Here is a 72,089-nt window from a genome sequence, read left to right as displayed (position 1 = left end):
GGTGACAACTTTTGAGAGATGAACAGATTTCTGCATCGACGCAACAGACAATGTGGTTCCAACACGATGGAGCCCCTGCCCATTATAGCGGAGATGTTCGTAACTACCTGGATGTCACATTTGGTCAACAGTGGATCGGACGTGGTGGTCCCGTGCGTTGGCCTGCTCGGTCAGCCGACCTATCATGTCTTGATTTTTATTTCTGGGGTCATATGAAATCGCTAGTTTATGACACCCCTGTTGACAATGCTGAGGAGCTGGTTGCAAGAATCGCAGTAGCTGCCGAAGAAATTCGAAATTCGCCTGGAGTATTCCAGAATGTTCGGATGTCCATGCGTCGGAGATGTGAGGCGTGCATTGTAGCCCGTGGAAGAAACTTCGAACACTTACTTTAATCCATGTACCTTTTGCTTCTTTTCATGTATTATTAAAACGATTTCTCACTTACGGTCTCTTTTCTTTATGGTGCTTCTGTGTACAACACCGCTTCAGGAAAGCATTTCCGACCGCACATTGCTATATGATTTCGAGTTGTCAGGATGTACCCTACCCCTCTTAGAAGTTCTGAAACGTTTAACTGAAACACCCTGTATTTGAAGCGTATTGGCCTATACATCTCAATATAATTAAATAGCTATAATACATTAAATAAATTATGACAGTCACAATTTTTTTATTTATTTGTCCTCAAGTTAAATATTATGTCAACAACAACTTTCATTAACGAGAAAAGTTTCCTTTTGTTATATCGAATGCTATTCAAACCAATCTAAGATTTTTTGGCATCAAACAATTAACAAAATATTCTAAATAATCTCAATGTAGTAGTAGTAGTAGTAGTGGCATGTGATGCAAGAAAGCAAGTGTATGAGCTTATGCAGCATCAGCCAAAAAAAAAAAAAAAAAAAAATCACACCATTCCCTCCAAATGCTTGTCCAGTTCCTCCTTAAATTTATTCAACCTATCAACTTCCACAACGACAGATGGAAGTTTGTTCCAGCAATTAACCACCCGCTGGCTAAAGGCAAATTTCCGCACATCTATTCTACATCTGTCCTTTCTTAATTTGAATTTATGCCCCCTTAGGTTCGTAATCTGAACAAGTGGAAGGATCCCATCAGAATTCAGCGTGCTCAACCCATTCAAGGCCTTATACACCTCAATCAGATCACTGCGCAGGTGCCTAGTCTCCAGCTACTGCAATTTGCAGAACTTAAGCCTCTCTTGGTAAGAGGATCCCTTATTTTGTTAGATCTTTCACTGAAAAATTAAATATTAACCATTAGCTCCTTAAATCGCCAATGGGAGGTGAGGAAATAACCTAGTTAGCTTCACTGTGAGTTACTAGCAACGAACTCAATACTGTATTGAGTTCGTTGAAATGATTAAAGCAACGATGAAAAATTTCTACTTGTCAGAACAAGTAGAAATTTTTCATCGTTGCTTATTTCAAAAATTCCAAAAACCACCAGTCTTGGATTTTCTTGCATTGGGATAAATGTTTTTAGACACAAAGATATTTCAGCAAACTGAGAATAGTGAATGTTATTTATTTTTTGCAGATTTGTTGCTTTGTTAAATATGTAATTCAATAATTAAAGTAAGAGATATTTAGACAATTTTGGGAGGGAAACAGTTTGAACACCAAATTATTTAAAGCAGTTATCTCAGTAAAGAAAAGTGAACCACTCGTAAACTTTTTTTTAATTTAATTATGTAACAGCGTGTGTTAAGTGTAAAATTTCTTCATATTGCTGAGCACAGGACATTTATATAGGGAAATCTGTCTTACGCCTTGTCATTCAGGATATCCGGTCTATTGTGCAATAGCAAGAATTTTCAGTAAATCTCATTGCCACTATAGGTCTGTTGAATCACTAGCATGAAGCATTAAGAATGACAGCAGCTCTAATATCCGATCGCTTCAATATAAAACGAAATAATATTAATCATTCAGAAATTACAAATCAAAAATAAAAGGAAAAGCACTGGTAAAGTTCCGCTTTCAGCCTAATATGTAAAGTAACTTAAAGTTTCAGTCTGGGCAGATTAATTATTTTATAAATAATACTATAAAGTAAAAGATAGCATCAAAGAGGGTAAGAAATTTACAGCATAAATAATTATGCTGTACATGTGTATAAATAGTACACGAGTAATTACAGACCTGTTAGTTTAACTTCTGTTCTGGGGAAAATAATGGAATCACTGGATAAAGAAGCATTGCAGGATCATCTAGACAAGACTTCAGTTACAGTTCAGACACAGCATGAGTTTGTTAAGGGAAAGTCTTGTCTGACCAATTTGACTGGATACTATGATGCAGTGACCAAGCAACTGGATGCAAAAAATAATTTTGCTATCATATACAGTACTTGGATTTCAAGAAAGCTCTTGATACATAACAAGACTGCTGTACAAATTGGAGTAATTTGGCATTAAGGGAAAATTACTGCAATGGATAAAGGGATTTTTGAGTGGGAGAAAACAGAGTGTGGTTGTCAATGAACACTGCTCTTCATCGACTAATGTTATTAATGGAGTTCCACAGGGTTCGGTGCTGGAACCACTATTGTTTTCTGTATTTATTAATGACATTGTCAGATGATACAAAGGTTGGCAAGGTGGTTAATGATAGTAATAAAGGTATGCTGCTGCTGCAACAAGATCTAGAAAAATTAGGCAAATGGGCTGAGAAATTGCAATTGAAGTTTAAAATTGACAAATGTAAAGTGTTCTATATGAGTAGCAGTAATCCCAGAAAAATGTTCCAACTACAGGGTACTACACTCAGGGTAGGGGGAAATGCAAATGACTTGGAAGTAATTGTGCAGTCTGATATGAAGTTCTCTGCGCAGTGCAGACAGGCTGCCTTGACAGCTCAATGTGCTTTATCAATGGTCTACAGAAATTTTGCTAGCAGGGATAAGGAGGTGATTATCCCCTTGTATAAGGTAATGGCCAGGTCACATCTTGTGTACTGCATACAGGTCTGCAGGTCTCAAATTAAGGATGTAAAACTGCTGGAACGAATACAGTATAGAGAAGGGCACGAGATTTGTGATGGAATAAGGGGATGCTCTTCCCAAGAACGGTTTCACTTCCGCAACTTGAGCCTTCTGAAGACTAAGCACCTGTGAAGTGATCTGATTGAGGTGTATTCGGCTTTGAATGGCTTGATTAAACTCATTGCTGATGGGATTCTTTCTCTTGCTCAGATGAGGAGATACAAATTCAAATTGAGGAAGCATGGTTGTAGAATAGATGTACAGTACTGAAGTCTGCCTTTAGCTAGCGAGTGACTGATTGCTGGAACAAGCTTCCATTCGTTGTTGTGTAAGTGGATAGTTGAATAAATTGAAGGAAGAACTAGACAAACTGTTGGAAAGGATAGATAGGTGAAGTGGGATTTTGTTTTTTTGGACTGATGCTGTATAAGCTTGCTTTCTTTGATCATTGTCCACTACTAATAGTAATACTACTAATAAATAATTCATAAAGTACTATACACTTGTAAAAAGGCAAATATATCCTGTTTAAAGCGCTAAAATTGGAAAATGCTGAAATTAATCGTAATTATTCTCCAAAAATTATCTTAAATTTAACTGAATGTTTCATTGTAGAGTTTTCTGTATATTACTCAAAATAAGAAAATTAAATTAATTCACTTGTTTAACAGTATAGTTAATATTTTAGCTGATACAAGCATTGAAGGGCATGTTTCGACGCACGTAAATGATATTAACGGGGGATTTAATAAATAAAATTAAAACTATTGCATGAGTGTAATTCCAAAAAAAGAATGGGAAAAAAAACAAGTTTTATGAGTGGATTAACTGCCCGTAGTGGCTTACAGGTATAAATGTAAATAAGTTTGCAAATTTACAATTTTGATAAATAAATGAATAACAGGGAGAATTAAAATAACAACGAGGTAAAATTTAGAATTGAATTTTTATAAAAGACCATACATTTCGAACTGCTCTTAGTTCTCCATGTTCTCCACTACACTTAAATGTCTCTAAGCCACTACAAACATTTATTCAATTATAAATTATAAAACATGTTTATTCAAAACTCAGTTGGCTGCTGCTTTTTTTTTTTGTTGATGCAAATTCATTAATCATAAAAAAAATCGCTATCAAAATCAGGGTGTTTTTATTTTTAACGATCGCAAATTTGAAAAGTTTAGTGTGGATAGACTGTGGTCTGGAACACCCAAATGGAAAGGAGAAAATCTAAGTACTGTATAAAGAATGAATGAATGAGGTAGGGGGAGGCATTTGTTTTTTTTTAATAATTAACGTTTTAATAATTACACCAAATCGTCCCAAATATGAAGTTTGAGGAGGAAATACCATAATGTGGCACTGTTTCTCGTTTGAGGAGGAAACACTGGATTAGAGTTAATCAGTATAGCCTGCTTCGACTGCCATTATGGCTTTTGCGTGGAAAGAGATCAAAGACCAGCATAATATGGTATTTGATGCCAATGCACCATATAAATAAATACCAAAGACTGTAGCTAAATTACGCCTAACTGTTATCTTCAACTGGAAGTCTTCTACGAATGATCACTGTTCTCATTCAGGCCAAAGGTTGACCAAAAAATCATTAATTTATTTAAAGAAATCAATTTTATTCAAAACCAGAGATTTGTGTAGCTACATAATATTTTTCGAAACTTATAGGTTCTTAAAAACACAGATTCTAGAAACCTTGCCGAATCCATATTCCAGTCCTGACTTTAAAGCGCTCATATAATATGATAGTACGTGAAGGGTGTAAGTTATTTTTGTACTGTTACATCTAAATCAGGCTTATGTCGAAGGAGACTCTCAGCAGTTCGATCATTTAAGCTAAAGACTTTCAACCTTTCAAGGCTGAAGACCAAAATTGTTATAAAATCATCATATTACGGTTATCCGAGAACAACCTTATCCACCCATGTGTATAATGTCCATAAATTTCGTGTGTTCTCTGGTCGGTTTGCTGGTCCTCGTCTGAGACCGAATAACTCAGCTATGGGGTGAAAAAAAACCCATTAAAATTCCTCTCGTTATTGACGGGTTTCGAACCCGGACTTTTCCTACACGATGTGGGGAGGAGGGGTGATTATAACCACGATGTTAACCACGAGGACTTAGGCTGAGGACGGTTATTAAAATTCCTAGGAGACCCACATCATTTGTAAGTTAAACAGCCTAGTAGACTAATTTTGCCACCCTCGGGTTGAAAATCCTCATCTAAACAAAGTTTACAAGATGAGTTGCAATGAGCAATCGTAACGATGAAATGCGCCCTTTCGATATACAAAACGACGCTGAAATCCTGCAGCAAAGAATGATGCAAAAATAAGAATTAGGACTGTAATGAGAAGTTCTACCTCATTCACCAAATTTGAAACGTTCGTTCCATCCGATTACCTATTTATTCTGTTTACTTCGGCACTTCTTGTAAGAAAAGAATTAGCAACAAATATGCAGTTCAAACGGACTTTAAATGGTTTTTACCTCCAAAATATTCCAATTTTATCTTCAGGGAAACAATATTTGTGGGAATCTTAGTAAGAGATAATATGATTGAAATGTATTTTTAGTCAGATTATAATTCAGATTTTTCTGTTTCTAAAAAAAATAAATAAAAAAAGCATCATCCCTGTAAAATCCAATAAAAAATAACTGCAAAGTATGATCAAAATATGCTTTGCCGTTATCTTTTTTTTATCTTTCAGAATGCAGAAAGATATATCATGTCTATCTTTTTGCATCTTTTTCACAAGTTAGATTAAATATACCACTGCATTCCATAGATTAAATATGCCAGTTTAATCATAATTGTTAACCACTGATAACTGATAACATTAGGTAGAAATTTAAAATTTCATTTTATTGAATCTATCGTTCATTGCCCTTACTGTTTTATGTCATTCTTAACAAGAAGTTGGAACTGCCAATTTTTATTATAGTTGTTCCTCATATTATTTCTCCTTGATTGGGGGACTCCACTCCGTAACGGATACTGCTACCAAGTACACAGGGCGGTTGTAATGTCTGGTGTTACTGTTGGTCGAGGAACTCTAACTATCCTACAGGTGTTCAGGATTGCGAATTTCTAGAGTTCCTTGTAGATGTACTCTAGGAGACCTATTGCTGCTAGGCTGCTATGTAGGGTCTCTGGCACCATACCAGTGGTTCACGCGATGATCGGGATGGTCGTTACTTCTTGCATGTGCCATATCTCCTTGATCTCATGTCTCAAGTTTGTGTACTTTCTAATTTTTTCCTCTTGGGTTTTCTGGACATTGCTTGTGTTGTGCACCGCTATGTCAATCAGGTAAATAGCCTTTTCCATCTTGTCCACAAGGGTTATGTCCGGTCTGTTGTGCGGGATGGTCTTATCCGTTGTTATGGCGCGGTCCTAGTACAGCTTGTGGGTTGGGGTCTCTAGTACTGTCTGGAGTTCGTACTTGTAGTATGATACACTTTCTTTGGTCAACTTTGATTTCCTCGCTAGCTTCTGATGTATTATCCTGGCTACGTGGTCGTGTCTACGAGCGTACTCAGTCTGGGTGATCACCTTGCATCCCCCCCCTGTGATGTGCTGGATCGTTTCTGAGGCCAGGTGGCATCGTTGACATGTGTCATCTGACATTTCGGGCTCCTTTGCGATGTATTTTCTATAGTTTTTGGTGTTGATTCCCTGGTCTTGTATGGCCAACATGAATCCTTCAGTCTCCGGAAGAGCGTCCCGCTTGTGAGCCATGCATTAGAAGCAGTGTTATCGATGTGATCTTGATGGAGATCATTATAGTGTCTGCTATGGAGTGTCTTCTTTGTCCATCTTTCTAGCTTCGTTTCTTGTTCCGTCTGGGCGGGAGGGGGCTCCTCGCTTAGGTTGTGTGGAGTATACCACTTATCTATCTTCCTTATGGCCTGGTGGAGTGGTGCTATGTTGTTCTCGAAATAATCCTTCAGATTAACTATCGCTGTTTTGTGTTGCTCTATCAGGTCTATCAGGCCCCTTCCTCCCTCTTTTCGAGCTATTGTTACTCTCTGCACTGCTGACTTCGGACGGTGTTGACGGCTCTTGGTAATCATTGTCCTTGTCTTTCCCATGATATCCAATCGGTGTTAGTCCAATCTATGACCCCAAAGGAGTATGTTAGTACCAGTACCGGAGCTGCATAGGTGTTTATAGCTTATTATTATTATTATTATTATAATAATTATTATTATTATTAGCTATATGGTGCAAGGAAGTCTGAGGCTTATGCTGGACCAATCAAAAAAATTTCTGAGTACCCCGAGAGAGAGAGAGAGAGAGAGAGAGAGAGAGAGAGAGAGAGAGAGAGAGAGAGAGAGAAGGAAATCACCAAGAAAGAGAAGAATGATGATATCCAGCTCAGGATCCTGAGTATGCCAAGCCTATACTCACCAGATGTGGACCCCTGTCTAACTAGTGCCCCATTCGTAATAATCAGTTGTTCGTAGTATGGCAAAATGGATAAAGAGTTTGCACCTTCTGTATTTCTTAAGCTGGCCATTATATTGAAAGAATGAAGGGTAGTTGTATTTGCTTTTAGTTGGTGTGAAGTGAAAATGAAATTCTTTTCCTTTTTGCTTTTTTTTAATTTTTTAAAAATTTTATATGAATGGCGGTCGGCGTGCTGCCCATTTCTTCATATTGTACTGCCAAGACTATGCAAAGAAGCCCTCTAAGTGTTACGCACACTCCTGCCCTGGCTTAATCTCTCAAGAGTCTGTGCGGTAGTACAGTGGTATCGTCACCGTCCTCCTCACTACTGGTGGAACAGCCCCGGGTTGGAATATCGTCGATGACACGAGGAATTTTTATGGGCTTCTTTTCACCCCCTGGCTGAGTTAATCGATCTACACTAACTCAGCATAGATAGAACGTTTTCCTTCCAACAGAGCAGATAAATATCAGAGAACACACGCAATTTACAGACACAATACACATGTAGCTAAAAGTTTCTTTCCAGATGACCATAATATAATAGTTTAGTTTTTTGACCAAGGCACATATACAGCTGTATTCACACCCGTGGTCTCTTTCAACGTTGTTGCTTGGTTTCACCGAGTGACTAATAAAAATTTTAAGAGTAAGTTCGTTCCTTACAAAGATGTACAAAGATGACAGAACTTGTGGATTGGTCACTCGCACACTAACAAGACTTTTGTGGATTTATTGGATGATTGTTTTCTAGAGCAGTATGTTCGATAGGCAACCAGAAACTATGGTTTTTTCGTCCAGAAAAACCGGAATCGACCAGAGAACACAGGAAATTTACAGACAAAATAAATACACTGTATATGGGTAGCTGTAATCATTTCGGGGTGACCCTAATATAATTTGGATTTTGTTAGGGGAAGTCTTGTCTGACCAATTTAATTGGATACTATGTTGTGGCCACAAAGGAACTGGATGAAAAAATTTAATTTTGATATCATATACTTGGATTTCAGGAAAGCTTTTGATTCAGTTGCACATGAAAGACTACTGTACAAATTATAGCAGTATGGCATTAAGGGCAAGTTGCTACAATGGATAAAAGGATAGTTGAGTTGGAGAAGACGAGAGTGGCAATCAATGGACACTGCTCTTCGTGGACTAATGTTATTAGTGGAGATTCCCCCAGGGATCGGTGTTGGGCCCATTGTTGTTTTGTATATTTATCAATGATACACTGGTGTGCAAAACTTAAGAACCAACACTATTTCTAAAGGTTACAACCACAAAATCTTTACTTAAGGTACTCTTACTTAAGGTACTCTTTCCTGATGAGAGTAGATTCAGTCTCAGCAGCGATTCTGGACGTGAGCTAATCTGGCAAGAGGTTGGCACACAGTATCACCCCTCAAACATCACTGAAAGAGAGATTGATATGGCGGTCGTGGTGTTCTCGTCTGGGAGGATGGACGTACAAAGCTCCAGATACTGGAAGGCAGTACTGTAACCGGTACACGCTACTGTACTGAGGTAATCCTTCCCCATGTGCGTCTGTTCCGAGGTGCGATTGGCCCCGAGTTCGTGTTTATGGACGATAACGTCACGCTCCATCGCACTGCAGCTGTTGATATGCTTTTGGAAAGTGAGGACATTGTTCGTATGAATTGGACTGCCCGTTCTTCCTGATCTAAATCCCATCGAGCATATATTGGACGCTCTGGGGAGACACCTAGCGGCACGTCCACACCCTCCAGAAAATGTTCGCCAACTGAAGATGGCACTGACAGAGGAATGGACGATGTCACCGCAAGAACTTATCAACAACATTGTTCTAAGTATGGACAGGCAGTGCAAAGCCTGCATCGACATTAGGGGTGGCCATATCTAATACCGAAGACCACCTCTTCCCTATGTTCCATCTTTGGCAGTGATGCATCTGTATCATGGCAGCCAGTGCTATGTTGCCATTTTTGAATAAAGTCCCTCTGTACCGTTTTGTTTCCGTTATTGTGTCGGTGTTGTTTCCTTCATAATTTCTGTACCCCACGAAGTTCCTTTGGTATGCTTTTCCCATATCCAGGCCACTCCTATGAGATTTTGCACACCACTGTATTGATGAAGGTACAGCTTCCGACAGAATAGGCATGAAGAAGTTGTACTGGCGAGAACAAGAATTGGCAACACTCATTTAACACATTTTTTTAATTGTTTGGGAATGATCCACCACATGTTCCATTACCATTTCCAACTACTGTAAAACATATCCTTCTCGAATGTATTCATTATCATACTGCTAGATTCTCATTATTCCGAGGCTTTGCGCCCTCGTAGAAAATAGTTGGTTGGAAAAGACCTGTGAGTAATTGCACATTCTAATGCGAAGTTCTCTGGCCAGCGCAGAGAATATGTACGACAGAGTGTGAGGTTCTCCCAATGTCACACATGGATTTTGCCAGAAGAGACGAGGAGATTATCCATTTGTTTAGGGCAATGGTCAGGCCGCGTCTTGAGCACTGCTACAGCTCTAAAAGTCATGTTTTAGGGAGGTTGTGGATCTGATGGAACGGATGCAGAGAAGGGCAACAAAATTATCAAGGATACAAAAGGGTATTCTTACCATGAAAGACAACAGTTCTACAAATTGCAGCGCCTGGAAACTAGTCACTTACGAGGAGACTTGATTGAAGTGCATACCACTTCAATCAAGTCTCCTCGTAGGCGACTAGTTTCCTATATTGGCTACTATCCTTACTTTTTCTTGGACAAGTGGCATAAAACGAAAACGGATGGATGTACACAGTAGATGTGCAAAAATTTGCATTTAGCTAGCGACTAACTGGAACAAATTTCCATCTGATACGGAAGTGGGTAATTTGAATCTTTTGTACGTCTCCTCAGATAAATTGTCTGATGAGACGTACAAAAGAAGCAGGTATTTAGGCTGATGCTATTTACGCTTGCTTTCTTCCTTACTATTACTAACATTAATATTTCTGACATAATTGAATAATCATATTCAAATTCTGCATTCGCCAAAGTCTGAGTGGCACCATGTTTCTGATGTCCGTATGATGTTTGTATTTGATGACTTAACCAATACTTTAAACTCCTCAAATTTTATTTGCTGCGTCCTTGTACTAGCGTACAAGCAAGTGTGTGTATTAAGCGCCAAAGCAACTATAGGTGTAAGTTTACTATGTGTACTTTTTCACCCGGTGTGTGTGTGTGTGTGTGTGTGTGTGTGTGTGTGTGTGTGTGTGTGTGTGTGTGTGTGTGTGTGTGTGTGTGTGTGTGTGTGGAGGATAATGATTATAACCATTGTGCAATTTGTATACACCGATGAGCCAAAACATTATGACCACCTACCTAATATGATGTCAAGTTTCGAAATGTGTCTTGTGGTATCTGGTACCAGCAGATCCTTTAACTCCTGAAAGGTCTGTGGTTGAGACGCCGCAGATCGGAGTTGCTGTTCCAACACAAACCACAGATGCTCGATGGGATTGGTGTCTGGGGAAGTTGGAGGCCAGGGCAATACCTGGAAGTCTTCCTCATGTTCAGAGAACCAGTCTCGAACAATCCGGCAGTGTGGCATTGCTCATTATCCTGCTGAAAGACGGCACCGCCAGAGGGGAAGACCGTTGCCATGAAAGGGTGTACCTGGTGAGCAATGATGTTTAGGTATCAGTGTTCAGTGTGTTTAGAGGGTCAAACGGTACCAGGGGTTTCTCTCATCACCGCGAGTTTACATTGTCGTGTGATACAGCACTGTAATTGCCAGAGATTTAAAAGTGTATGGATATTGTACAGCGTAGTGTTGTGTACCATTGTTCATCTGGTCATTTAGCCGCTGAGCCCCTAAAGGTACCCAACGTTGCCCAAACTTCGCACCGTGGAGGCAGACCAGGTACACCAGCGCATAATTTTAACTCTGGCAGGCCCTGTCACCTAATTTCCTGGGATTTCAATGGCAAGGGCCTAAAAAAAAAAAATTACGACTCTGTAGGGGTTATATGCAGAAAGGTTTATAAGGCCGAAAAATTGGGCGACAGAATTTTAATACTTTTAAATTTCGACTGTGTGGGGCATACGCTGTGAGAATAGACAGGGTGAGTGGAGAGATTGATTAATTTTGATTTTATTGGCGCAAAAACGACTGCAGTTATACTGCGCCAAGAAAATATTAAAATATCAACAAAGATAAATTCTGGTAACCTTCAAAAAGGTTACCCCGTCAAATTGTTATTTATATATATAAGGCAGTATAAGTTTAAAAGTAAATTATCCAATTTATATATGTGTATATATATTAATAGCTTGCAAAAACTTAAAAACTGCTGACACGTGGTCGTTGTCTGATAAAATCTGACTGAGTGTATAAGGCCCAGTCGGATGAGTAAAAGCGGTAAAATATGTATTGCCAACATGGGTAAAATTACCGCAACCTATTAAAATATGCTTTATTGGTAAAATGGTGTCGCAAGATTCGCACATAGGAAGGTTATCTGCCCTCAGCAGAAACGAATGCGTCAGATGACTGTGTCCTATGCAGAGTCGAGCAAGAACAACTTCCTCGCTCCGATTCCTGCGCAGACTGGACTGCCATGTTTCTATTACAGGCTTTATCTAGTGTAATTTATTTGTTCTCTCTCTATGCCATAGTTCTTACCATTGGGAATATATCTTGTCGCGTATTATTTGCCTGTAGTCTGTATAGGGGACTGACAGGCAACGATTATTAGTGGGAGCTGCTGATTTGGCTGCAATGTCAGCCAAATCATTTCCCCTTATCCCAATGTGGCTAGGAATCCAGCAGAAGCAGATATCAAACTTGTATTCATGAAGAGAATGTATCTTCTGCTGAACCAGACAGAGAACTGGATGAGAGTTGTGTCTCAAAGATAACAAAGCCTGTAATACACTCAAAGAATCAGAATATATTATTGACCTTTGGCATTGACAAGTTCGGATGTGATCCAAGGCTAACTCTACACCATGCAGCTCTGCAGTGTATATGCTGGATTCAGGAAGAATCTGCTGAGATATTATAGTGTCCGGAAAGACAACAGCAGATCCTACGCACGATTCAGACTTCGAGCCGTCTGTGTAAACTGGCAGAAAGTCGGAGTGCTCAGCTCGGTGTGTAGGATAGAGCTGCTGATAGACAGATGATGGAGTCTCAGACTTTACCCATTCTTAAGGGAAAAGTCGCACGTGGGGTATGAGCATGCCAGGGTAGAAGAGTTTCTTTTGGTGTTTGTGCAACCTTGTCTACCATGATGTTAAACTCTCTGAGTAGCTTTTGGACACGAATACGAAAAGGTCGGTTGGCAGTCTGACGGATATTGTACAAGTTTTCCCAACGTGACTCAAAAACGGATGTCCACGTAGGATGGTCTGGCATGGATTTTAACTTTAAAACATAGTTTAAAGAAAACTGCTTACGTCGAAGGGATAACGGTGGTTCGTTTGCTTCAACGTATAACCTCTGGACAGGAAATGTTCGAAATGCTCCAGTAACGATACGGATAGCCTGATGGTGGACTGAGTCCAGCCATCGAAAGACACTGTCTCTGGCTGAGGAGTATACCTGGGACCCGTAATCTAATTTGGATCGTACAAATGCACGATAAATACGTAGTAAGGTGCACCTGTCTGCTCCCCAACGCGTAGAGGAGAGAGAGAGAGAGCAAAGAATATTTAGTCCCCTCGTGCACTTTGTACGAAGTTGACGAATATGTTCTAGAAAGGTCAACTTTTTATCAAACACAAGTCCCAAGAATTTTGTGTCTGGCACTACTGGAATAGCATTTTGTCTGAGCCTTAATTCAGGAAGCAGGCGATCCAGGTTCAGGATGAAGATTACTCTTACGACAAAAGTGTACGCAAACGGTCTTCTCTGGCGAGAACCTGAAGCCATTTGCTAGTGCCCAGGAATTAAGGCGATTGATGGCTTGTTGCAGTTGTCTTTCAATAACCCTCATGTTGCATGACTGACAAAATATGCTAAAGTCATCAACATAGAGGGCACTGTTTACAGTTGGAGGAAGTTGTTCTGTGATAGAATTTACTTCTATCACAGAACAACTTTTAATGGGGAAGTGCCCTCTAAGACCAAGGCTATGCAAATCTTTTAAGATACCAAATCTCCAAGTTGTGTCATATGCCTTCTCCATGTCAAAGAACACTGACACCAAGTGTTCGCGTTTTAGGAAAGCATCCCGGATGGATGTTTCCAGTCTAATTAAGATCAAGAGTTGGTCTGTTTTTTCGGAAGCCGCACTGGATGCTGGAGAGAAGATCATTCGATTCTAAATACCATATTAACCGAAAATTAACCATTCTCTCCAGGATTTTGCACAGACAGCTAGTCAGAGCTATAGGACGGTAATTAGTAGGGAGTTTAGGATCCTTTCCTGGCTTCGCAAAGGCAAGCACAAATGCCATGCATCAGAAATCCGGAAATTGCTCTTTTATGTAGATTCTGTTATACAGAACAAGCAGGCGATCCATAGATGTTGGTGAGAGATGTTTAAGCATTTCATAATGGATCCCATCTGGTCCAACAGCACTTGCCTTGGAATGGTAGAGAGCTCTTTTTAGTTCCTGCAGAGTGAAAGACACGTCGTAGGAAAAAAGGCCTTTGGGTGTGAAATTTAGTGCCACTTTTTCTCTTTTATGTTTCAGGACCAGGAACTCTGGGGAATAGGATGATATCCCAGAGATGTTTGAAAATGTTTCCCGAAAAGCATTGACTATTGCAGTGGGCTCTGCAATAGTGCATCCATTATAGTCTAGGATCCATGAGGGGTGAGATGTATATTTTCCTTTCATTTTTCGGATTTTATCCCTGACTACCTTAGTGTTGATAGACTGGTTAATAGATGATGTAAAACGGATCCATGCTTCCTTTTGACTCTGACGGCGAATGTAGCGTGCTTTGGCTCGCGCACGTTTGAAGGCTATTAGATTAACAGTGGTACGATATCGGCGGAATATCCCCCTCGCTTTGTTTTGAGCCTTTTTTGCTGGTGTGCATTGTGAATTCAACTATGGTTTTGGAAATGGTAGAAACCGGGCAGATGTTTTTGGGATGGCATTCTACTTGGACGATATTTTCTGTGATGTACGTTACTGCATCATTCATAGACTCCTGACTGATGGTGCTGAGATCAAAATTTGCCTGATGTTGGTAGGCAGTCCAGTCAGCCTGATCAGTCTTCCACCGTGGTAACCTGAAAGGAAGACACGGTCTCCCACTGTGTAACGAGGTTATCACAGGGAAGTGATCACTTCCGTATGGGTTCTCCTTCACTTCCCAAGTGAGTGAAGGGAGTAGAGAAGGGAAGCAGATAGAGAGGTCAATGGCAGAAAATGTAAGGGTAGGTATGTGGAAGAAGGTGTTTGTTCCAATATTTAGAAGAGAAAGGTCATTGCCATTTAGCATAGGCTCTATGACTCGTTCCCTTCTATTGATGCTAGTACTACCCCACAGGGTGGTATGTCCATTAAAATCCCCGAGAAGTAAGAAAGGGGGAGGCAACTGCATCATCAAGGTCTTCCTGGGAGATGTCAGTCCCAGGTGGCAAATAAATAGAGCAGACGGTTAATAAAAATCCAACTGTAAGGCGAATTGCAACAGCCTCTATGCTGGTTGTAAGCAGCAAGGCCTGAACTGGGGTTTAGTTGCCGACAAGGATAGCCACTCCTTCACGAGCAGGACCATCCGCAATTCTATTCTTACGAAAAATTGTGATGTTATGCATGGTGCGGTAATCATTTGCCTTTAGATAAATCTCCTGCAAGCAAAAGCAAACTGGCTCATGCTTTTGCAAGAGGGCCTTGATGTCATCAGTATTTCGCCGGAATCCACGACAATTCCATTGTCGTGGATTCCTTGATGGGTCCATCAGGCGGCTTCCGAGGTGCTCAGGGCTTACTTTTGTCAGTCATGGATTTATCTTTTTTGGGGAAGTGTGGACGCTGTCCTGTGTCCATTTCTTCCTCCTCAAAGAGTTCCAAGACTGATTCGTCCGGTACCGCCTTATTCTCTACATCCATTGTTTCTGGTATTACGGGTGACTCTTCCGAACTTTTTAGCTTTCTTAACCACTTGGTTTTGGTAGTAGAGGGGCACTAGGAGGTACTGATATATGAGTGGCAGCCGATTTTTTTTTTTTTTTTTGTGGTCTTTTGTGAACTCAAGAAATAGCGTGCAATCGGAGTGAATGACTCTCTTGGTGGTATAGTCATCTCAGTTTGTGTACCGATAGTGCACCTAGCAGAAACCTGGGCATATGAAGGTTTCCCGCTATTTATTGGTTGGATACGTTTTCTGGCCTCTGGGTAGGAGATATTCAGCTCTGTTTTCAGTTTTTTGGATTTCTTTTTTATCCTTCCACCGCTGGCATGCTCTACAGTAGGCAGGGTGCTCTCCTTGGAAATTGACACAGGTCGGTTTTGAAGCTGAACATTCTTTGCTCTCGTGGTCTTTAACACCACATCGAGCACAGGCAGGGTTACTACGACAAGATGCTTGTGAGTGGCCGTATTTTTGGCATCTAAAACACCGTAGCAGTGGGTTTGGGATATAAATCCTCACTGGACAGTTTAGATAGCCTGCCTTGATGGAACTTGGAGGACGTGGGGTGTTGAATGTAAAGATAAGAACTCGGGTAGGGACGAGATTTCCATCTTTTCGTATCGATATTCTCTTGACAGCTGTCACTCCTTGGTCTTTCAATTCAGAGCAGATTTCTTCTTCGGAGACATGAAGAAGGTCCCACTTTGATATCACACCTCATGAAGAATTCAGAGTTTTGTGGGGGTTACAGTGATAGCTATTCCCCTATAGATGTAGAGTTTCTGATTTTTTGCCGCTTGTTTTGTGGTAGAAGCTTCGACCAAAAGCTCACCAGTCTTTTTACAGATTTGGGCGACCCTGCCATGACTTCTAATCCTTTCTGTATAAAGAAGGGTGACATCTTTCGAATTGACTGCTCTCCTGTGGAATGGAGAATGAGGAAAAGCGGTGTCCCTGATGGTGGCGGTGTATCCTCAGTCCTGGCTCTTTTTGCAAAGGTGTTTATTGTGGTTTCATCTCGATTAGGTAGAGGTCTTGTTGGGGCCCCAGAAGAATTAGAATTTATAATACTCATAGGAGTAAAATAAAAATTTCCGATGCCCTAAGTACCTCACCCACCACGGGTGGGTGAGGTACTTAGAGCCCTACGAGGGGATGCCCACTCGTGAACTAGCAGGTACTGCGTACACGAATGGGATGCCATTCTTTCGCCAGGAGCATCATACCCACGTTTCCAATATTCCTTGATCCCATCTCAGGACCAAAGAGAGGGAGACTTATTGGAATGCAGTTGACCCTAGCAGTAAGAACCACCCGCCGTTTGATCCTAGTCGGGCCGGCCGGGACCACTTTGTCGGCAAGACCACATCTCGTCGAAGCAGGGGCCAAAGTGGTGTATCAAGGCTGGGCCCCTCAACCACCAGGATCCCCTTTCTGAATTCCGTGGGTCGCAGCGCATGGCTGCACATGCCGGATTCCAACAATGTAACCCTGAAACCAAGGTATGGGCGTTAGATCCCAGTGATGCTAATCTGGGAAACAAGCAGCATCACTGGGAGGTCCCCTCACCACGTACAGGTGCCCAGGTCGAGGGGCTAGTGGAGAGACTGAAGATTGGGGGTTAGAAGTTGAAAGTAATGGCCGATAGAGAGATTGACCCCTGCATTTAACAAATGACAGGCCCATGTCGTGGTAGACGTCAGAGTGCCCAGCACATGGTTGACTGGACCCAGGGTATCCCAGCAGAACATCGCCCAGCGCATGACACCGCCGCCTTTTCCAAGTAAACAACACAGAAGAACCCAGCTGTCCACATGGTGCAATAGGAAACGGGATTCATCGGACCAGATGACCTTCTTCCAATCACTCAAGGTCCAGTTTCGGTGCTTACATGCACATTGTAAGCATTGTCGCCGGTGAATCGTGGTTAGAATGGACAATCGGAGAGGCCTGTGGCTACACAGCCCCAATTTCAGCAGGGTTCGATGTACTGTGTGTTGTGACACGTTACTCCCTTCACCAGCATTCCAATTAGCAGCGAGTTGTGCCACAGTCGCCCTTCTTTTTCCATGTACCATCCGGGAGAGTCTTCACTCACCTCGAGCATCGATGAGCTGTGGTCGTCTAACACATCGTTGGTGGTTCGTGGGTTCGTCCCCCCTCCTCGGACCACTTTCGATAGGTACTAACCACGGCTGACCGTGAGCATCCCACCAGCCGTGCCGTTTTGGATATGCTCTGAACCAGCCGTCTGGCCATTACAATTTGGCCTTTGTCAAACTCGCTTAAGTCCGCTACCTTTCCTATCTGAAGAACAGGAGTAACACTGATTAACGGAGCTCAGTATCAGGTGTTTTTTATACCGTGCTCCCACCCGTACACGCGCGGTAGTTCACCTGCAGTTGCTTCAATTTGCATAACGACTCACTAGTCATAATGTTTTGGCTCATCGGTGTATATGTACTTATTTTTGACCTGAGTAACATTAACATAGCTCATAAATTTGTTTCTCCCATGAAAACCCCCAGCTGGCCTTTTCCTTACACCTTTCTTTCTGCTACTATTACTTGCTGAGATACTTGTGCTTATAAATTGCATGTATATTTGTTCGATTGCTAGTGTTCCGATGAAAAACCCATGTAGCCTCTGCTCAAGCATATTAACTCCAATATAGGGACTCACTACACCGGCGGGCGGGGAAGAGGGTAATTTACGAAAGTGGATTCTGTCTGCAAGATCTGTCACTTATGAGCCGAAGACATTGTTTTGTCCCCTTGCTAGTTCTGAATAGGCTATATATATTTCTTTTAAACTGCTGTAACGTTGTTAAAAATGCAGCAATCTAATAGTTGTTTAAAATGTTCAGCGAATGAATTGTGGCGGTCTGTTACTTCATGTGAGAACATCCGACTGAGGTGCAGTGAATCATCCCATTTTTAGCAGGTGGCGAAAGTATTGTTTCGAATTCCCCCCCACCGGGTTGATTCTAAATACATTTTTAAGGCTGTATTTAAGTTCCCCCAATCCCCTCTGCTATATTTAAAAATCTGCGAGAACGAATTTGCCCAATGTAAGAAAAACTTTTTGCTGGGGATCTTCAAAACGTTGACGCATAAAAAACATGTGATCTTTCAAATATGCCGTAAATTTGCGCGATAAATAACGTCAATAGATGTCGCCGCCCGTATTTGTACCGCCTCGGGGACTGGGTGATCATCGGTCACAGTACGTCTACGGCCGAATGAGGTTACGTGTTGTATAAATGTTGTGCGAAGTTAGTGCTGGAATTCTTTGATTTATTTAAAAAGCTTCTCTTTTTACCGTCTTCCCCCGAGGACGTTTTAAGAAGCCGATGTTCGTGAAGTTTTGTCTTATTTGTTTCTTTTCTCCCATTTCTCTGTATTTCGTTAAACTGTATTTCTGGACGTGACTCAAATAACGTCAACTGCCTTCCTCTCTGCATGTGAATAAAAGGTGAGTTGTGGGAGTGATGAACAGGAAGTTAATATACCGTGTGACGTCATGGGTGTGGTAACAGCATGAAAATGGCTGTACTCGAAAGGTTGTGTTCGTGTTTCTGTCGTTTACGATATGGGACCGATGAACTAGAAAAGCGTCAACAGAGTAGGAAAATTGACACTTTGTTAAAAAAAGATAAGTATCTTATAAGGAGACAGGTCAAAGTGCTATTACTTGGTGCAGGGGAAAGTGGGAAGAGTACATTCCTCAAACAGATGAAGATTATTCATGGGGATCAATTTGATGTTAGTACGTTAATGGAATTCAGGACAACGGTGTATCAAAATATTGTTAGAGGAATGAAAGTCATTGTAGATGCTCGAATGAAACTTGGGATCCCATGGGAACATTCGAATAGTTGTGAACATGCGAATCGCATATTAATGTATCAGCCATTCGTAGAATTAGACCAGAAATACTTCTCAGAGTTCTGCTCCTCGGTTCAGGAACTTTGGAAAGATGGAGCAGTAAGACTTGCATTTAGTCGACGACGAGAATTCCAGTTGGTAAGATGTTTTTATATGTATAATCTTGTTTCCTTCTTAAATATATAATTTGGGAGAAAAAAAGTGTATAAATATAAATTCCTGACCATGTATAAATATTTACTTTACCTAACATCAGATTTTTGCTTTTCTGATCATTATCAGCCATTTTCAATCTACTGCAGGATGAAGGCCTCTCCAGCAACTTTCCAGTTTCTTCTGTTTTGTGCGATTGCCATCCATTTACTGCTCAAAAACTCTTGAATTTCACCTATCCATCTGTGTTGTTGTCTTCCAGGTTTTCTTCTAGCTCCTCTTGGGTACCATTCTGTTATTTTCTTTAGTCTATCTGTCAAGTCTTTGAGCTATGTGTCCTGCCCAAGTCCATTTCAGTTCTTTAGTTTTGATAAGAACGTTCTTTACTTGAGTTTGTTGCCTAATCCATGTGTTTCTCTTCTTATCCAAAAGTCTGATTCTTAATATAATTCATTCCATTCTTTGCTGTGTAGTTTTCAGCTTCTCTTCCATTCTTTTGGAGAGTGACCAAGTTTCACTTCCATAAGTCATAGTGTGGCGTATACACTGGTTCATTATTTTACGTTTCGATCAAATTGGGATATTGCTCCTCGGTATGTGACTAGCTTTTCTGATACAGTGTTTATATATTATTTTTATATAAAACTCATGGCTTTTTGTCATATGCTAATGATGTTCTCTTTATGTGCCTTGTTCTCACAAACTGGACATCTCCATCAGTATTTGGCTAATGAGGCATTACAAGTTTCTTTTGCCATCTTAGATTTTTTTTTTTTTTTTTGTCATCTTAGAAGTTGTTACCTTCTTTAATGTGAAACTGAACTTTGCTAACACCCAATTCAACATCTGGTTAGCAACAAGACTTGTTCTGTACTATTTCTTGTCCAATGCCAACCTTTAATTCAACCCAGCTGTAGTATCACCTCATTTTTGTAGCACAAATGATATCATATAGCCTAACAGTCCCCAGATTTTAACTTTAATACTTGAAAAAATATTCAGTTCATTGAGTTATGCTTGGAGTGTACTAATGCTTGATCTTTTACTAGTAGATTGCAATGCTTATTAATTTTGTTTATTTATTTTTTTTTTAATAATGACAAAATTTTGTAAATTTTTTGTTTTTTGGCCAAAAAATACTCATCTAGCCTTCTTTGCATATTGCCACTTGCATGTGTATTGATGCTAAGAAATGTCACTTACAGATTTATCATACTAAATTCATTTGGGAGGGTTAAAAAATCATGGACCAGCATATGCTATTTTGACTGGTGCCATACGTAGCACACAACACAGCCAACTCTGAGTTCCCTTTCCTCTTTCATTGAATTGTAAAATGTGAGTCTCTGACTTTGTTTCCATACCACTGCCATCATTATTGAAGTATCTTTTACCATGATGATGTGTGCCATGTGTCAGAATAACATTTTGGCCTTTTTTTGGTAATGTAGGATACTATTGGATACCTTTCTGGAATGCAAATACACTGCTCAAGATTAGCTGATTTACTGTTCTCAGTCAAACTCTGTGATTTCTCTTATTTTACTGATAATGCCTACATTGTTAGAACCATTGTGTTAAAAAGCAGTTTCACTGCATGATGAGCTGTATTCAGCCAGACACACTGGAATAACATGACTGGTATTGCATACTTCACAGACCCTCTCAGCTTACTACACAAAGTGAACAGCAGTTTAAACAGAAAAAAAAAGCAGCACACAAGACTAAAGGCACAGTTAAGAAGGTACAAAAAATTGACTAATTCTGAACGAGTGAGTCACCACGATTAAACATTTTCTCACAGGGTCTGTCAGGCAATGTGATGCTTCCAGTATTTACATTTCCAAGGTTCTTTTTTATACTCTAAGCTTACCTTTAAACCCCATGTAGAGTATCTTAGCAAAAAGATTATTAAAGAGCTTTGTCTTTTTAAGGTAGAATTAGTAAGAATTAAAATATGAAGTTCAGATATCTTTATTGCTATAGAATCACAGATCCTTAAATAGGAATGGAAATATCCTGTGTTTCACTACCCTGTCTAGACTATGGTTTTTTGCGGAATGTAATCATCCCTGGCTCACTGCTTTACAGTAACTAAGATTAATTTTAGAGTGAAGATGATGGAAGAATTAAACTACATTAATATTGGAGATTTTTTAGTTGTTAGTTTCAGCAGCCCATCTCTAGATTATCTGGGCTTTTCAGGACTGCTGAAATTTTATCATACCCCCCCCCCTAAATTCTGGAATTAAAGCTTATCAATAACCATGATTTTAATGCCTTGTAACAAAAAATAGTCATTTCACCCTCTACAAACCCAGCAAAAACCAAGTATAGGCATATTACTTCATACACCATTTAGCTGGTTTTTTTGGATAAAAGGCAAGAAATTATTAAAAATGTGCACTTTATAATGTTCTTCCCAAGTCTGAAAATATACAAAGGGTACTAGGAAAGTTTTGCAATACAGCTTTGTTTATTTAATTTTTTCAAAGTAATTTCCTCTACATTCAATACACCTCTCTATCCTCCGAAACCAATCTTTAAACCAGTTCTGCCAAGTTTCACTAGGGAGTAAAGCACACTCGTTGTCCCAAGCCCTTAGAAGGTCCTCATCACTGGAAAACCGCCTCCCTTTTAGCTTCATTTTCACATGCGGGAACAGTGCAAAGTCGCAGGGAGCAAGGTCTGGACTGTAGAGAGGGTGCTCGAGAAGTTTCAGTCCTGTCGTGGTCAAATATTCGGTGCAGGCTTTGGCGCGGTGAGCTGCAGCATTATCGTGATGGAGGTACCAGGTGTCCATTCTTGACTTTGGCCGCAGGTTCTTCATAGATCCAATGACTTTAGGCAGGCATTGTTCAGTATACCACTCAGCTGTGACTGTCTTCTGCGTGTCCAAAACGACACGTTCCACAATTCCACTCGATTTGAAAAATACAGCTATCATTTTCTTCTTTACAGATCGGGATTTTCTGACAATTACGGGTGTGTCGTCATCATCAAAGACCCAAACTTTGTTTTGAGCCTTGGTCGGCAGATCGTAATAGTACAGCCAAGTCTCGTCACCTGTCACGATGTTCACATACCGAGATTGTCCCTTATCAAACTTTTTTAACATCTCCCGGCACCAAGTCACACGTCGTGTCATCTGCTCTTCAGTCAGTTGATGCAGCACCCAGAGAGAACAAAGTTTCTTCACGTGCAAATGATCTTGCAGAATCGAACGAATTGCTGGTGCATTTAGGCCCAAAGTATCCTCTATCTGTTGGTAGGTCACTCGCCTGTTTTCGTCAAGCATTTTCCTCACAGCAGTAACGTTTTCCTCCGTAACTGACGTTTGTGGCCTTCCCGGCCTCTCAGAATCCTCCAGAGTGAAATTTCCCCTTTGGAATTCTCTATACCACCTGAATATCGTTGTACGATGTGGACAATCATCATCTAGTGCAAGAGTCATTTCTTCTAAGCACTGGTCTATGGTTAAACCACGCACGAAATTATACCGCAAAACTGTCCTTATCTCATTTCGTGACCACGATGCCATCGCAAGCACTTTACACTCTCACTACTAATGAATAACTGAGCCCATCAACTTGGCGCGGCGGCTACTATGCACGTATGAACATGACTCAACATGCAGCAACAAGCAGCTTCCTGTGATTCATTGTTGCATCATATTGCAAAACTTTCCTAGTACCCTTTGTATTGTGAAATAAAAATAAATAATTCCTGTTGCAATAAATCTTATCAAAAAAAAAAAAAAAAAAAAATCCCTGAATGCTTCCCTTTCAATTCTCAGAGCATGAAACTGATACCAAGGCTCTGTGGAAAATCAGCACAGGAGCAGATGCATGCCACCATAATTTTTTTTTCATCTATACTTCTCTAATAAAAAGTCAGTGATCTAAATCAGATCAAAACTAAATACCATACTGAGGAATACTAAAATTCATATCAATATCAAATCGGTGTTAATTTCAATGAAGTCCACTGTTCTGGAGCTATCCAATTGACCTAATATTCTCATCTTGGGACTATTGAAGTGTATTATTATGCAACAGTGTACCTGCTTGGGTGGTTTTTTTTTTTTTTTTTTTTTAAGTTGTGTAATCTCTGCCAGGATTAAGAAAAAATAGTCCATTGTAATAAGAGCTAAGAAAAATCTGATCAAGTAATCTTAATGAAGTCTCATTATTAATATATATACTGAATAAAACACAAATTAAGAAAATTTGGTGCAGATGTTCACCTCCTGCTCTCCAGTTATTTTAATCTTCGTCGCATTCAACAGCAAGACAGTTAGGTGAATATAAGTGAGGTAGCTCCCATATGAATGTTACACAGTGAACAGTTGTGCCAAAATTGATTCAGCATCTTGCAATTTATTCTTCTTTTCTGAAACACCATCATTGAGAATGGGGTCTCTGATTTTATTCTTAAAGATAGTGAAGAGAGAGGCAGTAAAGATCGTCTGTTCTTCATACAGTTTTATTTTTGTTGATGCTAATGTTCTTGTTTGTATTTGTCATTTCAAATTTTGTTTGAGTCTTGTATGATGTTTTCATTTCATTTCTATCCTAAGATCTTAAAATGTATATCATAAAATGCACCCTGGACATTAGAAGGAATTTTAAAAATACTGAAAAACCATGTAAATTGAGGCTTACATTTATAATTAATGCTTAAAGATGAGGTAACCCTAAAAGATGAAACCAAGAGGAAGAAAAAATTTAAGATAAATGAAGATGATTAATTTATTCTCACCTACAGAAATTAATAAAATAGGGTATTCCAAAAATCATTAATCTTTGAAGGGGCTAGGATAATGATTAGTTTCAATGTGAATGTTGGAGATTAGTAAACGGTAGCATTGACAGAATAAAAGAGATAATATTAGACAAAAAATGCAACTTGATCTTTATTCAATGCTGAATATTGAAATGCCAAATAATTGAACCTATAACTGTTCAATTTGATGTTATTAGAGATTCTGGCACTATAATATGGTACATGATTCCAATGTTTCATTATTTTCTAAAGATTAACCATATGTAGCTAAGTAGAGTTTTGATCTGTAGAAGGAATATATATTTACCAAATATTGAGGTTAGTAGATTAACAGGTAAACTTTGTGGTGAAGAGTCTATTAATGACAAATGTAAAGTACTACATTTGTCATTAATAGCATTTGTCATTACATTTGTCAACTGACAAATGTAAAGTACTACACATGGGAAACAGCAACCCCAGAGCAACGTATCAACTCTGTGGTACTACACTGACAGTGGTAGAGAATGAAAGGGACCTGGGGGTGGTTGTGCAGGCAGACATGAAGTTCTCTGAGCAGTGCAGACGGGCTGCAAGAGTAGCTCATGGTGTATTATCAATGATATATAGGGATTTTTCTAGCAGGGATAAGGAGGTGATTGTTCCCTTGTATAAGGCAATGGTCAGGCCACACCTAGAGTACTGTATACAGGTCTGGAGGCCTCATTTCAAGAAGGATGTAGAGCTGCTGGAATGAGTACAGAGAAGGGCAACAAGATTAGTGAATGGAACAAAAGGGGTGCTCTTACAAAGAAAGGCTTAAGTTTTGCAAATTACAATGTCTGGAGACTAGGCACCAGCGAGGTGATCTGATAGAGGTATATAAAGCCTTGAATGGTTTGGGCATGCTCAATGCTGATGGGATTCTTCCTCTCGCTCAGAATAATCACCTGAGAGGGCATAAATTCAAATTGAGGAAAGACAGATGTAGGATAGACGTGTGGAAATTTGCCTTTAGCCAGCGGGTGGTTGGTTGGTGGAACAGACTTCCATCCCTTGTCGTGGAAGTTGATAGCCTAAATTAGTTTAAGGCTCAGCTGGACAGGTATTTTGAATGACAGAGGGGTGAAGTGGGAGTGTTTTTTTTTTTTTTTTGGCTGATGCTGCATAAGCTTGCTTTCTTGCATCAAATGCCTCTACTAATGCTAATTAAGGAACTTAAAAATTAAGAGCATTACCTCATTATACATTAAAAAAAATTAAAAAAAAAAAAAAAGATAATTGTTGTAGAGCCATCAAAAAATAAGTTTTTGAACCTAAATTAATAAACACCCAAAATTAATAAAAAATGTTATAAATTAAATTATAACAACATAAATTCTGCCCAAAAAAGTAATGTTTTTGTTAATGTTTTAATATTATTATTGAAAATATGTCAAAATTATAATTACTAAAGTTTAATTACTATAATTACTAAAGTATGTCCTAATTGTAATTGGATATACTTTGGTTTAGTGGATCAAAGGAGCACAATCAATTTGAATGCACTGCTACCACTTCTCATTGCCCAAACGGTAAGGGTAAGCACTTAATCACTCAGCTTTCTCCAAAAGCTGAGTGATTAGGCGAAGCAAGGGGGAAAAAAATCCAGGAATATAAAGCAGAGAATAAAGTGCCAAAATATACATATGCCATGGCTGCTAAACAATTTTTCAGTCTGTTTCCAAACAGTTGTTACGGTTCCTCCATATATGTCTATCGCCAATTGGGTTTGGCTAATTTATTTTCCAGTGTCTCTATTCTTCCTGTTTTTCATAAGTGATTCTTTACTTAAAAGCTTTGAAGTAGGAATCCAGAAAGGAAATACACCTTTCTTTCCTTGTATATATATTTATATAATCCGTACTAACCTAAATAACTTTCTAAACTGCTTGGTCACTGGTGACACCACTCCCTCCTCCATGCAGCAGGGCTGGTAACCTGGAAGAAGAAAATCACTCTCCCAGGGCAAAAAGGAGCAAAGATGGACATAAATAGACATGTCACTTACAGATTTCACGATCCAGATCTCTCAAACAGATCGTGAACGTGAAATCTGACTTAAATGCATGTAATTCAGAACAGCAGAAAAAAGAAGAAACTGATTCGGAGATTAAAATCTGGAGACCTTCTAGTGGAGATGAGTGAAAATAAGCACTTGGAAAGACTATTAAAAACATCAACTTTTGGTGGATGCCACCCTAAACTCCTCTAAAGGGGTAATAGCCAAGTGGGATCTCCTTAATGTATCTGAGGAAGAGATCGTTCAAGAATCAGGCGATCAAAATGTAATAAATGCCAAAAGGATAGTCATTAAGAAAGATGGCGTTCATACTCCTACCCGAACAGTCATTCATACATTTAAAACACCGATTCTACCAACAACTGTTAAAGCTGGATATTTAAGGTGCAAAATTTGACCTTACATTCCAAACCCCAGTGTTTTAAATGCCAAAAATTTGGACACTTGCAAGCAGTCTGCAGGGGGTTTAACCACAGGAGGCACCTGTGCCTCTTGTGGTTAAAAGAGCATGTTCACACAGACTGCACCACTGAAATGCAATGCTGCCCAAACTGTAAGGGAAATCATTCAGCATTTTCATAGGAGTGCATCCAATTGCAGGCAGAAAAGAATCCTGGTAACCCAAAGGTCGTGGGTTCGAATCCCGCCTCGGGCTTGGATCAAAGTACTGCAAAAACCTTGGGAGGTGCATTATGGCCACAGAAGCCGATGCGCCAACAACTAACTAAAACAAAAAAAAAAAAAAAATCACTGCTCTTGCAAGATTCGGACTAGACAGGCACAAACAAACAAACCACATCCCATGAGCAAGCAGACACACCCGATAATCCTCAATAATGCATAGAATCATTTAGTGGAATTTTAACGGACTCTGAGCTAACTTAAACTATGTTTATGACTTAATTATTGAATATAAGCCTGCTGTTCTTTATCTACAGGAAACAAACCTGACCCCTAAAATATCTATGAGCATAAAACATCATATAATGCTTAGAAAGGATAGGAACGACTCTAATACAGCACATGGAGGTGTAGCATTGCTAGTAAACTCCAGAACTCCTTTCAGACCTGTCCCACTGCAACCAACTTTAGAAGCAATCGCTGCCAGAGTTATGGTTGAGATTTCCTTATACCTTTCGCCCAATTATTCATGCACTTTAGCAGATTTGGATGATTTAGTTACTCAGCTGCCACCACCTTTCTGTATCTTGGGTGACTGGAATGGGCATCACCCCTTATGGGGTTCAAAAAAGAGACATGATCCAGATATGCCTCCAGAAATATCAGAACTGTTTGGACTAAAGTTCAAAGAATTAATGGAAAATATCCTCCTATAACAACTCCAATAATACTTCTAAAAGGGAAAGAAATCTACGATCCTCTTGAAATTGCTAATACATTAGGTGAAACATTTGAAACACTCTCAGTTGTAACTGCATTTGAGCCACACTTTGTCACATAAAGTACAGTCAGAAAAATAAAATTTCAATTTCAATTTCAATACTTCACAGTAGCTTCTATATAATGTACCCCTTACCAAGACAGAGTTATGCACTGCTCTTGCGCCGACAGGGCTAGCCGGGTGGGTAAAGTGCCTGCCTGGCAATCCAAAGGTCACGGGTTCGCATCCCGCCTCGGGCTTGGATCAGAGTACTGCAAAAACCTTGGGAGGTGCATTATGTCCTCAGAAGCTGATGCGCCAACAACTAACTAAAACAAAAAAAAAAAAAAAAAAAAATCACTGCTCTTGCAAGATCCTTGAGGTTGTCACAGACATTCTCTCAGATATGCTAGACAAGCTGTACTTGCTACCTGGGAGTCTAAAACGCTGATGGAACTGATATTCGGGTGACACTCAAGTCAAGTGGACCCAATTTTGGCGAAGTCCGGACGGTCTGTGACAGCCAAATCCTCTGCTTGCACCTTCATGATGGTGGGACTGTTAGTAATCCTGGGTATAACTTCCATGCACAAGTACATGGTGGGTGACCACCCAGGTGTGAACCAACGTAAGCAGGAGTCGAGGTGTGGCACCAACACCACATGGAGGAACGCCGCCCCTCTATGTTACCAGGCAGTACTAGGTGGTAGATGACCCTCATCAACCGGTGAAATACCACCACTTTGCTTATTGGAGGCTTGAAGTGGTGCAACCCATGTTTAGTCTCTAGAGCTAAGTTCCAGTCAACCCTTCCCTTTCTCTTCCATCATGCAGTATGATTGACTTTTGAGGTTATGATGAACGTCGTGGCGAGATCCAATATTCCTTACATTTCGAGGGTACAGCTCTAAAACGGTGTTCGCAGGCCGGCCGCTAGTTAGTACACCGGACCGAACCTATTGGTAACTCTCTAGGAGGCTTCCGGATCAGCTAGTGTTTTTTTTTTTTTTTTTTTTTTTTATGAGAACCCCAAACACGAGAGATATTATAACCTATAGTACTTAGTACCGTGCTTGGGTTGGAGGTTGAGAAGACGAAAGAAGATATTTGTTGATATTGGACTTGAACTTCTGTAGATTGTAATTTTCAGGAAATACGTATGAAGGAAGGTTGTTCCAGAAAACGGCAGTTGAATGAATAAATGAGGAAGATGAGTAGTTGGTTCTGTGGGTTTGAAGTTGGACAGTAAATGGATGTTGGCTGGTGGCGGCACGTGTTCGGACTGTTTTGAAAGAGAGAGCGGGAATTATAGAAGCCAATTCAGAAGAACAGTGCCCATGGAAGTATCTGTAGAAGAGGCATGCAGCAGAAACAGTGCGTCTATGAGACAGCGAGTGGAGAGACTCTGTTAGAGATGAATCATTAATTAACCTAACTGCCCTCTTCTGAATGGAATCAAGAAGCCTGAGAGAGGTTTTGGGGGCACCACCCCAGATGTGGGAACAATATTCCATGGCAGGGCGGATTTGCGATTTATACAGAGTGAGCAGCTGTTTGGGAGAAAAGTAACGCCGAGAGCGAAAGAGAAAACCAAGTTTTTTAGATGCAGAGGAAGCAATATTTGTAATGTGCTTGTGCCAAGAGAGATTAGAAGTCATGGTAATCCCCAAAAGAGATATATCATTTTGCCTAGAAATCGGAGTGTCACTAAAGATAAGCATAGGAGCAGAAGAATCCTTTTTGCGAGATATAAGACAAGATTGAGTTTTAGAAGGATTGAAATCAACTAAGTTGTCTTTGCCCCACTGGAGAATTACCTGAAGATCGGCATTTAAGGAATTGGCAGCAGATTTTCGAGAACTTGAAGCTGATTGAGCTGGACAAGGTTTCTCAAAATGGAAAGTTGAATGCAATGTGCTATCATCGGCAAAACTATGGATAGGATTTCCAGTCAATGGAAGAAGGTCATTGATATACAAGAGGAAAAGAGTGGGGGAAAGAACTGAACCTTGGGGGACACCGGCATTAGTGGAGAAGTTAGAAGACAGAGAGCCATCTACCATCACCCTCAGTGAGCGATCAGAGAGAAAACTGGATAACCAATTACTAAAAACAGTTGGCAAACCATAAGATGGAAGCTTGTTTAGAAGACCTTTATGCCAAACACGATCAAAAGCCTTTGAGATGTCAAGAGCAACTACTTGTGTTTCACCGAACCTTTCCATTGAATTAGTCCATAAATGGGTAACATAAGCCAGAATATCACCAGTGGATCGACACTGACGGAATCCATACTGGCGATCGTTGATCAGACGGAAGGTTTCTAGGTAGTTTAATCTTGCTAATACTAATAATCTTGCTACCTCTACTCTGCCAGATAGTGACTGGATGGAGTCCAAGTAGTGTGTATGCGGGGAGCATTGTCGAGGCCACGTTATGTCAAGGATCTGGGTATATTCTTACCACATGTACGCCATATCCAAAAATTTCATTACTTCATACAGCATGTCCCACCCACTTTTTCTTACTATTGAATACACCATGAATTGTCAAACTAATAGAGCAAGCTTATCTGCGAAAAGATGTAAACCTCCCAAGCACTTCCTAATTCATTTCACAAATATACATGGTCTCAATTCTAATCTCAACGATGTCCATTTCCACTTGCAGTCTGCCAAACCCCATGTACTCTTTCTGACAGAATCTTAGTTATCGGTTGATTCAACTACTGCTCATCTCAGTTGCCCAAATTATTCGCTGTATGATTCCTTTCGCCTCAAAGGTGGTACTTGTGCATATGTCTGTTCTGATATTCCCTGTCAGAGAACTTGGCAATTTGGAATCTCCTCTCTTTGATCTTCTCTGGCTTAAAATCTCTCTACCTCATTGTGTCAAATTCATCTGTTGTCTCTACCGTTCTCCCAACTCCACTAATCACTTGGAGCTCTTTGACTTCCTCTCTTTGCAACTTGACTTTCTCCAATTCAACTTTCCTAACAGTGAGGTAATTTTCCTTGATGATTTTAATGTTCACAACTCCAGCTGGCTTCTGTTTTCTAGTCACACTGACCCAGCAGGTCGAAATGCTGAGGCTTTTGCAATTACTAATGACCTAGCACAGATTGTTCATTTACCTACAAGAATACCGGACAATCCTAATCATACCACCTATAATACCCTTGATCTTTTTCTCACAAACAACCCTTCTAAGTACACGGTCGAAGTGAAGAGGTCCTTTAGGCACTTCAGATCACAACTTGGTGATTGTCTCTTCTCCAATGGAACCTTTATCTCATGGCTATTCCCAACCTCGTGTTGTTTGGCATTACAAGAATGCAAAATGGGATGACCTGTGAGACTTCTTTTCTTCTTTTCCTTGGTCGGATTACTGTTTCAAAACTTCTGATGTCAACGTTTGCTTAGATCGTGTCAGTGAAATTATTCTTGCAGGAATGGAATCCTTTATCCCACGCTCCACTTTAAAATCTCGTCCTTTATCTAAACCTTGGTTTTCCAATAAAGGTGCTAAGGCTGTTCAAGAGAAGAATGTTGCATATCGTAATTGGCTTGTTTCTAATTCTTCAGTTTCATTTTCTGCCTACACCAAAGCTCGCAACAATTGTAAAGCAGTTATTAATCAATCCAAACTAGAGTTTGAACAGGCTAAGAGTAGAAAACTTGCTTCTTGCCCTAATGGTAGCCGAGCATTCTGGTCTCTTGCCAAAACTATTGGCCGCAACTTTGCCCATCTCTGCTCCCACCTCTGTCCAAACCAGATGGTTCTGTTGTCACTTCAGCCAAGGATAAAGCTGACCTGCTAGCATCCCATTTTTTCTTCCAGCTCAAGTATTAATGATCTTGGTAAAACACCTCCCACCATTCTCAACGCGCTCCATTCAATGCCTCCTGTAGTCTTCCGTCAAAAGGATATCAGATGGATTTTGATGAATCTTGATGCTAAGAAAGCTCCAGGTCCTGATGGTATTTCTCCACTTGTTCTCAAAACCTGTGCTCCTGAACTTACTCCTATTCTTTGCCGCCTTTTTTCACTTTCTTATTCCAAAGGTGTTTTTTCTTTTGCTTGGAAATTTGCTCATATCCAGCCAGTTCCTAAAAAGGATGACAAATCCCTCCCATCCAGTTATCGTCCCATTGCAATTACTTCTACTCTTTCTAAAGTAATGGAGAAATCAATTAACCGCCAACTCTTAAACTACCTAGAAACCTTCTGTGTAATCAACGATCGCCAGTATGGATTCTGTCAGTGTCGATCCACTGGTGATATTCTGGCTTATGTTACCCATTTATGGACTAATTCAATGGAAAAGTTCGGTGAAACACAAGTAGTTGCTCTTGACATCTCAAAGGCTTTTGATCGTGTTTGGCATAAAGGTCTTCTAAACAAGCTTCCATCTTATGGTTTGCCAACTGTTTTTAGTAATTGGTTATCCAGTTTTCTCTCTGATCGCTCACTGAGGGTGATGGTAGATGGCTCTGTCTTCTAACTTCTCCACTAATGCTGGTGTCCCCCAAGGTTCAGTTCTTTTCCTCTTGTATATTAATGACCTTCTTCCATTGACTGGCAATCCTATCCATAGTTTTGCCGATGATAGCACATTGCATTCCACTTTCCATTTTGAGAAACCTTGTCCTGCTCAATCAGCTTCAACTTCTGGAAAATCTGCTACCAATTCCTTAAATTCCGATCTTCAGGTAATTCTCCAGTGGGGCAAAGACAACTTAGTTGATTTCAACCCTTCTAAAACTCAGTCTTGTCTTATATCTCGCACAAAGGATTCTTCTGCTCCTATGCTTATCTTTAGGGACACTCCGATTTCTAGGCAAAATGATATATCTCTTTTGGGATTATCCTGACTTCTAATCTCTCTTGGCACAAGCACATTATAAATATTGCTTCCTCTGCATCTAAAAAACTTCGTTTTCTCTTTCGCTCTCTGCGTTACTTTTCTTCCAAACAGCTGCTCACTCTGTATAAATCGCAAATCCGCCCTGCCATGGAATATTGTTCCCACATCTGGGGTGGTGCCCCCAAAACCTCTCTCAGGCTTCTTGATTCCATTCAGAAGAGGACAGTTAGGTTAATTAATGATTCATCTCTAACAGAGTCTTTCCACTCGCTTTCTCATAGACGTACTGGTTCTGCTGCATGATCTTCTACAGATACTTCCATGGGCACTGTTCTTCTGAATTGGCTTCTATAATTCCCGCTCTCTCTTTCAAAACAGTCCAAACACGTGCCGCCACCAGCCATCATCCATTTACTGTCCAACTTCAAACCCACAGAACCAAGTTTTCATCTTCCTCATTTATTCATTCAACTGCCGTTTTCTGGAACAACCTTCCTTCATACGTATTTCCTGAAAATTACAATCTACAGAAGTTCGAGTCCAATGCCAACAAATATCTTCTTTCGTCTTCTCAACCTCCAACCCAAGCACGGTACTAAGTACTATAGGTTCTGATACCTCTCGTGTTTGGGGTTCACATAAAAAAAAAAAAAAAAATCCAATAATAGTGCTGCTGGCCCTGATGGAGTATACTATGCCATGATATATCATTTGAGTGAAGAATCCCATTCTGCTCTTCTAAAACTGTATAATAGAATCTTTGATGAAGATTACTACTCTACCAACTGGTGTCATTCTATTGTATTAGCTTTCCCAAAACCAGAAAAGGATCATTCAGATCCAGCGAATTACTGACCAATAGCTTTAACTGATTGTATAGAAAACACAATTAATGCTAGGTTGACATGGTTCCTAGAGACTGAAAATATTCTAAGTCAAACTCAATGTGGATTTCGGAGAACTAGATCAACACTTGACCTTATGGTCAAAGCCACTCACAAACATCTTGTCGTGGTAACCCTGCCTGTGCTCGATGTGGTGTTAAAGACAATGAGAGCAAGGAATGTTCAGCTCCAAAACCGATCTGTATAAATTGCCAAGGAGAGTACCCCGCCTACTCTAGAGCATTCCAGCGGTGGAAGGATGAAAAAGAAATCCAAAAACTGAAAACAGAGCTGAATATCTCCTACCCAGAGGCCAGAAAACGTATACAACCAATAAATAGCAGGGAACCTTCATATACCCAGAAGGTTTCTGCTAAGTGCACTATGGGGACACAAACTGAGATGACTATACCACCAAGAGAGTCATTCACTCTGATTGCATGCTATTTATTGAGTTCACAAAAGTCCACCAAAAAAACACAATCAGCTGCCACTCCTATATCTGTACCTCTTAGTGCTCCACCACTACCAAAACCAAGTGGTAAAGAAAAGCCAAAAAGTTCAGAAGAGTCACCCGTGATACCAGAAACAATGGATGTAGAGAATAAGGATGTACCGGATGAATCAGTTTGAACTCTTTGCCAAGGAAGAAATGGACACGGGACAGTGTCCATTCTTCCCCAAAAAAGATAAATCCAAGACTGACAAAAGTAAGCCCTCTGCACCTCGAAAGCCACCTGATGGACCCACCAAGCCAAAATAATGGCTAAATTCCTACAATGGAATTGTTGTTTGTTTGTTATTTGCTTTTTAGGAGCATTAGCAACTAAGGCCATATTGCTCCGGGATATGCGGTGGTCATTCCCTGACCTTTCCGCATCCTCCGTATTTGGTGGTGACGGGCTCGAACCCCGGTCTAATCAAGAAGCGTGTGCTACGCACTGCTGCTCCTTCCCACCTGGCTACGGAGGCGCCTGGAATTGTTGTGGATTCCGGCGAAATATTGATAACATCAAGGCCCTCCTGCAAAAGCAGGAGCCAGTTTGCTTTTGCTTGTGGGAGACTTATCCAAAGGCAAATGATGACCCCACCATGCATAACATCACAATTTTTCATAAGGATAGAATTGCGGATGGTCCTGCTCATGGAGGAGTGGCTATCCTTGTAGGCAACCAGACCCCAGTTCAGGCCTTGCTACTTACAATCAGCATAGAGGCTGTTGCAATTTGCCCTACTGTGGGATTTTTATTAACCGTCTGTTCTGTTTATTTGCCACCTGGGACTGACATCTCCCAGGAAGACCTTGATGACGCAGTTGCCTCCCCCTTTCTTACTTCTCAGGGATTTTAATGGACATAACACCCTGTGGGGTAGTGCTAGCATCAATAGAAGGGGACGAGTCATAGAGTGTATGCTAAATGACAATGACCTTTCCCTTCTAAATATTGGAACAAACACCTTCTTCCACATGCCTACCCGTACATTTTCTGCCATTGATCTCTCTATCTGCTTCCCTTCTCTACTCCCTTCACTCACTTGGGAAGTGGAGGAGAACCCATACGGAAGTGATCACTTCCCTGTGATAACTTTGTTACACAGTGGGAGACCGTGTCTTCCTTTCAGGTTACCACGGTGGAAGACTGGACTGCCTTCCAACATCAGGCAAAATTTGACCTCAGTACCGTCAGTCAGGAGCCTATCAATGATGCAGTAATGTACATCACAGAAAATATCGTCCAAGCAGCTGCGAATGCCATCCCAAAAACATCTGCCCGGTTTCCACCATTTCCCAAACCATGGTGGAATTCACAATGCACAGCAGCAGAAAAGGCTCAAAACAAAGCGTGGGGGATATTCCGCCGATATCCTACCACGACCAACCTTATAGCCTTTAAACGCGTATGAGCCAAAGCACGCTACATCCGCCATCATAGTCAAAAAGAATCGTGGATCCGTTTTACTTCATCAATTACTCAGTCCACTAGTACTAAGTTGGTCTGGGATAAAATCCGGAAAATGAAGGGAAAATATACATCCCACACATCTTGAATCCTAGATTATAATGGATGCACTATTGCAGATCCACCTGCAATAGGAAATTCTCTTGGGGAAACATTCTCTAACATCTCTGCAATATCTTCGTATTCCCCAGGATTTCTGGTCCTGAAACATAAAATCGAAAGACAGGCACTTAATTTTAAGTCTGAGAGCATTTATCCCTACAACGGGTCATTCACTATAGAGGAACTGAAAAGAGCTCTCATTCTTTCCAAAGCAAGTGCTGTTGGACCAGATGGCATCCATTATGAAATGATTAAGCATCATCTTTCACCAAAATCTATGCATCATCTGCTCCTTCTATATAACAGAATCTTTATTGAAGGGCAGTTTCCGGATTCCTGGCGCAAGGCAATCATTCTTGCCTTTGCTAAGCCAGGAAAGAATCCAAAAGTCACTACTAATTATCGTCCTATTGCTCTGACTAGCTGTCTGTGCAAAATCCTGGAGAATGGTTAATTTTCGTTTAATATGGTATTTAGAAACAAATGACCTTCTCTCCAACATCCAGTGCGGCTTCTGAAGGAACCGGTCCACTTTGGACCATCTATTAGACTGGAAACATCCATCCGGGATGCTTTTCTAAAACGTGAACATTTGGTGTCTGTGTTCTTTGACATGGAGAAAGCGTATGACACAACTTGGAGATTTGGCATCTTAAAAGATTTGCATAGCCTTGGCCTTAGAGGGCATCTCCCCATTTTTATTAAAAACTTTTTAGTCAATCGTTCTTTCCAAGTTCGTGTGGGATTCTCACTCTCTCGTTCCTTTAGCCAAGAGGAGGAGTACCACAAGGATCAGTTTTAAGTGTCACGCTTTTCGCCATCAGAGTAAATTCCATCACAGAACAACTTCCTCCAACTGTAAACAATGCCCTCTATGTTGATGACTTTAGCATATTTTGTCAGTCATGCAACATGAGGGTTATTGAAAGACAACTGCAAAAAGCCATTGGTCCCCTAAATTCGTGGGCACTGTCTAATGGATTCAGGTTCTCGCTGCAGAAGACCGTTTGCGTACACTTTTGTTGTAAACGTAATCTTCATCCCGAATCTGAATTAAGGCTCGGACAAAATGCTATTCCAGTAGCGGCGGACACAAAATTCTTGGGACTCATGTTTGATAAAAAGCTGACCTTTCTGGATCACATCTGTCAACTCCGCACAAAGTGCACAAGAGGCCTGAATATTTTATGCTCTCTTTCCTCTACATCTTGGGGTGCGGATCAATGCACCCTACTACGCATATACCGTGCACTTGTACAATCCAGACTAGATTTCTGGTCCCTCGTATACAATTCGGCCAGAGACAGTGTACTTCGATGGCTGGATCCTGTCTATCATCAGGCTCTCCGTATCGCTATTGGAGCATATCGAACATCTCCTGTCCAGAGCTTATACGTCGAAGCAAACGAACCACCGTTATCGCTTCAACGTCAGCAGTTGTCTCTAAGGTACGCTTTAAAACTGAAATCCCTGCCAGACCATCCTACGTGGCCACAGTGGGAAAATTTGTACAACACTCATAAGACTGCCAGTCGTCCTTTTGGTATTCGTCTCCAAGAGCTACTCAAAGAACTTAAGATCAAGGTAGATAAGGTTGCCCAAACACCAAAGCAAACCCTTCCACCCTGGCATGCTCATGTTGTTCCAGCATGTGACTTGTCCTTTAGTAATTGGGGAAAGTCGGACACTCCATCATCTGTCTACCTGCAGCTTTATTCAGCACACCGAGCTGAACATTCTGACTTTGCGCCAGTTTACACAGACGGCTCGAAGTCGGAATCATATGTGGGATCTGCTGCTGTCTTTACAGACACCACTACATCGGAGCAGATTCTCTCTGAATGCAGCATATTTACTGCAGAGCTGCACGCTATAAAGTTAGTCTTGGATCACATTTGTAAATGCCAATACCAGCGGTTCATTTTATATTCTGATTCTCTCAGCGTGTTACAGGCTTTAATATCTGTGAGATATAATTCTCATCCACTTCTGTCTTGCACTCAACAGAAGATTCACTTTCTCCATGAATGTGAATATGATATCTGCTTCTGCTGGATTTCCAGCCATATCGAGATTAGGGGAAATGATTTGGCTGACACCGCAGCCAAATCAGAAATTCCCAGTAATAATCGCCACCTGTCAGTCCCCTATACCGACTACAGGCAAATAATACACCAGAAGATACACTCCCAATGGCAGGATTCGTGGAATAGACAGACTACGAATAAATTGTCGTATAAAGCCTGTAATTGAACCGTGGCAGTCTAGTCTGCGCAGGAATCGTAAGGAGGAAGTTGTTCTTGCCCGGACCCGCATAGGACATAGTCATTTGACTCATTCGTTTTTGCTGAGGGCTGATGATCCTCCTATGTGTGAGTCAGACACATTTTAATTGATTGTCCAGATTTTAGCAATATCCATTTTACCTCTTTTAATCATCTGACTGAGCCGTATACACTCAGTCAGATTTTATCCGACGATGACAATGTGTCTGCTGTTTTTAGCTATTTTAAATCAATAAAGGTTTTTACTTGTATTTAAAATTGACATGTTATTGTTATTTCTTTATTGATTTATCTTTTCTACATTTTATACCTTTTGTTATTTTATATCTTGACATGGTGACCTAAGTAATTAGGTCAGTGAAAGTTTAAATTTTTATATATCACCTGGTTTTGGTGCATTATAGCCTTAGTTGCTAATGCGCCAATAAAACCCAACAACCAACCAACCGACCATTGCCTTATACAAAGGGATAATCACCTCTGGAATTGTAGGAAACGAACAAGAAGATTTTGCTATCAAGAACACCAGTCACATCACATCAGGCATCCAGATACCTTACACAGATTTCAAACACATCATACATAGCACCATTAGAAAAAAATGGCTATCCATTTGGCAGAGGCAAAAAAGCAATAAGCTCTTCCAGATTAAAAATGAGATCAAAAGCAGTGGCTATCAAGCCTAAGGGGCAATAGAAAGGAAGTAGTAGTACTTGTCAGATTGTGAATAGGACATACCCACCTAACTCATAGTTATTTACTCACTCAAGATGACCCTCCACTATGCAGCAACTGTCAAACTGAACTTACAGTAAAACACTTTATCATTGAATGCCCATTATACTTGAGAGAATGACAAACAGCTTTCTCTTCACATCTAGATTCCTCTAATAAACTTACCTTACAGCAGATTCTCAGAGACCGACAAGATATTAATGAAATTTTTATCTTCCTGAGAATGATAAACAAATATCATCTGATCTGAATCCTCTTTTTTAATATAACAGTCATGTACTAAATAAGACTGCAATAAGTGCATTATGGCCTTAGTATCCCTTGCACCAATAAATCAATCAAACAACAACAACAATCTCCAACAGCAAAACCAAAAGTGCCAGAAACTATGGTACTGAAACCACTGGTTTCAACCAAAATGGATATTGATCAACACAATGATTCAGGTGATGGAATATTAGAATGTCATGCAACCAATGAGATGGATGTGACACGTCCCTTTTTTCCAAAGAAAGATAAAGCCAAAATAGACCAATGCAAACAAGTCAAGCTAAAAAGCAGTCAAAATCAAAAACAGCCAACAAAATCACTTAGTGGAAAGAATCCTTCAATGGAATTTTAGAAGCTTTTGCAACACAGAGGACAGTGTATATGATCTAATCAACTGCTATGAACCAGCTGTCATATCCCTACAGGAAATTTATTTAAATGAACAAGTGTGTACTACCAATAAAAATTACACTATTTTTAGACAAAGATGGGAATATTGACTCACCAGCTTGTGGAGGGGTGGCGGTTCTTGTTAGAAACAAAGTTCCATAGAAACATATTGCTCTTCAGACTCCTTTTTGAAGTAGTGGCAGTGCGCATTGTAATTGGCATCACTAACAATAGCATCTATATATATATATATATATATATATATATATCTCCTAATTTCTCATTCTCTTCAGATGACCTAGAAAATCTAATAGTTCTGATACCATCTCCATTCTGCTTACTCAGAGACTTCAATGCTGCTCATCCATTTTTTTGACAGGATCCATGAGTGCAATAGACCTGCCAATCTGTTCTCCCTCCATATATACTATTACGGAGTGGTCTGTTCTTAAAAACCCACTAAACAGTGATTACCTGCCGATTCTCTGCAAGCTCCAAACACGGGCAAACTCCCCTTCATTACATCGCTCCTCTTTGAAATTTGGTAGGGTACACTGGATATGCCTCTCATGTCCAGTTAGATGATAAAATAATCCAATCCTACCCCATAGACAATGTCACAGAACATGTAACTAATCAAATATTTATTACAATCTGCTATCTCTGCAATATCAAAATCTTTACTGGGGAAACGAAAACACTGTAAATACTGGTGGAATCAAGATTGTACACATGCCTAACAGGAAAAAATGCAGCTTGGAATTTATTTTGTAAATTCCACACAACTAGTAATCTAAATTCAAAAGACTGAAAGCTAAGTTCCACTAAATAAGAAGACAGCAAAGAAAGATACCCGGATTAGCTTTTCCTCAAGTATAAACAAGGACACAGACAGCAGAATCATCTGGAGGGAAATAAAAACACTTAATGGCAAATATGGTCAATCACCAGCTACAGTACCGAACTGGGAAGGGAAGGCGTTGTCATCACCGGGAGAAATAGCAAATGCCTTAGCAGAATCAGTTGCCAGTATATCCACAATATCCACTTAACCCAACCTTTCAACGAATTAAAGAATTTGCAGAACAGCATAAGATTAACTTTTCTATGATAGCTTCCCACCAGCCATTCACATTAACAGAACTTTTAGGGGCTCAATAAAACATCCAGTAGCTGCTAGTCCAGATGGGATCTACTACATAATGCTAAAACAGCTTAACAGCAGATCAAAAAGAACATTAAGCTATTACAATCAAATATTCTTAGAAAATACTTACCCAATCTCCTGGCATCACCTAATAGTTCCAGGCTTCCCAAAGCCCAGAAAGGATCATACCTTTCCACATAACTGCAGGCCAATTTCATTGACTAATTGTTTAGGCAGAGTCCTGGGGAAAATGGTACACAGGCGGCTAATGTGGTTCATGGAAACAAACAACTTGCTAAACAGTGACCAGTACTGGTTTCGAAAGAATTGATCCACACTAGATGTGATGATAAAAGCAGAAGCAAACATCTGTAATGTCTTCATTAGAAGAGAACATCTGGTCATGATTAATCTCTATAATGAGAAAGACTTCAATACCACCTGGTGATATGGAGTACTTCAAGATCTTCATTCATTCGGCTTGACATTTTTTAAAATGAGGGATTTTATGTTGCAGGGGTAAAGACCACACCTTACATTTTATTGGAATTAAGGTATATTTTTGAAAAACGTGTTTTTTATTTTATTTTTGTATAAAACACAAACTACATCCGGATACAGAAATATTTTTGAAAAACAGCCTGGTTCCTGTTACCAACAATTTTTGACTGTTGGGGTTATGTTTAGATAATAAACTTAACTTTGATTCTCATATATCTTATATTTGAACTACCTGTCTTAAAAAACTGAACATCCTAAGAGCCATCTCCTTTGTGTCCCTGGGGTGTCAATAGAAGCTCCCTCTTTACAACTCTACAGTCACACGTGGATTATGGATCACCTGTCTACAACTCTGCTAGGAAAAGTTCTCTATACATCTGAACGCCATCCAGCTTAGTGCCCTTAGGATAGCTGTGGGAGCCTTCAGAACAACTATAGTCTACAGCCTGTATATTGAGGCCCCTTGACGTGGGCACCTGTATGTGGTGAGGAGACCTCCCAGTGATGCTGCTGGGCTTCCAGATTAGCATCACTGGGATCTAACGCCAATACCTTGGTTCCAGGGTTACATCTTTGGAATCCGGCATGTGCAGCCATCCGCCGCGACCCGTGGAATTCGGAAAGGGGGATCCTGGTGGTTGAGGGGGCCCAGCCTTAATACACCACTTTGGCCCCTGCTTCGACAAGACGGGTGGTCCCGGACCGGCCCAACTGGGATCAATCGGCGGGTGGTTTTTACTGCTAGGGTCAACTGCGTTCCAATAAGTCTCCCTCCCTTTGGTCCTGGGATGGGATCCAGGCTTATTGGAAATGTGGGTACGGTGCCTCTAATCTAACTTGGCGTCCCATTTGTGTACGCAGTACCTGCTAGTTCACGAGTGGGCGTCCCCTCGTAGGGCTCCGTGGTGAGTGAGGTACTTAGGGCATCTGAAATTTTTATCTTGCTCATATGAGTAATTTAAATTCTATTTCTTCTGGGGGCCCCAACAAGGCCCCTACCTAATCGAGATGAAACCACAGAAAACACCTCTGCAAAAAGAGCCAGAACTGAGGATATACCACCATCTGTGACACCGCTTTTCCTCATTCTCCATTCCACTGGAGAGCAGGCACTCGGGGAAAATGTCACCCTTTCTAATCCAGAAAGGATTAGAAGGGTTGACAGGATCTCCAAAATCTGTCAAAAGGCTACGTTTCTGGAGACATTTTAGTTGAGGCTGCAAGCCAAAAATATGCACAGCAACTACTGAAAGCCACATCGTTAGGGGGATTACCTATCATCGTTACTCCCCATAAAACCTTGAATTTCTCACACAGTGTCATATCAGAGTGGGATTTTCTTCATGTTTCTGAAGAAGAGATCTGCTCTGAACTTAAAGACCAAGGAGTGACGGCTGTCAAAAGAATATCGATGTGGAAGGATGGGAATCTCGTCCCTACCAGAGTTCTCATCGTAACGTTCAACACCCCACAGCCTCCAGGTTCCATAAAAGCAGGCTATTTAAACTGTCCAGTGAAGATTTATATCCCGAACCCACTGAGGTGTTTTAAATGCCAAAAGTATGGCCACCCTCAAACAGCTTGTCGTGGCAACCCTGCCTGTGCTTGCTGTGGTGCTAAAGACCACAAGAGCAAGGAATGTTTAATTTCTAAGCCAAGTTGTACTAACTGCAAAGGAGAACACCCTGCATGCCAGCGGTGGAAAGATGAGAAGGAAATTCAAAAACTAAAAACAGAGCTAAACATCTCCTATCAGGAGGCCAGTAGACACATCCAACCTATAAATAGCGCCAAGCCCTCATACGCCAAGAAAGCTTCTGGGAAAAGTACCATTGGTACTCAGACTGATATGAGTATTCCACGAAGGGAGTCATTTACCCCCATTGTGTGCTATTTATTAAGTTCTCAAAAGCCCACCCAAAAATCACAGTCAGCCGCCACTGCTATATCTGTACCTCCTTGTGCTCCATCACTTCCTAAACAGAGTATTAAAGAAACTCCGAAGAAAGGGGAACAGGCATCTACAATCCAAGAGACAATGGATGTCGAAGATAAGGAGGTACAGGACGAGTCTGTCCTGGAACTCTTTGCAAAAGAAGAAGAAGAAATGGATACAGGCCAATGTCCAGTCTTTCCAAAGAGAGATAAATCCAGGACTGAGAAAATGAAGCCCTCAGCCCTTCGGAAGCCACCAGACGGACTGAGTAAATCAAAATAATGGGTACATTTAAATTTCTCCAATGGAATTGCCGTGGATTTCGTAGAAATAGAGATGACATCAAGGCTCTCCTGAGTAAGCATGAACCAACTCTCTTTTGCTTACAGGAGACGTATTTAAAGACAAATGAGGACCCTTACTTACGTAACTGCTCAGTTATTCGCAGAGACAGAGCTGGGGATAGACCTGCCCACGGAGGAGTCGCTATCCTTGTGGGTAACCACAACCCCTTTCGAGCTGTGCTTCTTACCACTAATTTGAGGCTGTAGCAGTTCATCTTACAGTAGGGTTCCTTTTAACTATTTGCTCCATTTATTTGCCACCTGGGAACAACATCGCCCAGGCAGACCTTGATGATCTCATTAAGAAACTGCCACCTCCTTTCCTATTATTAGGGGATTTCAATGGGCATAATCCACTGTGGAGGCGTCTCCGTAGCCAGGTGGGAAGGAGCAGCAGTGCGTAGCACATGCTTCTTGATTAGACCGGGGTTCGAGCCCGTCACCACCAAATACGGAGGATGCGGAAAGGTCAAGGAATGACCACCGCATATTCCCGGAGCAATATGGCCTTAGTTGCTAATGCTCCTAAAAACCAAAACAAACAAAAAAAAAATCCACTGTGGGGTAGTTCTGACATCAACAGAATAGGTTGGATTATCGAGCGATTGCTTGAAAACAATGATCTGGCCCTTCTAAATGTGGTATCTAACACCTTTTTCCACACGGCTACCCATACATTTACTGCCATTGATCTTTCCATCTGCTCCCCTTCCCTCCTGCCTCTGAGTACATGGGAGGTTGAAGAAAAACCTTTATAGTAATGATCACTTCCCCATGTTATCCACCATTTCAAATGGGAGACAAATGTCACCAATCGAGGATACCACGTTGGAAGATCAGTCATGCTGACTGGAATGCCTTTCGTCATCTGCCAATGTTCAATACCACTATAGTCAGCCAGGAGCCAATTAATGAGTCAGTAAAACACATCACAGAAAGTATAGTCCAGGCAGCAGCAGTTGCAATATCAAGGACATCGTCCGGCTTTCCACGTTTTCCAAAACCATGGTGGAATGGAGAATGCACAGCAGCTAGGAAGGCTCAAAACAAAGCATGGGGAATATTTCGTCATTACCCCACCACAAATAATTTAATAGCCTTCAAACATGCATGTGCCAAAGCACAGCACATTAGACGTCAGAGCCAAAAGGAATCTTGGATCAAATTTTCATCTTCCCTTACACGGGCTGCCAATCCCAAAGCCATCTGGGACGAAGTTCAGAAAATGAAGGGCAAATACATCTCACACCCTTCATCGATCCTGGAACATAATGGATGTACAATTGCAGATCTAACTGCAATTGCAAATACTCTCGGGGAGACATTCGCTAAAGTGTCTTCAGAAACATCGTACCGCCCAGAGTTCCTCGCACTCAAACAAAGATCAGAAAAACATCACCTGAAGCTGTCCTCTAACAATTGCGAAGAATACAATCTGCCCTTTACACAGTGGGAGCTGAAAGCAGCGCTCTCACTATCCAAGGCGAGTGCTGTTGGGCCAGATGACATCCATTATGAGATGATTAAATGCCTTTCTTCGGATTCCTTGGATCATTTGCTCAGTCTCTATAATAGAATCTATATTGAAGAGACATTTCCGGACTCATGGCATATGGCAACCATCCTTCCCTTTCTGAAACCAGGAAAGGATCCAAAAATACCAAAAAATTACCGTCCTATCGCTCTGACGAGCTGCTTGTGCAAAATCCTGGAAAGAATGGTCAATGCTCGTCTTTTGTGGTATTTAGAAGCTAACGATCTCCTTTCCAGGATAGTGTGGCTTCCGAAGGAACAAGTCAACACTTGACCATTTAATGCGCTTGGAAACATCTATATGTGATGCTTTCCTGAAACGTGAGCACCAGGTGTCAGTTTTCTTTGATATGGAAAAGGCATACAAACACGGCTTGGAGATATGGAATTTTAAAAGGCATCTTTAACTTTGGTCTTAGAGGACACATTGCCCTCTTTATTAAAAACTTCCTTACAGACTGGTCTTTCCAAGTTCGTGTAGGATCTACCATGTCCCGGCCATTCTGCCAAGAAGAGGGAGTTCCACAAGGATCAGTTTTAAGCATTACGCTTTTTGCTATCGAAGTAAACTCTATAACTGAACAACTTCCTCCAATCTTAAACTGTGCCCTCTTTGTAGATGACTTTAGCATCTTTTTGCATTCATTCAATATGAGGGTCATTGAAAGACAATTGCAGAATGCCATAGACCGCGTCAACTCTTGGGCAGTGACTAATGGTTTTAGGTTCTCGCCACAGAAGACTGTCTGCGTACACTTTTGTCGCAAACAGAACCTTCACCCTGAACTAGAACTTAAACTCGGACAAGACATCATTCCAGTAGCACCCGAGACAAAATTCTTGGGGCTCATTTTCGACAAGAAGTTGACATTTTTACCTTATATTCGTCAACTGCGGACAAAGTGCACAAGAGAGTTGAATCTCCTACACTCTATTTCCTCCAATAAATGGGGAGCAAACTGCTCCACTTTGCTCAGCCCCTATCGTGCACTTGTCCGATTTAAACTAGACTATGGGTCCGAAGTGTATGCATCAGCTAGAAACAGCGTACTTAGATGGCTGGACCCAGTTCACCACCAAGCCATCTGTATTGCTACTGGAGCATTTAGAACATCCCCTGTCCAGAGTTTATTCTCATTGTTGCATATTCTCATTGAATGTTCCCAGCATTCATCCATCCAAAAATTCAGCTTAAACTCCCTATCCAACTTACAGGAACACTTAAAGTTATCACACATTCTTGGCAATGATGCCAATTTTGAGGAACTGTAAATATTTGAAATGCATAAATTTATGTAACAGCATCTGATCATAATAATGTGAAATCAGTGATAAGCAAATCATGAACAGGCCCAAGAGGCCTTGTACCAAAAAAACCCTAAATACAACAAATAAAAATTATTCAGCCTGAAAATAAAAATGACTTTACAAAACATATTTAGTTTTAATTTATTAAAATTAGAGAAGGAAGGCAAACTTAATGTAGAAAGTATGGACTTCGATGATGCATTTTTGACATTGAATTGGTTATTAAGCAGTCTGTGAAATCAAAGGTTGTATTCAAATTATAGGTGAACAATATTTCATAACAAATTTACAAAGAATTGCAAAGCCGTATCCTGTTGGGTAGAAGATATTAATGGTTTCAGACTGTCTAGTATCAAATTAACACGATTTTCCTATAATTGCCTGTGAAATATAATTTGTATATTACAAAGTTTTACAGAAACTACATAATGAGTAGGCCTATAAGATTCTTCCTTCCTTCAGAATTTATCTAAAACTTGCATTTTGTTTTTTAGGGTGATAATGTTCGCTACTTTTTTGATAATCTAGGCAGGATTAAATCTGCTGTAAGTATTTCTTTTATTATTATTTATTTTTTTATTTTTTTTTTTATCCATTCTTGGAATATACCTTATTTAGAGTAATCATTAACTTTCTTTGTTACCAGTAAACACAGTTTTCATTATTCATACATGTTTACTGTAAATATGTGAAGAAATCATATCCGAAGAATTAACCAACTAAAATTTTCACTCCCTTCACTAATTCATTCCAATTAAATTGCCAATTTGATATTGTCTCTGCATTTCTTTAACAAATTAGTTCATTCATCATTATTCTATTGAAGCAAGATAAATTCTGTTAAGTTATTAACCAGCTTGCTACATTCTGTCATGCAGAAATAAAACTTACCATCGGCCTATTCACCTGGCATGCTTTAAATTTCAAAAATTGAGTGTATATGGCTGACTGAACCTTATACACTCAATCAAATTTTACCTGACAAAGATATGTCAGGATTTTTTAAAAACTACATACCTTTATACACATGAGTATTTTTTAATACTCATTGTGTTTACTTCAATTACTCTACCTGATTCTATTTTTATCTCAATTTACTAGTTTTGTACCTATTTGTATATATTGCTATAGTATCATTTTTGTAAATAACTTGTGTTTTAATATATTTAAATACTGGACTTGTGCCTTGTGGCCTTAGTTGCCCATGCACCATAAAAATCAAATCACTCGCTTATCATTCTGCCATATTAATATACTGACGATCAATGCATTGATTATAGAATGACACCTTAACTCTCCCATTTGCTCTGTTGTGGCAAGCAATGAGTAGATATTTAAAATGCCTAATAGGTATGATTTTATTTGGTTGTTTTAAGAATGAACGGTGTACTTTTACATTTTAGCATTGAGGCAGATATTCACTATAGCTTTTTTTATATATTAAATTGCTTAATAGTATAAAATTATGCCTTTGTGCTTAACTCTAATAAATTAAGGTATGATTTAAGAAAAAGAAAAATTTTAAAAAAAGGAAATTTTGACATGAAACAGTGATAAAGACCCTCTTTAAGTAATAACTGATAATTCAGTGTTTTAGTATCCTTAAGACAGTGTTATTAGATAAATTATATACATTTTCATATATTCCTACATCAAATGATAGGCATATTTAGTCTTCTCTTGTATTCATAATTTTCTGTTGTTCCAGAATTATGTGCCGACAAACCAAGATATACTCCATGCAAGAGCAGCTTCAAAGACCATTAATGAATACTTAGTGCATATTAACAGCATTCCTTTCCGATTTGTTGATGTTGGTGGCCAGCGCTCACAACGACAGAAATGGTTTATGTGTTTTGAAAGTGTAACTTCCATTCTTTTTCTTGTGTCATCTAGTGAGTTTGATCAGGTATTGCTAGAAGATCGTCAAACTAACCGCATTGTTGAATCTAGGAACATATTTGAAACTATTGTAAATTACCACTGTTTTATAGATGTTTCTATAATTCTTTTTCTTAACAAAACTGATCTCCTACAAGAAAAACTTCAAAATCAGGACACAAATATATCTTCTTATTTTCCAGAGTTTAAGGGCAATCCTCATAATTTAGAAGATGTTCAAATGTTTATTGTACACATGTTTGATGGTGTGAGGCGAGACCATTCTAAACCTTTCTATTATCATTTTACCACTGCTGTTGATACTGAAAATATTAAAGTTGTATTTAGTGCTGTCAGGGATACCATACTTCAGAGGAATATCAACCAGCTAATGTTACAGTAGTATTTGTGCCTCAGTTTGGAATTGTGCCTTAAAAACTTTGCCAAATCAAAAACATTCGGTAACACAAATATAAATATACTAGAAGCTGCACTTTATAAATTTAGATTGTTTATTTTTATTGAGATACAAAGTATTTTCCATAATTCTAGACTATAGTCATGAATAGACCTCTCAGAAGCCTACTGCATTGATAATGACGTTAACATTAGAAAAATGTTGATTAGTTTATGCAGTTGTAAATTCAGATTATTGTATGCATTCATTATGATAGTAGTCATATAGTATTGTTATTAACTGTAAATTCTATTTTTTATTATGATTCAGTGTTTAGCATTTGTATATAAAATTTGTACATTTGCATATTTTATCATTAGTTTATTATAAGGAATTTTCTCACATTTGATATTGTTAGTGATGGTTGCTACTCTCATTACGCACTACAGACGAAGCTGTGAAGTACGATGAAGTAGCAGATGTTCTAGGAAATGCATTCCATCCTTAGTCACAAAAAAGCTTTTTTGCTGATATATTTATTGTAGGAATTTTAATTGTCTTACCTGCTTTTGTTTCAGAAGAAACAATGGTTACAAAAAAAATAACATGAAATGCTTTTGCATTTTTGAAATAGAACTTGTCTGGCAGTTTTTGAAAATATTTTTATGAACATTTTGATATACTAAATATATTATTTTAGATGATGACATTTTATTATGCTTAAGTACTTTTTGCTAAATTTCACTTTTTTTATTTAATTTTTTGTTCTCCACATACTGTGAACCACTTTAAGTTAACTTGTAAACCAAAAATATTTCCAGATGTAATACTCATTATTGGTGCTCGTATCCATGTTCTCTGAAGTGATTATTTTAGTTATTTTTCATCTTAAAGTAATGGCAATTAATGTTTTTTTTTACTTAGCTAACTTTATTTTGAGAATAGCATTTATTGAATGTTATGGTTGGAAGATTTTTACTGTCACAAAGTATGAGAAGTGTGAGAAATTACAAGAACAAAGTTAGAATGTTAAAAATATAACTGCAACTGCATATATAGTCTTCTAAATACAGTTAAATTAAATGTGTAGTTTTCATATGTTTATTTTGAAAACTTGTTTAAAAAGTAAGCAAATTTTCATACTTAATTTATATTCCAAACTTCTCATTTCATGTTGATGTGTAATTTCTGAGAATATCATATTTTCCATAAATATTAAAGACCTGCAGCTCTGTTCAGCTATCTGTTATATATATATATTATTTTTTTTTTTTCTTTTTAATTTTTATCACCACACTGAGTTTTTTTAATTGTAAATCAACTGTTAGAAAAAAATAAATTATGCTCGATAGCACTGATCTGACCCATCTAGTTACTTTCATTTTCTTCAATTGATCAAAGTGAAAAATATATAGACATTTTATATATTAAAGTTAATGTTATGAAATAATTATCTATAAATTAATGCTAATGGTCAGTATTATGATGAGTCTATTGTATGAATTTTTGAAAGCAGCAACAAAAAACTTCACTTCAGTTAATACATTTGAATGAGACATTTATTTGCCACTATCATAAACTTATTTAGGCTAGCTCATATATGAGTAATGTGTGTTATCTTCTCTAATGAAATTCAACGTAACTAATTTGTACTATATTCATGATAACATTCACCAAATCCCTAATACGTAATTTTTTTTCTTTTCATTTCTGAGCACCTTATCTCATAGGTTTTATATTGAATGAAGACTTAGTCTCGTGCATACGATGAATTTTTGCATGTTAGATTTATCAAAAGGCTTTTTTTATTATTATTTTCTTGTAAATTTCATTTGAATATTGGTGATTTCATTCCTTATCAAGCAGTGGTGACTGTTCAGTAGAAATTTTGTTTTTAGCATTAGTAGGAGGCATTTGATACAAGAAAGCAATCTTATGCAGCATCAGCCAAAAAAAGAAAAAAAAAAAAAACCACTTCCACTTCACCCTCTGTTCGTTCGAAATACCTGTCCAGCTGAGCCTTAAACTTATTTAGGCTATCAACTTCCACGACAAGGGATGGAAGTCTGTTCCACCAACCAACCACCGGCTGGTTAAAGGCAAATTTCCGCACGTCTATCCTAAATTTGTCTTTCCTCAATTTGAATTTATGCCCTCTCAGGTGATTATTCTGAGCAAAAGGAAGAATCCCATCAGCATTGAGCATGCTCAAACCATTCAAGGCTTTATACACATCTATCAGATCACCTCGCTGGTGCCTAGTCTCCAGACACTGTAATTTGCAAAACTTAAGCCTTTCTTTGTAAGAGCACCCCTTTGTTCCATTCACTAATCTTGTTGCTCTTCTCTGTACTCATTCCAGCAGCTCTACATCCTTCTTGAAATGAGGCCTCCAGACCTGTATACAGTACTCTAGGTGTGGCCTGACCATTGCCTTATACAAGGGAATAATCACCTCCTTATCCCTACTAGAAAAATTCCTATATATCATTGACAATACACCATGAGCTACTCTTGCAGCCCATCAGCACTGCTCAGAGAACTTCATATCTGCCTGCGCAACCACCCCTAGGTCCCTTTCATTCTCTACCACTCAGTGTAATACCACAGAATTGATACGTTGCTCTGGGGTTGCTGTTTCCCATATGTAGTACTTTACATTTGTCAATGTTAAACTTCATTTGCCACCTCTAAGCCCATCTGCTCAACCTTTCCAGATCCTGTTGCAGCAGCATAGTGTCAGTAGTGTCTTTGACAACCCTGCCAACCTTTGTATCGTCTGCAAACTTGGACATTAAGCTTGATATACCATCATCAATATCATTTATAAATGCAGAAAACAATAATGGACCCAACACTGAACCCTGAGGGACTCCACTAATAACATTAGTCCACGATGAGCAGTGTCCATTGATTACCACTCTCTGTCTTCTCCCCCTCAACCTCCCCTTTATCCATAGCAGCAATTTGCCTCCAATGCCACACTGCTCCAATTTGTGCAGCAGTCTTCCATGTGCAACAGTATCAAAAGCCTTTCTAAGATCCAAGTATATAATATCAAAGTTATTCCCTGCATCCAGTTCCAGTGTGACTGCATCATAGTATCCAATCAAATTGGTCAGGCAAGACTTCCCCTTAACAAAACCATGCTGTGTCCGAGCTATAGCTGAAGTCTTGTCTAAAGGATCCTGCAGTGCTTCTTTAACTAGTGCCTCCATTAATTTTCCTGGAACAGAAGTTAAACTCAGAGGTCTATAATTACTTGTGTTAGCCTTTGATCCTCATTTGTGAATTGGGGTCACATTTGCACATCTCCAGTCTGTGGGTACCTCCCCTGAGTCCAAGGAAGCTCCCATAATTATGGCTAAGGGTTTTCTTACTTCCTTTGCTGCCTCCTTTAATATAACTGGATAGATCCCATCCACCCCGGGTGCCTTTCTTGCATTTATCTTCAACAATTTCTCCTCCACTTTACTCTCAGTTATTACAAGATTCTCTAGCTTACTGTCAGAGTTGAATACACCTCTGGCATTCCCCTCGCTGAATAACTCCTCATGTGTGAATGTTGATGCAAAATATTCATTTAGTTTGTTAGCTACCTGAGCAGGATTATCAACAGTTGACCCATCGATATCAAATGGACCAATCTGATTCATCTCCTTCCTTCTAGAGTTTACATAAGTAAAGAACTCTTTGCTGTTTTTCTTTGCATCCCTTGCCAAAGATTTCTTGTAATCTGCCTTCGCCTGCCTAACCTCCTCTGTAACTTGGTTACAGATCAACTTGTATCTATCATAGGCTTCTGTGTCACGTGTTAATTTGTATGTATCCCATGCATTTTTCTTCTCTGCATTTGTCTCATTAGTTCATCTGACATCCATTTAGGCCTAAACCTTGAACAATATTTCTTAGTTGGTATGTAAAGCCTAGTAGCTTCCAAGATAAGTTTTTTTTGAATGCTTCCCATTTTGAATTTGCTGTTGGTAACATCATCAGTTGGTCCCACTGTATAGAATTTAAATACTGTCTCAGTCCATCGTAGTCACCTTTACGAAAGCAATAACCCTTCCCTTTACCCCTAATGGTAGTTGCCTCTTTGAGTAAATCCCACTTCAGTACACTGTGATCACTGCCACCTAGTGGTTCATTTATCTGCAGATTCTTAATGCATGAAGAATCACTACTGAAAATCAAATCAAGAGTATTACTCCCTCTAGTTGCCTCCCAAACATGCTGATGTAGAAAACAATCATCCAATAAATCCACAAAAGCCTTGCTAGTGTGTGAGTGACCAGCCCCAAAATTCCAGTCAATATCTGGGAAATTAAAATCCATCCATTATAAGACTCTCTGATTTACTGGCCCACTATTTCCCTGTACAGTTTCTTATTATACTCATCAGAGTCATTAGGCCTATAGCACACTCCTACTCTCAATTTTAATCTCCCAATGCTTATGTCACACCAAACTGACTCGACACTGCACTGTCCAGCGATGTCGACTGGCTTCACTTCCTTGGATTTTATGTGTTTCTTAACTAATAGCATAACCCCTCTTCCCTTCCTATCCTGTCTATCCTTTCTGTAGATGTTGTACTCCATAACTGTTCACAAGGTAGGTGTGTGTGCGTGCGTGCTTACCTGCTGACACTTCCAAATGTGTAAGGTTGCAGCAACCTTAATAATGGGCAGAGACAAGCCAACATGATTTTTCACAGGATAAAACAGTGTGCTATTGGTGGTTGATGGACAAGGGGAAATTAACTGTGGTAATTATTGTTACTGACAGAAATTGTTAAAATTTCACATGATCTGTACCAGTTTGGAAACTTACTGAAGGATATGGATTACTATGCTAACATGATATTGCTTGCGTAGTTTTAAGGTGGATTCATAGAGAAAGAAATCTGTTGTCCTCTCAAGCCAATAGTTAATTTTACAAGATCATTTACATATAAACTTGGCATTGTATGCTAGTATACTGATAGAATGTGTGTAGATCCAGTTAGCCGTGCATTAAATGATGGTTAAAAATTGAAGTAAAGAACTTTACGTTTGTGTTGTTCAGGATCTGGAATTTCGAGCTGTGTTTGGCTACAGTGTAATTTGAAGATCATATGTATAAATATGTAAATAGCACTGCTGTGGGATTCTCAACCATCATAGTAGTCACCAATGCATTTATGAAGAGATTGAAAAACTGCTGTTTCAGTTTTCTCTCTCTTACATAAGGATATGAGTAAGTTATGCAGATAGTGTTTTCAGTTATTCCTAGGGGCTTTCCATGCAAATGGAGGTGTTCTCCAATATACAAAGGGTACTAGGAAAGTTTTGCAATATGACGCAACAATGAATCACAGGAAGCTGCTTGTTGCTGCATGTTGAGACATGTTCATACGTGCATAGTAGCCGTCGCGCCAAGTCGATGGGTTCAGTTATTCTTTAGTAGTGAGAGTGTAAAGTGCTTGCGATGGCATCGTGGTCACGAAATGAGATAAGGACAGTTTTGCGGTATAATTTCGTGCGTGGTTTAACCATAGACCAGTGCTTAGAAGAAATGACTCTTGCACTAGATGATGATTGTCCACATCGTACAACGATATTCAGGTGGTATAGAGAATTCCAAAGGGGAAATTTCACTCTGGAGGATTCTGAGAGGCCGGGAAGGCCACGAACGTCAGTTACGGAGGAAAACGTTACTGCTGTGAGGAAAATGCTTGAAGAAAACAGGCGAGTGACCTACCAACAGATAGAGGATACTTTGGGCCTAAATGCACCAGCAATTCGTTCGATTCTGCAAGATCATTTGCACGTGAAGAAACTTTGTTCTCTCTGGGTGCCGCATCAACTGACTGAAGAGCAGATGACACTGTGTGACTTGGTGCCGGGAGATGTTAAAGTTTGATAAGGGACAATCTCGGTATGTGAACAACATCGTGACAGGTGACGAGACTTGGCTGTACTATTACGATCTGCCGACCAAGGCTCAAAACAAAGTTTGGGTCTTTGATGATGACGACACACCCATAATTGTCAGAAAATCCCGATCTGTAAAGAAGAAAATGATAGCTGTATTTTTCAAATCGAGTGGAATTGTGGAACGTGTCGTTTTGGACACGCAGAAGACAGTCACAGCTAAGTGGTATACTGAACAATGCCTGCCTAAAGTCATTGGATCTATGAAGAACCTGCGGCCAAAGTCAAGAATGGACACCTGGTACCTCCATCACGAAAATGCTCCAGCTCACTGCGCCAAAGCCTGCACCGAATATTTGACCACGACAGGACTGAAACTTCTCGAGCACCCTCCCTACAGTCCAGACCTTGCTCCCTGTGACTTTGCACTGTTCCCGCATGTGAAAATGAAGCTAAAAGGGAGGCGGTTTTCCAGTGATGAGGACCTTCTACGGGCTTGGGACAACGAGTGTGCTTTACTCCCTAGTGAAACTTGGCAGAACTGGTTTAAAGATTGGTTTCGGAGGATGGAGAGGTGTATTGAATGTAGAGGAAATTACTTTGAAAAAATTAAATAAACAAAGCTGTATTGCAAAACTTTCCTAGTACCCTTTGTATAATAAAAATATTCACTTCACCATCAAGACGGATTGATGCTTTCCATTCCCTGTGGCAACAGCTGTGGTATTTAGGAAACAGGTGTTTGTGTGCATGCACACCCGTGTACAGGATAATATACAGATTACACTGGTCTACTTAAGTTAAGTTTTGATGTTTCCAAAATTCATGGTATTTTGGGGTGTACTTTTAGTGCTAATTCTAAAAATCCAAATTTTTTTTTTTTTTTTTTTTCCCATCACTTACACAGCTTTTATAAATAGTATGAATTGGTTTCTTGGATCGACATTCCATGTATATACGATATGTATACTTCATTTGACTGTCAGGTATCACTTATGTAGACACATTGACACCTGTAAGTCACATAGCTGTATAAACCTACAAAGTGTTTCTTCCACATTGTTATTTTCTGGTTTGTTTGTTATTTGGTTTTTAGGAGCATTAGCAACTAAGGCCATATTGCTCCGGGGATATGCGGTGGTCATTCCCCTCACGCATCCTCCATATTTGGTGGTCACAGGCTCGAACCCTGGTCTAATCAAGAAGAGTGTGCTACGCACTGCTGCTTCTGCCCACCTGGCTACTGAGGCACCTTTGTTTTCTGGTTGTCTGTCAATTAGTATCTGCTTCTAACATGACTTTCATGTTCTGTGGCCTTTGACAATGGCAACTTGTGGTTGTATGAATAATCCAAGTATATTTTATTACATTTGCTGCAACTGTGTTTGGTAAAACAAAGGCAGAATATAATTATCGTATGTGCATGTGCTACATATTTTGGAATTAAATTAGACGACCAAGATAAAAGTTTGGCTTCCCCCACTCGCTCTCATAAAGTATGCCATACTGTGTGGAGGACTTGTGATTGTGGAAAGGTGGTGAAAAGAAAGCCATGTCATTTGCCTTCCTGTGATGTAGGGGGTACTTCGGGATCATATTAATGACTGCTACTTTTGTTCTATAAATGTAACATGTTACAATGCAAAGAACAAGCAGAGCATTTTTACCTCAACAACATTACTTCAGCTGTAAAGCCAGTAGCCCCATATACCCAAACTACTGGCATCCACCACTCATTCTTTAACATATGTAGTCAGGTCATTTGTCATCTAGAGAATGACTGACTGTTGTGGAAGAAATTCATAACTCTAGACCACAGCTGTTTACACAAAATAAACTCAATCTCATGAGAGATTTAATCTGCCACAAGGGTCTTCAGAGCTTTTAGGATCAAAACTGAAATCCAAGAATCTGCTGGCCCTAGGAGCAGTCTTTTCATGTTATACACATGAAAAGAACTGGTTCCCCATTTTTCACCTACCATAAGTACATCTCTTTATGTGGATGATTTCAATATTTCATTCCGATCTCAAAATGTGAGAACGATAGAACAACAATTACAAAGTGCAATAAACAAGGTCAGCAATTGGGCTCAGGAAAAGGGTTTCACAATCTCAATAAAAAAAAAAAAAAAAACAATAGGCATGTAGTTCTGTAGGAAAAGAAACCTTCATTTAAATCCAGAATTAAAACTTATCGAACAATTAATCCCAATAGAACAAACCACAATTTCTTGGACTTTTTCTTGATAAAAAAACTAACTTTTTTTAGAACATATAAAACTAAGCAGAAACTGCCTTAAGAAACTAAACATTTTGAGAGTCTTATTAGCAATGACCTTTGGTATGGATAGAGGTACTTTATTGCGATTATGCAGAGCCCTAATAAGATCTTGACTAGTCTATGGAGCCCCCGTATACAGCCAAACCGAGTGCCCTGAGATGACATGATCTGATCTAGTGCATTATAATGCTTTTCATACAATGTTAAGAGCATGTCGAACATCACCAGTCCAGAACCTATATGCAGAGGCTCGTGAGCCACCACTGAAACTCTGAAGGCAAAACTTGCTGTTATACTACTCTGCAAAGATAAAATCAATACCTGACCACCCGATATGGACAATCCTACATGAACCAAGTTTGGAAAACATATATAGAGCACATCCAAATACCAACAAACCAGCAGACATATATTTAAGACTTAATCCTGCAACGTAATTTAAATCTCTATCAGATAGCAATTTCTTCTGAAGTTCCATATCCACCTTGGGATACCATTCAAATAATATGCAGTCTCCATATGTATAATTGGAACAAGTATTCTTTACCTAAGCAAAATTTCCAGCAATTACATGCAGCCTACAAAGATCTGTGTTGCAGTTGTACCTTAATGTACACAGATGGTTCCAAAACAGAAACTAAAGTAGGAATAACAGCCAAGTTCCCAAATACCATCTCCCAACTAAGTGCAGCATTTATATGGCATAACTGGAGACTATAAAACTAGTCATGAACCATATATGACTAACCAACATCCCCAACAGTATAATTTTCACAGATTCATTCAATGAATAACTAATGACCTTTGGTACGGATAGAGGTACTTTATTGCAATTATGCAGAGCCCTAATAAGATCTTGACTAGTCTATGGAGCCCCCGTATACAGCCAAACCGAGTGCCCTGCAAACCTTAAAAAATAACACCAGAAATACCCATCCGACTGCATGGCAAATCCAAAATATGCTAGCAAAACGAAATCAAAACAAGTTTCTGCTGGGTTCCTGGACATGTTGGAATAGATGGTAATGAATAGGCAAAACAAGTGGAAAGCCTGATCAACAAAACCATACCTAGACTATAAAATTGCAATCCGAAATAGCAGCAAAAACATGGCAGGAGAAAGCCAGTAACAAATTATTTCAGATAAAACCATTGTTACAACAATGGAAAAACACTTGTTGGTTTAGAGATTTATTAGGTGCATCGGCAACTATGGCCATAGTGCACCGGGAAAAACACTACAAGACCTAACAGACTAACTGGATAACATCAGACAAGAAGTTATACTAAGCAGATTAAGAATAGGCCACACACACCAATGTTACCTGCTCCAATCTAAATCTCCACCGTGATGCTCTGACTGTCAAACAATACTAACAGTTCAACATATCCTACCTACCTTTACACGAGAACATCAAATTTCATTCAAACCCTTAAAAGCAACAAACACTACTTATTTACAAACAATATTAGTAGACAAGTGTAATATATCAGAAGTTTTCCAGTTCCTGAAACTTACAAATTACTATAACTTAATATAAAAATCAAAAACCTGGAATAACTGATGGGTCTCCCCATCAGTTATTCCAGGTTTTCAACCTGCACAAGTATATGCATGTTCATAGACCAATTTGCCTGTGAACACTCACTCACACTCTTCTACAGGCTGATCAGGCTAGCCAGGTGGATAAAGTGCCTGCCTGGCAACCCAAAGGTCACAGGTTCGAATCCCGCCTCGGGCTTGGATCAGAGTAAAATGCAAAAGCTTTGGGAGGTGCATTATGGCCACAGAAGCCATAATGCACCTCCCATGCGCCAACAACTAACAAAAAAAAAAAAATTCTACAGACAAATATGTAATATGGATATGAGAAACAAGTTCCACTGCCATTAAATAACAAGCCCTGAGTGCCAAACAATCTGGTGACTAAAGTCAATTTCAAATGTGATTATTGAGCTCTCTATAGAATACTGTTTATATACCGTACTGAAAAGAGACCTTAAAGGCATTAAAAGTGTAATGAAAGTAACCAAAAGCTTAGAAGGAAATCCATGTTCTGTTAATTTTTCCTTTCTTTTAACAAAAACTAAGAGACTACACCTCTTGGTTAATAGATGATGATGCTCCTGCCTCCCCATGGTAGGCTAGAAGCCTAGATGGAAAAGTACTTACCTCTGCCCAGGCTAAAAGGAGCACACCATGACATACAGCAACTATTCTCCATTTGAGCATAGGCACTGAGGCTCTGAAAATGAAACTGACCATAACACATCACAGTCAAAAAAAAAAAAAAACACTGCAACAACAATGCCTATCACTCCGTAGCTTGCTTTCTCTCACAAATCTGTGAGTAGAATCCATTTCTTATTCAAAAATGTTTAGTAACTGTAGTGGGTTCACCCAAAATTGTAAAAAGACTTGGACTTAGTGATTTACTGGTCATATAATGCACAGTTCTCTTAGAATTGCCCTTGAGGTTTTCAGAACATTACTGGTCCAAAGCATATATGCAGAAACCAGTGAACTTCCCATATCATTTGAACATCTCTTTTATCCTTGAAACAAATTTCTTCAAGAACAAACCAAATGAAAATAAAGCTACAGGAATCTGGTTACGAGAAGTAATGCAGCAATGGAATGTCCATCTGGATAACTTCTGCCAAGATTTAAATGCAATGCAACCTCTATGGACAATATTCACACCTTTGTGTGACAACTTTTGTAAGTTGGGGTATATGTTCCCAAGCAAATCAGTCTTCAAAAACTATATGCAGCCTGCATCTCAGCCAATTTACACAGATGAACAGAAACTGACGATGCTGTAGTAGTCCTTCCAACATCTACTGTCTTCAGTCTTATTACCACATGAATGCAGTGTTTTTACAGCTGAACTTATACGGGCAGTTCTCGCTTTACGAGGTTTTTTTTTTTCAAAGTATCAAGTATCAACAAAATCGAAAATATGAATATTAATTGCAAAAAATGAATGCTAAACATTCACAAATACCGCATTCAAACCACGTGCATAGCTATACAATAGTTAACCCCACTTTACCATATTAATCAGTTCCAGAGACACCATGGTATCGTGAAAATATCGTAATGTGAACCCAATAACACATTGTTTTTTGGTAATTCATTTCAAGACCTTGGAAGTTGAAATTTTCGCTGTATAACTTAAGTTATTTATCTCTCTAAAATTTCATTTTTAAGGTCATGAGCATGACCTTAAGGCCATATAAAAAGTCATGAGCGTAGTTTGTAAATTGTATTTATTACAAATTCAAATCGTTAAAATGCACTACACTTTCATTATTATCATATGTTCCGTTATAAGAATCGATTTTGAACGCCTTTATGATATTTTTCTAAAGCACGTTTCTGGAGGTCACGACCATAAAACAATTTGCACTTTCCGGTTTATTGGGCTTTTCTGTTAGTGCATCTAATCTTAAATGGGTAGTAAACTCGATCTTATTGCATTTGCAATAATACCGATAGCTGGAATGCTGTGGGATTTTACATCATTATGGTGAAATGTGCTTCCCTGTACTGAAATCTTCAGTCGTATAAAAACAAATTTTCAGAATCTTCTCTTCATTCCTTTTTGTTTAAAGCTTCATAAACTTTCGTGTCTACTCCATGTGAATCGTGTTAGTTGCAATTTGTGTGTGCCGTTAAAAAATGCTTATGCATATGCAGTTATGAAATTTATAATTAAAAGAGAAGATTATCTTGGAAGCAAACGCCTCTTGAAACATTTGTGAAGAAGACTCCTTTTGCAACAAACCCGAGTGCCGAGCCAGTAATGAGTGATCAACGAGTGTGCATTTAGTCGACGATGATGACGGAGAATAAACATTCTTTTATGTTTGTAAGTCATAAATAATTTCTCTATTATTATAATTTGTTTGATTTTACAGGCTATGTTTTCATTTTTTTGGATAAATCAATCATTGTTTAAACATAAACTAATTAGCTAACTAATTTTATTGTTGATAGCGTAACTCCTATTTTTAATATTGTCTATGAGAAATAAATTCACACTTTACGAGTTTTCGCTTTATGAACGCGCACTAGGAATGAGTTGACTTGTAAAGTCGAGAACTACCTGTACTATTAAAATGGCTTTGGCCCTACTTACTAACCTTTACAGCCAGTAGACCATAATTTCTGTGGACTCTGAATGCAGTGATGGCCCTGCAAACAATTTCAAAAACTCTCTGGTAGGTTGAAATTCTGAAAAACGAGCATGCAAATCAAGCAGCCCAGGACCCTATTGATATATGACTTCATACTGATTTTAAACTAATCATACAGTAACTATGTATTGAACATGGGCTCAATGTGGCACACTTAAATGTAACAAATTTCTACAAATAAAACAAAATTGTGGAAATCCAGCTTTTGACAATTTATAAGATATCAAGCACATTAATGTATGTAGTAGTCATGGAGTCTTGAATCACAGTCAGTAAAGTATATAACCTTCTATGGCCTCACCAATACCCCTTTAAACCAATGTAGCTTGATCACTCAACTACATTGGCCTAAAGAGATATTGGTGAGTGCACAAATTAGTCACTATTGCTTACAACGTCTTATTTCTTGGAGATGGTTCTATTCTTGGTTTACATTGCTGCTCCCCACTTACTCTAAAACATATCCTTCTGGAATGTAAACATATTGCTAGAATTTTTTCTTGATCTTTGCTAACAGAACCTCTAAATTTTAGCCACATTATTGGAGATTATGCCAATTTAAACAGCTTCCTACTTTTACAGAATTGGAGAATAAGGAAAAGTAACATCACTGATGGTGGTGTATCCTCAGTTCTGGATCTTTTTACAGAATTGGAGTCAGTATCATCTGATTAGGCAGGGCCTTATTGTGGGCCCTAGAAGTAAAAGAGGGACAGTTTACTCATAGGAGTAAAAAAATTTCTAATTCCCTAAGTACTTTACCTACCACAGAGCCCTATGAGAGATGCCCACTGGCAGGTCCTGTATATGTGAATGGGATGGCAAGTTCATTTAGAGCATCATATCCACATTTCCAATAAACCTTGACCCTGTCTCAGGGCCAAAGGGAAGCAAACTTATTGGAATGTCTGAGTGATTCCAGTTAAGCTAGTCTGTGGCCTCCCATCTTTCAAAGCAGGGGCCAAAGTGCTGCATTAAGGCTGCATCCCTAAGCCGCCAGCATCTCCCTTTGAGTTTCCATGGGTTGCAGCACATGCCAGATTCCAATGATGGAACCAAGGTATGGATGTTGGATTCCAGTGATGCTAATCTGGAAGCTCAGCATCACAGTGGTCCCTCACCATGTATAGATGCCCACGTTGAGGGGCAAGGTAAAGAAAGTCTTAAAAGTAGCTACATAAATTTGTTTTTGAGCAACAATGTAGGGAGCTGTTTAAATTGGCATAATCTCCAATAATGTGGCTCAAATTTAGAGGTTCTGTTAGCAAGGATCAAGAAAAAAATTCTAGAAATATGATATGTGTACATTCCAGAAGTATATGTTTTAGAGTAAGTGGGGAGCAGCAATGTAAACCATTGTAAGCAATTGTGACTAATTTGTGCACTCTTTTCCTTAGACTCTAATTCTGTAAAAAGAGCCAGAACTGAGGATACACCACCATCATCAGTGATGCTGCTTTTCCTTATTCTCCATTTCACTGGAAAGCAGGCATTTGGGAGAAAATGTCATCTGGAAAGGATTAGAAGCGATTAAAAGGCTACGATCTGGAGATCTTTTAGTGGAAGCTGTGACAAATCTGCCCAACAAATTCTGAAAGCCACATCCATTGGGAAATACCTATCATTGTAACCCCCATAAACCCTGAATTATTCGCGTCATTCTTCATACCAGAGTGATCTTCGTGTCTGTGAAGAAGAGAGCTGCTCTGAACTGAAAAATCAAGACAGGACAGCCGGCAAGGCGAATATCAATGTGAAAGGACAGTAATCTCATTCCAACTAAAGTTCTCATCCTTATATTCAACACCCCACAGCTCCAAGTTCCATCAAGGTAGGCTACTTAAACTGCCTAGTAAGAATATACATTCCAGATTCACTGAAATGTTTTAAATGCCAAAAGTACAGCCTATAGTGGCAACCCTTCCAGGGTCTGATGTGGTGCCAATGACCATGAAAGCAAGGAACGTCCAGCTTCAAAGCCAATTTTTACAAATTTCCAAGGAGAGCACCCTGAATACTCCAAGCATGGCAGCAGTGGAAGGAAGAAAAATTCAAAAACAGTTGAACGTCTATCAAGAGGCAAGAAATGCATCCAATCCATAAATAGCAGCAAACTGTCATATGCCCAGAATATTTCTGGAATATGTACCATTGGAACACAAACAGAGATGACCATACCACCATCAGAATCATTTATGCCTCTTGCCTGCCATTTACTAAGTTTGCTAAAACCAACTCAAAAGAGACAATCAGCTGCCACATCCGTAGCTCATATATGACTAACTCTGAAAAAAGTGTGAGAGAAGGAAAAGCATTCAAAACTGCTCCCATCTTAACCACAACAAATGGATGTAGAGAAGGAGGCAACAGAAGAATCAATCTTGAGTCTTCTGTTACCTCCTTCTCCACATCCATTTTTTGTGGTTTTTTTTTTTTTTTTTTGCAGAGGAAGAAATGGACACAAGACAATGTCCATACTTCCCCAAAAGGCCCCGGGTGCCAAGCAATTGTGACTGAGCAATATCTCTTTGTGCTTTCACTGCGATTTTCTAAAAGGTGAATTATAGTTCTCTTTTACATTCCTCTCCCTAAGGAATCCGTTTATTTAATAGCAGCTCTTGTATCAAAAGTACTGGTACAGAGCAAGGAAGGAAAGTAACCTTTCTTTATTTTTCATATTTAATAGACTAACTCCTACTAATTTCACTTGGTCACACCAGGCACTGCTCCTGCCTCCCTGTGGCGAGGCCGGTAACCTTGGCAGAAAAGTTCATCTGCCGAGGGCAAAAAGGAGCCAACATAGAACACAATGTTTCCCTCTTTAGAACCAACAAGCTGCTGGCCAGAGACAGAAAATGAGCATGACTCGTTGCAACCAAAGAGGTTAAAACAATTTCCACTACAATCTAGTTTCCTGCATTCTTAATAATGCACTCATTTTCAGAACAGCCTCTCAGTAAGCTATCCCCCTTTCTAATCCAAAAACACTTGGAAAGTATTGTAGGTTCTCCCAACATGGTTAAGAAACTGCAATCAGGGGACTTACTTGTAGAAACCGTCAACTACAGGCATTCTGAAAAACTCTTACAAATGACACTTTGCTAAAATTCCAGTGAAAGTAACTCCCCATGCAACTCTAAATACATCTAAGGGTGTTATATCTAGTTGGGACCTTTTGAATGTGACAGAGGAAGAAATTAAAGAGCTTCAGGAACGAAACGTAATTGCTGTCAAAAGAATTATGATTAAAAGGGACAATATACTCGCATCCACCAGAAATATCATTCTCACCTTTAACAGTCCAAATTACCTTCATCAGTAAAAGCAGGATATCTACTTTGTTGCATTCGTCCTTACATTCCTAATCCGTTGAGATGCTATAAATGCCAAAAGTATGGCCACTCTCAAACAGTATGCAGAGAGAACCTAACTTGTCCCAACTGTGGATCCTCTGATCACAGTCAAAATGATTGTTCGGCGAAAGAAATGACCTGTCCCAACTGCAAAGGTAACCATCCTGCTTACTCTAAGACATGTGAGAGGTGGAATATGGAGAAAAAAAAATTGTGAAATATAAAATTGAAAACAAAGTTAGTTATCCAAAAGCAAGAAAATTAATTGCACCCAGTATACCTAACCGTCCCTATGCCAAAAAATACCAAACAAATTGCAAAAAAATATCAAATAATAGCCACCCAAACTGATGTTACCGTTCCATCTAACATATCAATCTCCAACTGGGCTCGAGCTGTCCTCTCTCAGCATCAGTCCAATGCTCTGAAGCACTCAGACCGAGCAAGTAATACGCCTCTTACAATACCAGTAAAATCTCCTCCTCCACCAGTGATTGCTACTACTTCAAATAATCCTAGTTCAACTTCAAAAAAGATTATTCATGACACATCGATGGATGCAGAGTACTCATCCCAACAGGAAGATCCGATTCTGGAAATATTTGTAGAAGAAGAAGATATGGACACCAGTCACCATACCTTTCCAAAAAGAGACAAACCAAAGCCAGAACGCCATAAGACAGCCACTTCATGTACAGCTTCTTCTAAATTCAAATAATGGCTTATATTTTACAGTGGAATTATAGAGGCTTTTGTGGCAACATTGACAACATTCAGACTGCCACTATCCGGTGGGTTTCTATCTGCAGGAAACCTATTTAACTCCTCAAGTTTCCATTTCCATAAAAAACTACTCAATCTATCGAAGAGATCGGAATACATCCAATTCTGCTTGTGGTGGTGTAGCTATTTTGATTAACTGAAAGATCCCTGCTAGCCAAATTATTCTCCAAACCAAAATTGAAGCCGTTGCTGTGCGTCTGATTACTCAGATTGTGTTTATACTAGTCTCAGTCTATCTCCCACCAAATTACACCTACTCTTATAATGATCTTGAAGAACTTTTAATACAGCTACCATACCCTGTCTGCTTGCTAGGGGATTTCAGTGGGGATCCTCTAAATTAGATAGACAAGACTCACTGATTGAAACTCTGCTAGATAAACAAAACCTCACCATTCTTAATAGTGGTCCACACACCCATATACAGTTACCTACTGGACAGATTTCTGCAATTGACCTCTCAATTTATTCCCCAATACTGTTTTCAGTCATTCATTGGTCTGCTATGGATGATCCTATGAGCAGTGACCATTTTCCAATTGTTTGTAACCTGGTGTGATTGACTGTTCACATTATGAGCAACATTGAATTTCAATATTTCATTCTCTGGCTAAACTCTGAGAACCGATAACATTAAATCATATCATTGGTGAGGAGGCAAATATTAATGAACTTTTCTGTTATTTGAAACAAATAGGAATGTATAAAACGACTATGATTAGTTACTGAGCTAAAATAAAATTGAACTGGCTTCATATTAATTATTTTTTAATATTCCTAGGAATAGGCACACTATAGCCACAGCAGCTTGTGTGCCATTAAACACCCATACCACACACACACTTCCCCAAAAAAGATAAATCCAAAGCTGAGAAAAACAAGCCCTCAGCAATTCGAAAGCTGATTGACAGGTCCACCAAATTCCTACAGAGAAATTGTCATAGATTCCAGCAAAATACTGACAATTTTGAGGCCTTCCTGTAAAAGCACGAAAAAGTTTGCTTTTGCTTATAGTAGACATAACTGAAGACAAATGAAACCACCCTTCCTTGCATAATATTACAATCACACGTAAGGATAGAACTGGATATGGACCTGCCCATGGAGGAGTTGCTGTCCTTATGGGCAACCAGACTCCATTTCAAACTATACCTGTTACCACCATCTTGGAAAAGGTGGCAATCCACCTTACAGTACGATTTTTAATAACATCTGTTCCATCTATTTGCCACCTGGGATTGATATGTCCCAGACAAACCTTGATGATCTTATTTTACATCCCCCCGTCTTGGAAGGGGATGTGTCATAGAGAATATGCTTAAAAAATTTTTAACACATATTAAGGTAATTTGCTGTCAGACCAGATGGCATCTGTTATGAAATGATTAAGCACCTTTCGCTAAAATCTATAGATAAACTGCTCTTTCTGTTCAAAAGAATTTTTCTTGAAGAGCAGTTTCGAAGTGTCTGGCACAAGGCAATCATTCCTGCTTTTGTTAAGCCAGGAAAGGATCCTAAAATTCCTACATCCTTCCTAAAATTTTATTTTAGGGAGGATGTAGGAATTTTAGGGTTGTAGAGTTGCTTGAGCGTGTACAGAGAAGGGCAACACATTGGTGAGGGGTAAAAAAGGAGGAAAGTAAAGGAAAGGTAAAAAAGGAAAATTACCAAAAAAGGCTTAAGTTTTGCAAATTGCAGCAGCTGGAGACTAGGCACCTGTGAGGTGATCTGATTGAGGTGTATAACGCCTTGAATGGGTTCAGCATGCTAAATTCCGATTCAATTTATGTCCCCTCCGAACCTGAGGGGACATAAATTCAAATTGAGGAAAGAATGATATAGAATAGATGTGTGGAAATTTGCCTTTAGCCAGCAGGTGGTTAATTGCTGGAACAAACTTCCATCTGTCATTGTGGAAGTTGATAGCTTAAATAAATTCAAAGAGGAACTGGACAAAATTTTAGAAGGAATGGTTGTATGAAATAGTTTTTTTTTTTTGGCTGACGCTATCAACCTATCACCCTGACTAGCTGTTTTTGCAAAATCCTGGAGAGAATGGTTAATGTTTGTGTAATATGGTATTTAGAATGAAATGATCTCTCCAGCATGCAGTGCAGCCTCCAAAAAAACAGGTTCACTTTCGACCTTTTAGACTGCAAACATCCATTTGTGTTGCTTTCCTAAAACAAGAACATCTGATGTCTGTAGTCATCAACGTGGAGAAAGCATGTGATAAAACTTGGAGATTTTGCATTTCAAAAGACTGAGTTTTAGAGGTCACCTCCCCATTTTATTAAAAAAATTTTACCCAATTAGTGTTTCCAAATTTGTGTAAGATCCACCTTTTCTCATCCCTTTTGCTAAGAGGGGGGAGTACAGCAAGGATCACTTTTAAGTGTTAACGCTTTTTGCCATCAAAGTAAATTCCATCACACAACTTCCTCCAAATGTAAATAGCTCCCTCTATGTTAATGACTAGCATATTTTCTCAATCGTGCAACATGAGTATTATTAAAAGACAACTGCAACAAGCAATTGTTTGCCTTAACTCTTGGGCACTGGGTAATAGATTCAGGTTCTCATTGCAAAAGACTGGTTTTTGTCATAAACATAAACTTTAATCTGAACTTTAATTAAAGCTTGGATAAAATACTATTCCAGCAGTACTAGACACAAAATTCTGGGGACTCATATTTGATAAAAAGTCAACCTTTCTTGTACATATCTGCTTACTCCTAACTGCAAAAGAGCATGAATATTCTTTGCATTCTCTCCTCTATTTCTTTGGGTATGGACCCATTCACCTTACAGCATGTATACCATGCACTTGTGCAGTCTAAACTATATTATGAGTCCCAGGTATATACATATCAGCCAGAAATAGCCTGATCAATCTTCAATTGCTCGATCCCATCCATCATTGGGCTGTCCGTTTTGCTACTGGGTTGTTTGTTTGTTATTTGGTTTTTAGGACATTAGCAACTAAGGCCATATTGCTCCGGGATATGCGGTGGTCATTCCCTGACCTTTCTGCATCCTCCGTATTTGGTGGTGACAGGCTCGAACCCCGGTCTAATCAAGAAGCGTGTGCTACGCACTGCTGCTCCTTCCCACCTGACTACGGAGGCGCCCTGCTACTGGGTATTTTGAACATCTGTTCAGAAACTATAAGGTAAGCAGCAGCCATTATCAATCCACTGCAGGATGGAAGCCTCCTCAACAATTCATGTTGAGGGAAATTGACCATAATCTGCCATGCTGATCCAGTGTGGGTTGTCTGATAAACTGTATTTAACAGTCAGGGGCTTGAACCCCAATCTACTCGAAGAGCATGTGCTACTGCACTCCTGCTCATGACCACTCAGCTACAGAGGCCTATACATGGAAGCAAATGAAACACCATTATTGCTTTAACAGGAACAGTTGTTTCTGAAGTACACTTTGAAACTGAAATCCTTGCAAGACCATCCTATGTGTATATCTAATTTTTAGCCATGATGAGAAAATTTGTACAATGCCCATCAGATTGCCAATCATCCTTATAGTATTTGTGCCCAAGTGCTACTCCAAGATTTGCATATCATAGTAGACAAGGTTGGCCAAACACCAAAGCCTTCCATCTTGGCATTCAACTTTTCCCTTAAGAACCAGGAAAAGTTTGATACCTGTCATCTGTCTACCTGCAGTTCTATTCAACACGCTGGGCTGAATGTTCTGACTCCTTGCCAGTTTGCACAGATGGCTCAAAGTCGGAATCATCTGTAGGATTTAATGCTCTTTCCAGACACTACTAAAACCAAGCAGATTCCCATTGAATGCAGCACATACACTACAGAGCCGAATGTTATAGTGGCAGTTTTGGATTACATCAGAACTTGCTAATATCAACAATTTGTTATATATTCCATTTCTTTGAACATATGATGTGCTTTATTAGCTTTGAGATAGAGTTTTCATCCAGTCCTGTCCCAGGTTCAGCAGAAAATCTATTCTCATAAATTTGATATCTACATCTGCTGGGCTTCTAGCCACATTAGAATTAGGGGAAGTGATCTGGGTGATACTGCAGCCAAATCAATTCCCACTGATAATCATGGCATGTCAGTCCCCTATACAGACTACAGGCAAATAATACACAACATGCACCCAGTAACAGGATTCATGGAATAGACAGACTACAAATAAATTACATCAGATAAAGCCTGTAATTGAACCATGGCAACCTAGTCTGTGCAGGATTCGTAAAGATGAAGTTGAACTTGCTCAGCTCCACATAGGACACAATTATCTGACATATTCCGTTTTGCACGGAAGAGTCGATGACCTTCCTGTACAAGTTATAAGACCATTTTATGTTTTTAATTTTAATGGAGTGTACAGATTTTAATGATGCATCTGACTGAGCCTTGTACATTCAATGAGATTTTATCTGACAATGACAGTTTGTCAGGTGCTTTTTAAATCAAGAAGTTATGTTAATATGTTAACAATATGTTAATTTGTTACAATTTGTTATATATATATATATATATCTCTGTGCTATATATATATAAAATACCGCATATATTTTTAATCTATATACTGCCTTTTACCCTTATGCATCATAGCATCATACAGCATCATAGATAGACCCCAAGGACTCACATCTGGTGAGTATGAGTATGGGTGTGCCAAGCCCATACTCACATCTGGTGAGTATGGGCTTGGCACACCCAGGGTCCTGAGCAGGATATCAACATTCTTCTCTTTCTTGGTGATTCCTTTCTACTTCTCTCTCACAGGGTAAGTGCCACGTAAGCCTCAGGCTTTCTTGCACCATATGGCTAATAATAATGAATGATAATGATTTTTTGTCACTGCATTGTCATGTTTACATTTCACAGTGTTTCCAAGGTCATTACATGTGTTCACAGGCGCATTATGGCCAAAGTAGCTTATGCGCCATCAAACCTCCATATCAACAACAACAACATGTGTTCACTGTGTTTCTTTATTGCAACTGTGAGTGATTGAAACAGCAGTGCTCATTTCATATGGCATATTTTTAATTCCTGATTAGCATTCCAGATAAAATGACCATGAAACACTGGAAAATGTGTTCCTAAATCCACTTTGAGATTCTGTTATCAGATCTGAAGTGTGTCCAGTTCTAATGAGATGGGAAATGTGTATACTTGGTAAGCTAAAATTTTTGCATAATAATTTATAGTTTAATACTTTTTTTTGTGCTGTTGAGACTCAAATCTAGCTACCTGTTAATAGTTTGGGCACTAGTGCATCATCTTGCATCTGCTATGGCTCCTTCAGCATGATGTATTATTGGCACAAGGCTTCAGTACTCAAGGCCTCCTTTTCCTATTATTACAGATGCAGTTCATTGCGTCAGACTTCCATATGATCAAATAGATTGCATTGAATATGATCTGCAGATGATAGCTGCTTTGACATTACTCCCATGGGTATGATATGGTTTGGTAAGCTCCACTTTTTGCTTGCCTCTTAATGATGATTATGTTGTACAAAAAAAAGCAAGTAGTTGGATATTTACATCCTGATTCACTTGCCTTTATTTGTCTGAGATATGACAATTAGTTGATGATAGTGCATGGTTCTAGTAACATATATACAAAATTTGAAAAGGGCTACATAACCAAACCAATGTTAAGATATCCAAAGCCAAGCTTCTTAATTATTCTGTACAGAGAATTTTCTGTTTATATAGTATACAGAGTCCAGTCACAATATTATGACCACCCCCAATGCAGACATCTCACAAGCCTAGCGACTCATACAGCACACGTGTCAAGTTCACACACCGTAAGCATATAATGCTTCATGTTCGGCATCCTTGAACACAGTAACAGCCTCTGTCATGAGCAAAGCATGTGACCTATCAGACCTGGAAAAGGCATGATCATCGGCTTTCAGGCTACGGGTGCCAGCATTTCCAAAACAGCAGACTTTGTGTAATGTTCACGTGCTGCAGTGGTGAAAGTGTATCAAGACTGGGTGAATAGGACAGTTTTGATGACACAACATGCCAATTGTGGAGTCCCATGCGACATTGATCCCAGAGGTGAACGTCGGCTGAAACAGTTGGTCAGGACCAATCACTGCTACTGTTGCTCAGCTGGCCACCCAAATGAACCGTGGGGCCAACAGAAAGGTCTCCAACGTGACAGTGAAGCAAACCCTGTTGTTGGGTCTCTGAAGCAAATGCTTGGTGACAGCACCCATGCTGATGGCCATTCGTTGCAAACAACACGTCAGTTTGCACAGCAATACCGACACTGGACCTGGCCGAGTGGCAACAAGTGGCCTCCGATGTCACTGTTTCTGCTCCACCGAGCAGATGGACAGTGGCGTATTAAACGTGAAAAGTCTGAGAACAGACACCCGGACACGATTGTTGGCAGAAGGCAGCTGGTGGGGGCGGTGTTATGGTCTGGGGAATGTTTTTATGGCATGGCTTGGGTCTGCTGATACCCGTGGAGGGCACTCTGAATGCAAATGGTTACCTATCGATCATCGCCGATCAGGTACAACCGTACATGTTGACTGTGTTCCCTGGGTGCGATGGTATCTATCAGCAAGACAATACGCCATGCCATGTCGCCAGAATTGTCCGTGAGTGGTTTGAGGAGCACTACAAAGACTTCAAACTACTCCTTTGGCCACCGAATTCCCCGGATCTTAACCCATTTGAAAATCTATGGGACCACCCCAAAAATCGACACATCAGATAGATGGATCCTCCACCAAAGAACCTACAGGAACTCCGGGGTGCACTGCAGTCTGCATGGTCACAGATACCAATCTACCACGGACTTTGAGTCCCTCCCACGGCAGCTGTTTGCGGTGCATGCTGCGAAAGGCTCATATTCTGGATACTAGGTAGGTGGTCATAATAATATGATTGGACCCTGTATATATGCATATATCTTTTATAATTAATAATGATATCACTGTTGTGCATTACATTAATGTTAAAATGCTATGGAGACAGGTGGATAAAGAAGCTGAAAATCACATTTTTTCAGTTATATATTTCAGTTTTGCATTAAAATAATTTATTTCATTTGTTTAAAGATGCATATGTTTTCAAATTGTTTTTTTTTTTCCTTCAACCTGAATTTCCTAATTTTCTTAAGCACCTGCAAAGCTATTCATAATGAAAATAAAAATAATTGCATAGAAAAATGCATT

General features: G+C 39.5%; 1 protein-coding gene across 1 annotated transcript; it reads left to right on the top strand.

The window, feature by feature from the left end:
• The first annotated feature begins 18,809 nt into the window (after positions 1 to 18,809).
• Positions 18,810 to 48,602, top strand: LOC150076342 (guanine nucleotide-binding protein subunit alpha-12-like). Its single transcript, XM_090388157.1, has 3 exons — positions 18,810 to 19,582; positions 46,563 to 46,613; positions 47,777 to 48,602. The coding sequence occupies exons 1-3, from the start codon at positions 19,097 to 19,099 to the stop codon at positions 48,350 to 48,352; spliced, it is 1,113 nt and encodes a 370-aa protein (XP_090244283.1). The 5' UTR covers positions 18,810 to 19,096; the 3' UTR covers positions 48,353 to 48,602.
• The last annotated feature ends 23,487 nt before the right edge of the window (positions 48,603 to 72,089 follow it).

Source organism: Mastigoproctus giganteus, chromosome 13 (assembly GCF_048544385.1).
Source record: "Mastigoproctus giganteus isolate SK-2022 chromosome 13, ASM4854438v1, whole genome shotgun sequence".
In the NCBI taxonomy this organism is placed as follows: Eukaryota; Metazoa; Arthropoda; class Arachnida; order Uropygi; family Thelyphonidae; genus Mastigoproctus; species Mastigoproctus giganteus.
This window is presented reverse-complemented; position numbering and strand designations above follow the sequence as displayed.

Coding starts and splice junctions, on each gene's coding strand:
- LOC150076342 (XM_090388157.1), top strand. CDS start 19,097: ATGAAAATGGCTGTACTCGAAAGGTTGTGTTCGTGTTTCTGTCGTTTA. Junction 19,583..46,562: donor GACGACGAGAATTCCAGTTG/GTAAGATGTTTT, acceptor TTTGTTTTTTAG/GGTGATAATGTTCGCTACTT. Junction 46,614..47,776: donor TAGGCAGGATTAAATCTGCT/GTAAGTATTTCT, acceptor CTGTTGTTCCAG/AATTATGTGCCGACAAACCA.